Source organism: Saccoglossus kowalevskii, chromosome 6 (assembly GCF_978046115.1).
Source record: "Saccoglossus kowalevskii chromosome 6, keSacKowa6.1, whole genome shotgun sequence".
In the NCBI taxonomy this organism is placed as follows: domain Eukaryota; kingdom Metazoa; phylum Hemichordata; class Enteropneusta; family Harrimaniidae; genus Saccoglossus; species Saccoglossus kowalevskii.
The window spans coordinates 6,809,173-6,881,261 of record NC_140646.1 but is presented as its reverse complement, the minus strand read 5'-3'; the positions used below and the strand labels follow the sequence as shown (position 1 = coordinate 6,881,261).

The window sequence follows — 72,089 nt, the reverse complement described above, 5'->3', positions numbered from 1 at the left end:
CCGGTTTTCATAAATGCACTATCGCTATGCAAAATATAAACAATTTAGAGTGAATTCATAAATACATATTATTCAATATATTAAAGTGTTTCGCATTTCGCGTCAGAGAGCATGTATTGGGTGCGAATGTATATAAATATATTTGAGATCCGCCAGAACCGAATAAACACACGTTTTACGGTGTTTTACAGACATTGTATGTATATCACTGACTAATAACAACGTGTACGTTGTATTATGTAGAAACTTCACTCAAATTTAATTATATTTTTATTTAATTTCGGGCATATTCACTGATTTGTACGTGTACATGATGTATATTATTCTACGGCCTGAGTAGTTGACGGGGATCAACATATTGCGTGTCACTTGGTGAACGAATCTTGAGTGACAAAATAAATGGACGTTGTGGGTCCATTGTTCGCCATTCGACCGCGTTTTCCCATCTTGTTTTTTCAGTTACTACATTTTCACCTATTATCAGATAATCTTAATTTCCTTAATCATAAATCTATTATTTAAAAAAAAAATGCCCTTCCACGATGCAATTAATTAATTAAAAATGAACGTACTCTAAGTGTATAACTATATAATATACACTCATATGTACCAATTTATGTGTTTTCTAGTTCCTTATTTTGTTTCTAAATTCAGATGGTTAGTGCTCTGAGACCGCGCTCAGTGCTCACATGAGTGGAGACCGCGTGATGCACGTGCTTAACTATATTGCAAAGCGCGCGAACGCCATGATGCCAATGCGAACTGATGGAAATGACGTATTAAACATGAAACATTGCCATGAGTAAATTTATCGAAATACTAATAGCATAAATGGTGGCACGTACACTGATGTCATCATTTTGCAGTTAGTGCGCTACCAGCCAGCAGAAAACAAATCATAGTGAAGGCGAACTAGTTGCATCGTCTGTGCGCATGCGCGAGTCTGTAAACGTAATACGGAGTGAATATATTGAATTGTACCGAAAAAGGGTACTATTTATAGCGACTATTCATATTTGAAACCACACACTTTGTCAATGTGCTTGTTCTGAGTGGAAGAAGCTCAACAAATAATAGTCTATGTTTTAATCATACTTACCTATCGAGAAGATTCGACTGAAAATGAAATTAACAACGGATGTATTTCATCATAACATGCCTAGTTTATTATGGGAAAATTACGATGGCGTGAGGTTTCTCTGATATGTATTGATCCGATGAACATCAGTTAAGATTTTGTTCATTTCCTCTCGTCGCTTCGCGTCTTTTGACGCAGTAGTTAAATCACCCACGCGATTTGAGAAGTACTTTTTTTTGAATTCATTACTCTGTTTTTCTATACATAAAAATGAATTGTTTAAGTGACGATCAACATAACTTCAATATAATCTAGTATACACGACCAAACAAAGCAAAAATCACTCGAATGTATAGATAAGAAAACGTAAAAAAGTGTTCATATGCGGGAACACTATCTCTATTTTGGAAAGAAATGGAAGCACGAGAAAAAAGTAAAATGATATCACACTATTAAATAACTAGTGTCTAAAAAATATACAATAACATGTTTAGGGCGTCGCAAACAAATACAAATATAACATTATTTTAATTAATATTTCTGTGCAATATACTAGAATAGTAGAATGTGGATGTCGTAGCCAATGGTAACACAGTGTGTGTATTATTCGTCTCTCAACAACACGTAATCCCTGATAGGTAGAATCATCGTTCTGATAGATCATTGTTAAAACACAGCACACTGAGTAGCTCATTGCCACTCACGGTTGCTCGGACACTTAATTAGTCAGTCAATTCGAGTTCCATGTAGACTAATTGTGATAGTAATTGATAGTAATTCTAATTATATGACTCTAAAATCGCAATAGATCGGCCAACACTAAATTACCTTTGTACGTGGACGCCAGATGATTGGGATACTGCGAGGCATTCCTGTCTAGGCCCTTAGATTACTATTTGTGCCAGGAAATATGCCCTCCCTCGACGTTTAATAAATAATAGAGTATGTATGGCAGGAGCAGTTATGTTGTGATGCTGGGATGAAAAGGTCGATGTATATATTGCATAAATATACATGTAATTATATTTATTATGTCTGAGGAATACAATCAATCTGTTTCATTTATAACCATGCTGAATGTATATCTCGTTTCGCCGCACAGTTTGATACTTGCAATAAAAACACAATTTGTCTATTATTTTCAACTTTTGTTACAAATATAAATGCATATTGTAAAAATTGATTTTCTTTCCATGTAAACGGTGATGTTTTGTGGGCGACGGATGACAGATGACATCAATGTAGCGGAACATACATTGTAGCTGATGGATCAACTTGAAAAATTGTCAAATGCTGAGAGAAAAGCAGAATGGTCACTAATGTCTGAATTGAAATAAAACAGTGATTAACTGTCTAAATTCCCACAAATGTCCCTGTTAAGTTTTGTATATTGTGACATATCACTTTTATGTAAAAGGCAGAGACTAGTTACAGTTGCTATGAAGATTAATAGATATATTATTTTTATTTTTCAAATATAAGTATTACGACAATTAAGTATTTGTCAAGTTTGTACGCAGATTAAAGCCAGGTCAAAAGTTTCAACCTATAATCCTATAATCAAATATGGGTTCATTAACTTCATACACAATATATTAACTTATTTGTTTTTACTTGTAGAGCGTTGTATGCATGGTTTCCATAGTAACGCATGCGCTCTTTGTAGGCGCTGTTCACTTCATATATGGGTTCATCATTATTATAGTGGTTGATAATGCATACGTTTTCCGTTTTTTTTTCAAATAGCCTATTGTCATAAATAAAGGCATGTCACCTGGAGTAAACAAACAGTACACTAGGCTTATTCACACATAAAGCATAGTTACAATTGTCGATATAGAATATGTCTTTGTTCATTTCTATACAGTTTAACCGGAAAGTTCTTGTATTGTTGGATGTTTTATTATATTATCTCAATTCTGACAGGAAAGGCGCACGATCTCATGCATAGTATATTTCTGTAAAAATAATGTATTATTCATTCTAGCATATTGATCAGAAACGTCTGCAATTATGAATAAACGAAACGAAAATTTACAGACAATTGATATCAATGACATTCTTTTTCTTGCTGACTTTATTTATTTATAAGACACTTGCTTAGTGAAAGTAGTAGAAACTTTAATTTTTTCGTCATTCATTTTTTTCGGTCAGTCCGAATGCATTGTTGACTATGTGACATCCAGAGGCTTCCAGACAAGCTCCAAGTGTCATGGCCGGGTGGCGAGCTCAAAATTATTATCGCAGATTATTCAGTTTTGTTTTCAACATTAACACAACGATACTCTTTCGAAAATCGTCACATTGTAAACTTTCCAGTGCATTCATGAACACATTGACACTTTACAAATGATGGAAATGTATTATCATAAACTATAATGAACACCTTCGTATCTATTGTCACGTAAGGGCGGGTCACTGTATTCGCAATTTACAAAAGTAAAAAAAATCTTAGAAATTTGCAATGTTCTTTCCACTCAACAACGTTTGTATTCTTCCGCTCCGAAGTAATAAATATGGGTGTAAAATATTGATTACAATATGGCTTACTTTGTGTAATTGAGCTACATTCACTACGAAACCTTTCGCATCTTGCAGTGGATCTCGACATGTCTAGAACAGAACCCAAACACGAATAGAAAATTCCACTTTACTTACTAATAGTCGGTGTGATTGCATAACAAGCTGTTTTACATTACTTTGCTATACGCGCATTGTGCCAGAAATTAGGATAAATTGAAATAGAGTTTTGACAGTTTCGGCTTTTAGTCCCAGCGTCGCCTTAATTCGCCATCAACGCAGCGACTCATTTAAGATTTCCGGTTATTTAGACCGAGAATAGAAATCCAGTTATTTCAAACGTAGTATTAACAAATAATTTACTACGTTTTTTCACAACTCAGACAGAAACCACAAACGAATAATCAATAAACTGCCTAATATGTAATATTCTCGATACATGTATTGAATAGACATATGAACATCTAATGTTCAATTACAATAGGAGTTGGTATTTAGGCAAAAACAAAATGCTTATAATTTACATCGCTGTGGAGATGGTTCGTTTGTCATAGTCCATGAGATTTGTTGCCACGTATATAGCGTGTGCTTTTCAGAAAGACACGTCAAATCTGGAAGAAATAGCATCTGGACTAAGATTTACACCGAGGCATTCGTGCCGTGAGTAATATATGAAATACTGCAGCAATCCGAATGAAAACACGGCTGATTCAAAACTGTCAATTTCTATACACAAAAACATGTTTAAAATTCGTGTTTTAATGTTTTCAATCTACTGTACTGACTCGGCGCTGCCAGTGATTAGTGGGCACACACAGGCAAGACACGCCACGATTACGGCGCTTTTGAGATTTTCGAGAGCGACCTCGTTTGTCATCCGTTGCTGGTGGTAACACACTACACATTAAGCGCACATTTGTTTCTGACAGAGGGGAGGCGTAGTGGTTATCATGGCAACGCATCCAGGAAAGCACACATAGAATGACCTTTTCAGGGAACGTATTGCGGGGTTGCTATTGAAATTGTATTAAAACGCACTAGTTTCTGATCTCTTTAAGGTCAGCTACGTCATTTGAAAGGGAATCCGTTTTGATAATGTCAATATATAAACATATCTGTTAGTCATACCATTGTATTTGCTAGGGTTTAAATATTATATTTACACTTAAAGTGCAATTCGCACAATAGTTGTAAAATATGATGTAAAGCTTTTGGAGAAATGATACAGACACCCCATTTAAAATCACAGTCTGTGGCAAAACAAGATAGAATTAGTGTCACCTACCTATTTCCCATGCAGACGAAAAACCTGATATAATGACGTACAGAAGCAGACGGAGCGCATCGATGTACAATCTTAAAATCATACTGACAGTGATATAGATGGGAAAACAATATTACTCGGTAATGTGTACTTGTTAGCAGGTAAAGCCAGATAGATACGTTAGTTCACACATTCGAAGACAGTCAGATAGGCACTGTACTCTCACATCATTTGAATGCCGTAAAACACGACACATGCGTCGGCTAACATATGACAGCATATCCACACGTTGCTGGATCAACTACGCTACGATTCACCCTCATCTGCAATGTAAAAGAAGGTAGCGCATCACATGAACTGAACCGACACCCAACAAGACGATCAGCCACTTCCTCTAATTGTCCACACCAGTTCAAAAAACAACCGTCTTGGCACGTGGGAGATCGCCCACTATTCGTTCGTACTCGACTTGTCGGTGAGTACACAGCAGACAAACGTTGTCGAACCCCGCGTTGGTCGTTGCTACCACCCGTACCGTTACGATGATTAAACGCAGGTTATAAGTTCATTGTCACCAAATATACTCTCGCAAAGATGATGCAAGACGTCGTAAACCAAGACACATCACTGGCTTGGTCGTAATACAGAGAACTTCGTCAAGCTAGATCTACTCGACTGTGAAACCTCGAAAGCACCTGTACAGAATAATAATAAACTAGGGAGTTTATTTTCAACATGTAAATCAACTTTAGTCAGTGAAGCGAGATAAGGCGGACCTCGACACAGATACGACTATATTGCATTTTACCACGATGTAATCTAAAGGAATATCGCACTGCTTAATGGACACTGAGTTCTTAAATAAAACAGGCTAATTATTTACACGTTTAAATTAATCTTAAAATGCGTTATATTTATCGCCTTCAATATTGGATACATTATTTATTTATGTGCCGACATATTTCTTTTGTTAGTTGACTCATCCATGTCGCTGATAATTAGGTGACAGACATCATTTGTGGAACCAACGTAAACATTAAAATAAAACACGCACATATTTATTGACAATACGACATGTCATATTCTCAGTTGGGGGTTAATTTGTGTCTGTGATGAAATATGTCAGGTGATTGCACTGGATCAATATCAATGACACCCAATGTACATCCGTACCTGTAGTATATAGTAATTTTATCTAACAAGAAATAATACACATTCATACATTTTGCATGTATACATTGTGCACACCATTGGCACTTTCTATAATTTGGCAGAATATAGTATGCGAGCAAAGAAGAGAAAGGGAGTTATATATATCAAATAGCAAATTTACAGATTTGTTAAATTGTCAATGAAAACCTCGATGAGAATAAGTCATTCATTGTTATCTACTCTACACGCATATTATTGTCAATTTATTATACAGAGTACTTATATTGTAATTTCATTTGATAAGAAATTGTCTCATTTATTGCTCCAATGAAGAACACTCACCACGAGAGACTTCAACTATAAAACAACTATATAGTACAAAAGTATTCCATGGAATGATATTTTAAAGTGTCACGTGATTTCATGATATATTAACTAATAAGTTACTATCTACATGTATTGCAATAGCAACAACTTGTTCAAATTTGTAGATGGCACTGGTGACCAACGTTGGAACCCACTACATTAATAAGTGCCAGCCAGGAATATTTATGTCAATCAACAGAATTCAGAAATGATATTAAAACACCAATTATATACTATCAAAGTAGCCTTGTACAACAATTAAGGTGCTGATAATAACACGAAAATCTTCTCAAAACCATCTATTATTTGGTGTTTCTCCTGGTAGTCTTGTATCGTCCATCTAGTAGTAAATTATATCAGATTTCTTGTAAAATTGTTGGTTGAATCTATTTTCAAGATGTAGACATTCATCAAGGCGCCACATCGCCAAATTTCATTAACTTTAACAGTTGTCATGAATGCATTTTGTAAAATATAAGTTGCCTTAAAGTGAACAAATATGACGTCATGATTCTCATAATCACATCGTTTGACGCCATGTTTCCCAGAATATATATTGCCTTGGGTGCATTATCGCGATTCCGGCGCCAGTCATTACATGCGGGTAAGCGATCTGTACTTCGAGATATTACATTCGATTATATACATACAAACATGAACGAATTGTAATGAGAACGACAGTGTAACGTGATGAAAACATTTCTACTGTCTTCAGCTAAGGACTTCAATTTCTCAAGTTACAGCAATGATATTATAAAATGTCTCAGATCATCCAACAACAATTATGATCAAGTTGAAAGTTGAAAGTTATCAATACACCATAATGAAAGATACCAGTAGTCACACCTTCTTATCAATAGACCATACAGAGGGATACCAGTAGTCACATCTTCTTATCAATAGACAATACAGAGGGATACCAAGGGTCACACCTTCTTATCAATAGACCATACAGAAGAATACCAGTGGTCACACCTTCTTATCAATATACCATACAGAGGGATACCAGTAGTCACACCTTCTTATCAATAAACCATACAGAGGGATACCAGTAGTCACATCTTCTTATCAATATACCATACAGAGGGATACCAGTAGTCACACCTTCTTATCAATATACCATACAGAGGGATACCAGTAGTCACACCTTCTTATCAATAGACAATACAGAAGAATACCAGTGGTCACACCTTCTTATCAATATACCATACAGAGGGATACCAAGGGTCACACCTTCTTATCAATAGACCATACAGAAGAATACCAGTGGTCACACCTTCTTATCAATATACCATACAGAGGGATACCAGTAGTCACACCTTCTTATCAATAAACCATACAGAGGGATACCAGTAGTCACATCTTCTTATCAATATACCATACAGAGGGATACCAAGGGTCACACCTTCTTATCAATAGACCATACAGAAGAATACCAGTGGTCACACCTTCTTATCAGTAGACCATACACAGGGATACCAGTAGTCACACCTTCTTATCAGTAGACCATACAGAGGGATACCAGTAGTCACACATTCTTATCAATAGACCATACAGAGGAATACCAGTAGTCACACCTTCTTATCAATAAACCATACAGAGCGATACCAGTAGTCACACATTCTTATCAATATACCATACAGAGGGATACCAGTGGTCACACATTCTTATCAATAGACAATACAGGGGGATACCAGTAGTCACACATTCATGTCAATATACCATACAGATGGATACCAGTAGTCATATCTTCTTATCAATAGACAATACAGGGGGATACCAGTAGTCACACATTCTTGTCAATATACCATACAGATGGATACCAGTAGTCACATATTCTTATCAATAGACAATACGGGGGGATACCAGTAGTCACACATACTTATCAATATACCATACAGAGGGATACCAGTGGTCACACATTTTTATCAATAGACAATACAGAGGGATACCAGTAGTAACACATTCTTATCGATATACCATACAGAGGGATACCAGTGGTCACACAATCTTATCAATAGACAATTCAGAGGGATACCAGTAGTCACACATTCTTATCAATATACCATACAGAGGGATACCAGTAGTCACACATTCTTATCAATATACCATACAGAGGGATACCAGTAGTCACACATTCTTATCAATAGACAATACAGAGGGATACCAGAAGTCACACCGTCTTATCAATAGACCATACAGAGGGATACCTGTGGTCACACCTCCTTATCAATAGACCATACAGAGGGAAACCAGTAGTAACACCTTCTTATCAATAGACCATACATAAGGATACAAGTAGTCACACCTTCTTATCAGTAGACCATACAGCGGGATACCAAGGGTCACACCTTCTTAACAATAGACAATACAGAGGGATACTAGTAGTCACACATTCTTATCAATAGACAATACAGAGGGATACCAGTAGTCACACCGTCTTATCAATAGACCATACAGAGGCATACCAGTGGTCACACCTCCTTATCAATAGACCATACAGATGGATACCAGTAGTCATATCTTCTTATCAATAGACAATACAGAGGGATACCAGTAGTCACACCTTCTTATCAGTAGACCATACAGATAGATACCAGTAGTCACACATTCTTATCAATATACCATACAGAGGGAAACCAGTAGTAACACCTTCTTATCAATAGACCATACATAAGGATACAAGTAGTCACACCTTCTTATCAGTAGACCATACAGCGGGATACCAAGGGTCACACCTTCTTAACAATAGACAATACAGAGGGATACCAGTAGTCACACATTCTTATCAATAGACAATACAGAGGGATACCAGTAGTCACACCGTCTTATCAATAGACCATACAGAGGGATACCAGTGGTCACACCTCCTTATCAATAGACCATACAGAGGGATACCAGTAGTCACACCTTCTTATCAGTAGACCATACAGATAGATACCAGTAGTCACACATTCTTATCAATAGACCATACATAGGGATACCAGTAGTCACACATTCTTATCAATATACCATACAGAGGGATACCAGTGGTCACACATTCTTATCAATAGACAATACGGGGGGATACCAGTAGTCACACATTCTTATCAATAGACCATACATAGGGATACCAGTAGTCACACATTCTTATCAATATACCATACAGAGGGATACCAGTGGTCACACATTTTTATCAATAGACAATGCAGAGGGATACCAGTAGTAACACATTCTTATCGATATACCATACAGAGGGATACCAGTGGTCACACAATCTTATCAATAGACAATACAGAGAGATACCAGTAGTCACACATTCTTATCAATATACCATACAGAGGGATACCAGTAGTCACACAATTCTTATCAATATAACATACAGAGGGATACCAGAAGTCACACCGTCTTATCAATAGACCATACAGAGGGATACCTGTGGTCACACCTCCTTATCAATAGACCATACAGAGGGATACCAGTAGTAACACCTTCTTATCAATAGACCATACATAAGGATACAAGTAGTCACACCTTCTTATCAGTAGACCATACAGCGGGATACCAAGGGTCACACCTTCTTATCAATAGACAATACAGAGGGATACCAGTAGTCACACATTCTTATCAATAGACAATACAGAGGGATACCAGTAGTCACACCGTCTTATCAATAGACCATACGGAGGCATACCAGTGGTCACACCTCCTTATCAATAGACCATACGGAGGGATACCAGGAGTAACACCTTCTTATCAATAGACCATACATAAGGATACAAGTAGTCACACCTTCTTATCAGTAGACCATACAGAGGGATACCAGTAGTCACACCTTCTTATCAGTAGACCATACAGAGGGATACCAGTGGTCACATATTCTTATCAATAGACCATAAAGATGGATACAAGTAGTCACACCGTCTTATCAATAGACCATACAGAGGGATACCAGTGGTCACACATTTTTATCAATAGGCCATACACAGTGACACCAGTAGTCACACCTTCTTATCAGTAGACCATACAGAGGGATACCAATGGTCACACCATCTTATCAATAAACCATACAGAGGGATACCAGTCGTCACACCATCTTATCTATAGACCATACAGAGGTGATACCAGTGGCCACACCATCTTACCAATAAACCATACACAGGGATACCAGTAGTCACACCTTCTTATCAGTAGACCATACAGAGGGATACCAGTGGTCACACATTTTTATCAATAAACCATACAGAGGGATACCAGTAGTCACACCTTCTTATCAGTTGACCATACACAGGGATACCAGTAGTCACACCTTCTTACCAATAAACCATACAGAGGCATAGCAGTAGACACACCTGCTTATCAGTAGACCATACAGAGGGATACCAGTGGTCACACATTCTTATCAATAGACCATACAGAGGGATACCAGTAGTCACACCTTCTCATCAGTAGACCATACAGAGGGATACCAGTGGTCACACTTTTTTTATCAATAGACCATACAGAGAGATACCAGTAGTCACACCTTCTTATCAGTAGACCGTACAGAGGGATACCAGTCGTCACACCATCTTATCAATAAACCATACAGAGGGATACCAGTAGTCACACCATCTTATCAATAGACCATATAGAGGTGATACCAGTTGTCACACTATCTTTTCAATAAACCATACAGAAGGATACAAGTAGTCACACCTTCTTGTCAATAGACCATTCAGAGGGATGCCAGTAGTCACACCTTCTTATCAATAGACCATACAGATGGATACCAGTAGCCATATCTTCTTATCAGTAGACCATACAGAGTGATACCAGTAGTCACACCTTCTTATCAATAGACCATACAGAGGGATACAAGTAGTTACACCTTCTTATCAATAGACCATACAGAGGGATACCAGTGGTCATACCTTCTTATCAATAGACAATACAGAGGGATACCAGTAGTCACACCTTCTTATCAGTAGATCATACAGAGGGATACCAGTGGTCATACCTTCTTATCAATAGACAATACATAGGGATACCAGTAGTCACACCTTCTTATCAGTAGATCATACAGAGGGATACCAGTGGTCATACCTTCTTATCAATAGACAATACAGAGGGATACCAGTAGTCACACCGTCTTATCAATAGACCATACAGAGGCATACCAGTGGTCACACCTCCTTATCAATAGACCATACGGAGGGATACCAGGAGTAACACCTTCTTATCAATAGACCATACATAAAGATACCAGTAGTCACACCTTCTTATCAGTAGACCATACAGAGGGATACCAGTCGTCACACCATGTTATCAATAAACCATACAGAGGGATACCAGTAGTCACACCATCTTATCAATAGACCATATAGAGGTGATACCAGTTGTCACACCATCTTTTCAATAAACCATAAGAAGGATACAAGTAGTCACACCGTCTTGTCAATAGACCATACAGAGGGATGCCAGTAGTCACACCATCTTATCAATAGACCACACAGAGGTTATACCAGTGGTCACACCATCTTGTCAGTAGACCATACAGAGGGATACAAGTAGTCACACCTTCTTGTCAATATACCATACAGAGGGATACCAGTGGTCACACCTTCTTATCAATAGACCATACAGAGGTGATACCAGTAGTCACACATTCTAATCAATAGACCATACAGTGGGATACCAGTAGTCACACCATCTTATCAATAAACCATACAGTGGGATACCAGTAGTCACACCTTCTTATCAATAGACCATACAGATGGATACCAGTAGTCATATCTTCTTATCAGTAGACCATACAGAGTGATACCAGTAGTCATATCTTCTTATCAATAGACCATACAGAGGGATACAAGTAGTTACACCTTCTTATCAATAGACCATACAGAGGGATACAAGTAGTCACACCTTCTTGTCAATAAACCATACAGTGGGATACAAGTAGTCACACCTTCTTATCAATAGACCATACAGAGGGATACAAGTAGTTACACCTTCTTATCAATAGACCATACAGAGGGATAGCAGTGGTCATACCTTCTTATCAATGGACAATACAGAGGGATACCAGTAGTCACACCTTCTTATCAGTAGATCATACAGAGGGATACCAGTGGTCATACCTTCTTATCAATAGACAATACAGAAGGATACCAGTAGTCACACCTTATTATCAGTAGATCATACAGAGGGATACCAGTGGTCATACCTTCTTATCAATAGACAATACAGAGGGATACCAGTGGTCATACCTTCTTATCAGTAGACAATACAGAAGGATACCAGCAGTCACACCTTCTTATCAGTAGACCATACAGAGGGATACCACTGGTCATACCTTCTTATCAATAGACAATACAGAGGGATACCAGTAGTCACACCTTCTTATCAGTAGACCATACAGGGGGATACCAGTAGTCACACCTTTCTATAAATAGAATATATATAAGGATACCAGTAGTCACACCTTCTTATCAATAGACCATACAGATGGATACCAGTAGTCACACCATCTTATCAATAGACCATACAGAGGGATACAAGTAGTCACACCTTCTTATCAGTAGACCATACACAGGGATACAAGTAGTCACAAATTCTTATCAATAGACCATACATAAGGATACAAGTAATCACACCTTCTTATCAACAGACCATGCAGAGGGTTACCATTGGTCACACCTACTTATCAATAGACCATACAGAGGGATACCAGTAGTCACACCTTCTTATCAATAGACCATAGATAGGGATACAAGTAGTCACACCTTCTTATCAATAGACCATACAGAGGGATACCAGTAGTCACACCTTCTTATCAATAGACCATACAGAGGGATACCAGTAGTCACACCTACTTATCAATAGACCATACAGAGGGATACCAGTAGTCACATCTTCTTATCAATAGACCATAGATAGGGATACAAGTAGTCACACCTTCTTATCAATAGACCATACAGTGGGATACCAGTAGACACACCTTCTTATCAATAGACCATACAGAGGGATACCAGTAGTCACATCTTCTTATCAATAGACCATACAGAGGGATACCAGTAGTCACATCTTCTTATCAATAGACCATACAGAGGGATACCAGTAGTCACATCTTCTTATCAATAGACCATACAGAGGTATACCAGTAGTCACATCTTCTTATCAATTGACCATACAGAGGGATACCAGTAGTCACATCTTCTTATCAATAGACCATAGATAGGGATACAAGTAGTCACACCTTCTTATTAATAGACCATAGATAGGGATACAAGTAGTCACACCTTCTTATCAATATACCATACAGAGGGATACCAGTAGTCACATCTTCTTATCAATAGACCATAGATAGGGATACAAGTAGTCACACCTTCTTATCAATATACCATACAGAGGGATACCAGTAGTCACACCTTCTTATCAATAGATCATAGATAGGGATACAAGTAGTCACACCTTCTTATCAATAGACCATACAGTTGGATACCAATAGTCACATCTTCCTATCAATAGACCATACAGATGGATACCAGTAGTCACATCTTCCTATCAATAGACCACACAGGTGGATACCAATAGTCGTACCTTCTTATCAATAAACCATACAGATGGATACCAGTAGTCACATCTTCTTATCAATAGACCATACAGTTGGATACCAATAGTCAGATCTTCTTATCAATAGACCATACAGTTGGATACCAATAGTCACATCTTCCTATCAATAGACCACACAGATGGATACCAATAGTCGTGCCTTCTTATCAATAAACCATTCAGATGGATACCAGTAGTAACACCTTCTTATCAATAGACCATACAGTTGGATACCAATAGTCGTACCTTCTTATCAATAGACCATACATAGGGATACCAGTAGTCACACCTTCTTATCATTAGACCACACAGATGGATACCAATAGTCGTACCTTCTTATCAATAGACCATACATAGGGATACCAGTAGTCACACCTTCTTGTCAATAGGCCATACAAAGGGATACCAGTAGTCACACCTCCTGTTTATAAAACGGTTTAAAATTTGTATGAATTTTCAATGTACAACTAGTTTTTGCAGTCGCCGTCTGATGGCCTGAGCTGTTAAAACAGCGTGCAAAGTTGTGCAAAGCGATTGTAAAGTTGGTAAATTTGTGTATATATTTGAAGTAAGTTGTTGTCATATCGAATCGTGACATCATACAGTAGAAAAATGAATAAAATCCAAGCGAAAACCCCTATATTAGCGGACAGTCAAATGAGCTGACCGTAACATGTACAAAAACAGCCTAAAATAAAAAGATATGAAGAGCAATTGAAAATTAGGTGGGTTGGCATATATATTTGACCTAAGTCATTGTCATATCGGCGCCGCAGTTAAATTTAGAGAAATGTATGTAAAAGTTTTGGAAAAAGCCCCACTTAACAGGAGATTATACCACTATCAAAGAGTAAAATGATAAACAAAGTTCTGAAAGGTGATTGCAAAGTTTTCAAATTTACAAGGAAATGTGACCTATGTTGTCATACTATCGAGATCCATCGTTAAATGTCGAATAAATATGTCGTAAATAGCCGTTCTATCGTCGTAGGTATGTAGAGGTGAAAGGTCAACTGACGACAGACACAAGTGGAAACGATAGCAATTTTGAAACATTTGTAAACATTAAAAGTCTCTTAATTTGGGTAAAAATCAAATGAACACATTTTCAATGAACGCCTAGTTTTTGCAGTCGCCGCATGATGGCCTGAGCTGTTAAAACAGCGTGAAAAGTTTTACAAAGCGATTGTAATGTTGGTAGATTTGTGTATATATTTGAAGTAAGTTGTCGTCATATCGAATCGTGACGGAGTTTAATGCAAGTGAAATCCCCTATATTAGCTGACAGTCATATGAGCTGACCGTAACATGTGCAAACAGCATCAACATCTTGTTCTTGAAAATTAGAAGGAGTTTGAAAACTTTCCAATAGTTAAAAAAGTTAAAAAAATTCCACGATTTTCCACTATAAATAATTGACATCACAGTAAGAAAAAATGCAGGAACATTGCCTTATATCTTTTTAATGTGTGTGATGAAACAAAAAAATAAATTCAACAGCTCGTTTACTCAGGGAGTCTGCCATGCAAGTACTAAACACGTCCGATTGTGCTTTACTTTAAACATTTTTTGGTCACCTAACCACACAGCTGCATGGATTATTTGAAATTAAGCCAAATTGGCGGCTATTTCGTGTTTGTGGATGTTTTAAAATTGATAACGCTTGCACAAGTATCTTCTAGAATTGACCTATGACCCCGACATACACTGGAGTAACACTGCGGTAATTTAACAAACAACATTTTACGAAATATTTATTCACACTTTCGAACTTTTAGCTATGGGACATGTTAATATGATATCACAGGTAACAATCCCGAATTAAACTATCAACTTTGCAATCGATTTTCACAATTTTGTAAGCAGTTTGTTGTTGATTTTTCGGTTGACTGTTGTGATATTCTGCTTATATATAAAGCATTCTCGGAACATTTACTTAATGTTTTCGAAATTTAACTGCGGGGATGTCATGTTTTTCCAACTTTGCACACTGTTTTCTAACATTTTACAGTCAGCTAACGTGAACATCTATATGCTTCTTTCAACTGGCTTTTATTAAGGTAGAGATGCAGGTTCGTGGGCACTTTTCGTGAATTTTTTTTTGTTTTGCCTTTTCTTACCCAGACAGTCTTGGCTAGATAGTGTTAAAATTTCGGAGCATTGTCATTGTTGGAACATACTCAAAAATCAATTTTAAAATATAGGAAACCGAGGCACGCGTATGTGATTAAAAGTCCCGAAAGTTTGTTTGCGTTGCTCTTTGATTGACAAGTCACTGTTGATGTTATATGCAAATGATGCTGGCCTCAGTTACGGAGCAGCCGGTGTGCGACTTCCTGTCCTGGCTCTCTGTTTACTTACCTCAAGCGCGATCAACTAGCAAACTACAAAAAACAGACAAGACGTAGACGCTTCCAGCATGCAAGCGGAATGAAACAAAACATACACTTGTTACAGTAACTGATAAGTAAACTTGTTCACCCTTAAATAAATTGATTTTTCATTTATTTTTATGTAGGCGGTAGCGTCGATAGGGCGATTTAATTTTCGCGCAAAACAAGGCCACAATTTCTTTTGTTTTCTTGGTGCATATATTTCAAGCTTTTTTGCATTGTGGGCGAAACTAAAAAAAATTTCCACAAATTTTTACTCCAACGGCATTTTAACACTGAAGTAAACATTTTTCGTTTCGCTGTAACGATTATCTTGCTGATAGAATTCGATGCAATTGACAAACAACACTGCTGTTGCTGTCATCGCTATCTTTTCAGTGTTAAAATACACAAACATAAAATGCTTGATTAATTAAAAATAAAAAAATACCCTGGAAATTACCGAAAAATCGGCAATGAGATGCCGTTTTTAAACACCGCGGAAAGATTGGTTACCTTAATCGGGAACCCCCTTGTCAGCTAGGATGCACCGGTAGCAATGTCGCAAACTACTTGTATGGTCGTGATCGGCGACCTCTGGTACTAAGGAACTCTATGAATGAGGTATTTCCAGGTCAGAGTTCGTTTAATTTGCATCGACCCGTCTCGTCTGTAGTTGAATGAAACCTGCATCGATTTACAATAGTTCTCTTTCCAATGTGACTTTATTTCGAATTTGTTTCACCGGCGTTTGGGTGATTGAGTAGTAAAAACTGCGAATAGCCGTTGTGTAGTAAAATATTAGGGCCCATTTCAACCTGGTCGTCTAACTTCGCACGGTCCACGGAAACTGCGTCATACAAAGTATTTTTTAAAGGTTTGAGGAAAGGTAAATTTAGACTCAACCCACCCAATGGCGATCGCTATGTTTATATAACTGTATGAATATGTCATCGGCTTTACGTAATCCATTGTGTCCCTCCCTCAGTGGAATTGATAACACAACGCCATGACAGTTTTCACGCAAGGTTGAGACTTCGCGGACGATTTTTCGTTCGTTTCCCTCGAATTGTAAATATTTTTATTTTATTTTTTTACCTGATGATTTAACATCAGCAAATTACGATGTATGGTGTATTTCTAGGAGTTTCTGTTACACATATGAAGCGAATGATTCGTTTTAAAACTTTTTTTACAAAATGGCGATTATCTCAGTTTCATTTTTTACTCAAAATTTCAACTTTAAAACTATTTAACTTCTAGACGGTTCATTTGTTTTCAATGAAATTTTCAGGGGTCATTATTCAGGTCTATCCTAAGTAAATGGCTTCGTATGGTTTCACTGTCTTCATTGAAACAGAAACAATAGAGCTGCCAATTAGCGGCTCTGTTAACTGTGGATGATTTATAAAATGTGAATGTTTCAAAGAGCACTGTGTAAAAACTTTTCAATGGAAACACTAATAAATAAGCCACTATGTTCTTAGTAAACAGAAGTTTTAAATAAGTGTTCTTAAATTAAAATCAGGGTATGCATTCAAAAGTTAAATAGTTTTAAGTGCACTTTCACCTAAAATGCATGATTTTAACCCAAAATCAACACCACTTAATATGGTATCATTGTACATTATTGTAAACCATAAAACTCAAAAGTTTAAATAAAACTCTTTCAAATGATATATAACTTGATTGGTAGAAAGTATATTTTACTCATGTAATTACAGTAATTAGAGGCAAATAGAAATATAGTCTCCCAACCTGCATCTCTACCGACTTTACAACTGCGCGTTTTATATGCCAACAAGTTAGGTCATATACTAGTATACAAATATATCTATCCACTTTGCAATAACTTTGCAATTATTTTGAACAACTTAAAATCCACTACGTTCCGACAGCATCAACATTTTGTTATTGAAAATTAGAAGGAATTTGAAAACTTGCCAATAGTTAAAAAAGTTAAAAAATGTTTTGGATGTTTTAAAATCGACATCGCTTTCACAAGTACCTTATAGAATAGATTACGTTGAACTATAGGGACGACCATGAGGGCGCTGTTTATATTGGAGGGGATGAAATCATACGGAATTGGATAACGTGCTAAATAATGACGTCACAATATGGAATACGTGCATAAATTAGCATAAATGATCGTATATGGCCGTGAAGGGGGGGGGGGGGTCATTTGAATGGGAAGGACGTGACAATGGGATACTGTGAATACATTTGCATACATAAAATATATTTGAATACGAGGTTGTAACGAGGTCATCGTGAATACAATTGCATAAATTACCACAAACATTTCTTTTAATTATTTTTTAATTGCACGATCATTGACGTCACGAAAGATTTTTCTAAATGTATCGTAGAGGGCGCTCAAACACACAAAACACACACACACACACACGCGCGCGCGCGCGCGCACACACACACACACACACACACACACACAGGGGAAATGAATGTCGAGTTTGCTACGGTGATGAGCGATGAATGCTCTGGATGGTCGTCATGATACAATTTTATCACACAAACAGACCACACAGAAACACACAGATGTTTATAGTAAAATAAACAGATCCCATAAGGTAATCGATAGTTTTTATTTTTTGTTTTCATGTTGTAAACATTAGCCAATGAAATAATCTGTTAAACCAGGGGCAGGCGTCTACTCATGAGCATTTGCGTTTTTTTACAAAAAAATGCGTTGCTATTCTTTACCGCTATGAGAGACATTCTGATTTTGTTATAAATTGGCACAGAAACAGTTAGTCTAAGTAGGCAGTATATATAATAGTGAAGACTTGTTTACAAAAAAACGAATACTTGAATGTAAAAATTTCTGAACATAGCAACATTTCCGATGTTTCAAGCCTGTATTCCGACTAGATATCGCCACACTGTCAAAAATGTGACATTCTCGAGTCAAGCCTCCGTCACAAACAGGTCCGAATCCCCCAATCATTGCCGGTAATACTTAGCAACGTTATTTTCCTAACGCTAACTTGAAAAAATCTTTTGTTTTTTTTTCCGGTCTGTCTTAGAGAATCGACCATAAATGCATGCCCTCTATGTGTGAGTAAATTGTGTGAGTATGCTTTTTTTATTTATTTATTTAAAAATAACCATTTTCAAATTGTATGTGAGGGGAAAAAAACATAAAAAAGATAAAACATGTTTTTTAATTTTGATCTACAGGGGGAGCAATACACAGCTTCAAACTTTGTCAGACTTAGAACATGAATGTGGTTATATAAGCAGGTATGCACTCGAATACTGTACAAATAATTCGCTCGATATGATGTGAAGATTAGTAAACAATATGAATATGAATAAGAAAAATAATATAACGCTTATTTTTTCAGTGAAGACGACACACCTGAGCAATCACCTACGAAAAATTAATTTATTTATTAATTTGTTAATTAATTAATTAATTAATTAATTAATTAATTAATTAATTAATTAATCAGGACAATATCTGTTGAAATGCCTCTTGATGCCGGCAAAACACATGGGAGAAAGCGACAGTTTGATACGAAGATCGCAGACAGGTTGATAAATTCCAAATCTTTCATTGAAATAGATCGTAGTCGCCATGGCACATGCCACAAAAGACAAGAATCCAAAATCGGTGTGGGGTTCTATGAAGAGGAACAAAACGTCGAGCTACTCTATGCAAACAGTCCAAGCTAGAGAACTTTTACGGAAGGCCATAGTCGAACAGGGTCCATGTGGCATCAAAACCGGAAATTGTCAAAGATTTTTCAAGAAAGAAAAATGTTTTGAACGGCATCAAAAGTCGTTTAATGGAATAAAAACCTCTGCCAGTCAGTTCAACGTTGTGAAAAGTGTCATAAACTCCGCAAATATCGAGATGGGTCTCACATATGTAACGAAGTTTACTGCAAAACCTGAAAGTCTTTTCAGACGTATGACCACCTGTGTTACATTCAACCACTCACCGACAGAAAAAAGAATCTGACGATTCGATGGAACAATTTGTGGAGGTTGACTCTGACAGCCATGGTAACTACGTCTTTTACGATTTTGAATGCACGACCGACAAACATTGCACTCATATTCCATAATTTTGCGTAGCAAGTATTCCACCGAATATAGAGAAGGTGTTTAATGGTCCACGTACCTTGGAAGATTTCTGCGAGTGAGTGTTAGAAAAAAAGCATAATGGGATGATTTTCATCGCGTATAATTCAAAGGGATACAATGGAATTATGATTCTGAAATACTGCCCCAATCACAAGATACTACCCGAAGTCATCATGAATAGTTCAAAAGTCATGCAACTTTACAGATATCAAATTCATAGATAACTTGAATTTCCTGCCCATGGTTCTATCTAAACTTCTAGACCTTCGAAATAGATGAGTTACACAAGGTTTTTTCCCCCCATTGTTTCCCAGAACTGATGGAGACAATTACAGGGGACCGATACCAGGTGCTCGTTATTTTTACCCAGATGGTATGAAGGAATATGCTAGAAAGACATCTACACATGTACAATGGAGAAGTAAGGCCATTGCATCACGATCGCTTCCTTGTGCAACGTGATATTTAAAAAGAATTTCCTGACTCCTGACACAATTGGGAATGTGCCTGAGAAAGGCCTCAGATCTCAGCGCCCAGAATCAATCCGCAGATGCTATAAGATGGATGGAATACGAGGCACACGTCAATAACACGCGCATTCAACATGTTCGTAATTGCAGAAGGGAGATGAAAATTGGACCTTATTACGCAGACGTATATTATGCTTTTACAGAAACCTTGTATGAGTACAACGGTTGTTACTTCAATAGTTGCCCAAAGTGTTTTCCCAGAAGGAATGAGACGAATCACAAGAATGAACTCAGTATGACCTCCCTCTACGAGGGAAAAACGGTTGAAATCGATGGATACTCGCTAGTTACCGTGTGGGAATGCGAAAAACAATCACAAATTCAAGAGGTTTGTCGGAAACTTAGATATGCAGCCTCTACCTGTACATCAATAAGGCCTCTCGATATCCTGTTGGCCACCAGACAGTCGTAACTAAAAACTTTATCGCCAAACCCACGGACTATTTCGGTATTATCAACTGCGACATTTTACCTCCCAGGAGATTTATATACCAGTTCTACCTTTCAGAGTGTACAACAAACTGATGTTGCCACTGTGTTCCAAATGTGCGGAAACCATGAATCAAGACGAATGTCACCATGGTGTCAATGAACGCTAGCTGACGGGTGTTTGGTGCACTCCAATATTGGAAAAGGCTGAAGAAGTATGGTATTGCATCACCAAGGTATACGAAGTTTGGCATTACGATGAGTCGGTAACCTACAACCCCGAGACAGGAGAAATTATTGAAGGGTTCTTCACTGAGTACATCAACATGTTTCTGAAAATTAAACAAGAGTCTTCCGGTTATCCAGAGTGGTGTCGCACTGAAGAAGACCAAACCATCTACATCCAAGGGGATCGCGAAAGAGAAGGTATCGTCCATGACAGAAGCAAAACAATCACCAATCCAGGCCTCAGTGCTAAAGCTAAATCTCAACTCATTCTGGAGAAAGCTGGGACAGAGATCAAACTTTGGACAGAACATGTATGTAGAAACAGCCACCAAACTGTTGGAAATGTTGATGTAGTGCAAAGTACATCACAGATCTTTCTTTTGTCTCTGACAAGGGATTCTTGTCCAGCACTGCGATAAAGAACACTACATTACCGAAGCACCCAAAACGAACGTTGTACTGGCTGCCATGGCGACTTAAACTCTACAGTGTTATGGAGAAATTAGGTAGTAGAGTCTTATACTTTGACACAGATTCCATCATTTACATCCAGCGAGATGGAAAATGGGATCCACCGAAGGGTGATTATCACAGAGATCCGATGAGGGAAATAACTCCAGCAGATAATTTCATCACAAATTTTATATCGCAAGGACCAAAGAATTACACGTACCAACTACACAAACCAGACAAAAGTGGGAACTAGAGGGTGTGTAAAGTGAGAGGGTACACCCTCAAAAACAGAAATCAACTGGAAATTAATTTTGACTCCATGAGTCGACTTGTTCGGAGAACAAGCGATCCTCTACAAAGACCCCGACAAATAGCGTGCAAGGGAGATAGAATATTCAATAGCAAAAACGTATAGTTTAGTGTATGGCAAACGAGTGATACAAGATGATTACTGTACCCTTCCATACGGTTTCTAAAAAATATAAATAGAAGCGAGATCATCGGTTACCCTCTATTCATCCATTTGAATCTTGAACATTTACATGAACATCACATTTACATGAGTTCTACTAAATCGGGCGTGGTTCTATCACTCGTCTATTCTAGCTTATGTACACTGCCTTATTTTGTTTTAAACTGGATGTTGAAAAAGAACATTGAAGAACGTAAAAGAGGCGTGATAACGAGCCAGGTCATATTATATCGTCATGAATGTTTTTAGTCAAACAGATATTAGAACAATGTGACAGCATCATATCTCCACCACCAGATGTTATCTATTGGTGTTATGCACGGCGAGTTTCAGCCAGCTTTTTTTGGAAAAGTGCCTTGAATTCGTTTTATCGAAAGTGTAGAACAATTGACCCAGCTAAAAGTACGCATTCGAATGAACATACTTTCATCTCAAGTACCGATAGTGTATGTGAGAAAGATATATTTCATCATGTCAACCCCCATGCGAAAGTACGCTGATTTCCTGTCTGTATTGCACAAGGCCAACTCGAAACAACAAAAGGGAATAAGTGATGTAGCCTCTAGTGACTTGATAGTGTCTGTGCGAATGTTCGCTCAATGTATTGAATGAGAATGCTCAGCTCTCACCCAGTCAAAGAAGAAAATTGGCGTTGTATTTGAAACATCTCCGAGAACTGTCCAATAAGAAACTCAAGAAAAAGAAAAAAATCTGGTTCAGAAAGTTTATTTCTGAACGCCTTAATTGCTCCCTTAATTTCGAGCATACTCCTTCGCCTACTCGGTCTTAAATAGATGGAATCCGTGGCTTTAGTCCATGCTGAGCTATTATCTACCATCCAAATCCAGGATGCTCAAATGACGAGACCTGTGGCTGTGATCATTGACCTCGCTGGGTAGAGACATGAACGACATAACGCAAATGGGAGAGTTGCCTGAAGACGAAAAGGTCACACTGTACCAACAAGTTCCACGCAAGTACTTGTTGTTGTGGGAGAAGAAAAAGGAACTGATTCTCCGTTACACAGCAATTACCCAGCGCTGTCACTGTAGTCGATCAGGAATCTCAAACCGACAAAGGTGGTGTGCCAGATCAAATTACATCCGAGGTCTTACAAAAAAGTGAAGCTCCTACTTCAAAAAGTTAAACAGAACCAACTGGTCAACTGGGTTGAAAACGATGAATTAATCATAGGTGGACAATCCGTGCCAGGCACGCACGCCATCGAATTTCAACGCCACAGGTTGGAGAGAATTTGTCGAAGCTATGAAAATGTCAAATGTTTCACGAGACCTTGTTGGCAATACGGATCGGTGGTCTTACATTTATAGCAACACACTCAAGGGGAGAGTTCCACAGCAACGCGGTCCCCATGTGGTTTCCACTCCCATTCATTCTCGACACACTTGGGTGATGTATTAAATAGAACCTCGTCGCATTGCCTCGATCTCACTTTGGTACAGTCGGTCATGCTGGATCCACAATGTCTCACTTTGCTTGTTTATCGAACGTATCCACTGCCTCTGCACTTGTGAAATAATAAGAAGATGGGCACCGTCCTAGACGAACTGTTTCATGATGTCCAAAGTCCTGGAAGTTTGAATTCCCTTTATGCTGCTGTAAAAAAACAAGGATAGGAAAAAAAATAACCAAGTCAGACGTGAGGAAGTGGATGAGTAAACAGGATACATATACTCAGCACAGACCCTCTAGACGGTCCTTTAAATGAAGGAGGGTGGTGGTTTTCCAAGTGGACAAGCAGTGGGAGGCCGATCTAAGCGATCACTCCTCAATATCCAGATAAAAGGATAAAAGTTCCTATTGACGTGTATCAACGTTTTTCGAAATATGCTTTCGTCTTACCTTTGAAAGACAAGAGATGGGCGAGTTTGGTCGAGGCATTTCGGAAAATACTCGAGAAGGGGCGTCGCCCCACTGTTTGCACATGGGCAGAGGAACTGAATTCACCAACAGACTTTTTCAGAACTACCTCACGAGCGAAGACATTAAGTTCTTCACTACAGGCAATGAGACTAAAGCCAGCATTGTGGAGAGATACAACAGAACCATCAAGGGAAAATGTTCAGATATTTCACAAAGAACAACACGTTGACTTATCTGCCTGTATTAGACAACATGGTACATTCTTACAACAATACCCATCACATATAATATAATATAATATATAAATACCAAACATATAAACACCAAACCCTCACTCGTTACCTACGTGAACCAGAAAAAAGGTCAGAGACATATTGTACGGTGATCTAAGCACAGGGAAAAGAGGGAGGAAGAAGTAGAAGATTTATAAACTCGGTGACAGAGTCAGAATCAGTAAAACACGTTTTCAAGAAAGGATACTTGCCCAATTGGACCGAAAAGGTATTCACGATTGTTGGACGCCTTAACACGCAACCACCTGTTTAAGAAATTTCAGATTACAATGGTGAAATGTTGGAAGGTACTTTCTACGAAGAATAACTTCAGAAAATCGTAAAGGGTGATGATGCATTGTACGTTGTGGAGAAAGTGCTGTGCAAGAGAAAACGTAAAGGCCGCATGGAATATTTCGTTAAGTGGCGAGGGTATGAATGGGACAGCTGCAGTCCAATGAAATGGCCTATCTGCAGTCCAATGAAATGGTCTAGCTATAGTCCTATAGAATGGACTAGCTTCCGTCGTATGAAATGGACTAGCTGCAGTTTCATTAAATGGGACAGCTGCAGTCCAATTAAATGGCCTAGCCGCAGTCCAATGAAATGGTGTAGCTGCAGTCTTTTTAAATACAGCCATGACATTCAATGTTAAACCTGGAACCTGCACTAATACTGATACTAGCTGCAATACTCTCGTCTTTGGTCTAAACTGGAGACTATGCGTACTATGGTGCATTTTCATAGTAAATCGCGTGTTTTTGTCAGTTAAACTCTGGCGTGACAAAAAGAGCAAACATTATTAATTTAAACTTTAAATTGTTGTGAGTTGTTGTAACAGGACACTGATTGATGGATCCAGCTTTTTTGTGCGTCCAATCAAATCATTTAATTTAACTGAGGTCAAATACAGTTTTCCTAAAATGGCCATGCAAAAGTTTGTAGGGGCGGCGTAAATCGGACAATGACTTTGGGCTGGTTATAACAATAAATCAGTCAACATGTGAACAAGGGATTAAGTACTAGTTTGCGTTTGCGTTGATAAAACCGCATATTTGTTTAACCTACACACCAAGTATCAAAGCAATGTAGCTGATAGTGTCCAAGAAGAAGTTGAAAATAACATTTTTATCAAAAATTACCAATATGTTCGCTTAAAATAGAGAATTGAAGATACCGTCACAAAATTAAAACAAATCTGACACAGATCAATCCAATGTATGTGCACTATCAATATCAGCGCTGTATAGCAAATTGTGTCACAGTAGAAGTCTACTGTAGAAAGTTTCAGAAAATCTCTATGTAACATTATTCTAAGTAGCAACCCTCCTTGAGCATATTAATAGTTTATGGTAGCTAATTTGCATAATTGTTGGTGGATCATCTTCTCATGATCAATTTCCATCTACACACATCGTGGCAGGTACACAACAAAAATCTAGTCAAACGTTTCAGTGGGTTTGAGAAGAAGTCGCTCACATCCAGACAGGCAGATAGACAGACTTTAGACGCTGGACACATCACGATAGTTAAAGCAGTGAATTGTGAGGAGTTATTCGGAAAAAAATGTGCGATTATATAGTAGCCGTTCCCCCGCTGTGCTCACTCCCTGACGGTTGATCACTTAGTTGTAATATTTCGCAAGATTTCCCCCAAGAAAGTAGTATTTCCATGAGTATATTTTGATCCGGAGGTTTGATTCTATAACCTTTCCACCACTAGAATTTCTCGTCCAAATTGTCCTGCCTTTGTTTCTAACATTCTTCAATATTTCTGAAAAGGAACCCTAATTTTGGAGAAAACAGACCCAATTTGTGTCATTTTCAGTTTTTACTCAAAAAAATATGGTTATCTTTTTCCGAAGGAGAGTATTAACTATAAACTCGACTTTTTTGTGTGAATTTGTGCGGAAAGGGAGAATTGATGGTAAAAAGAATAAGCAACACAACCTGTAAACGAGACAATCCAAAACGACACTAGCTGTGAAAGGTTAATTTTGTCTCAGAACTGGCACCAAGTTTGAAACATGACCAATTGCTAAAATAGGGGTCCGTTGGTATCCGATAGAGATCCGTTGGTATCCGAACGCCAGCATAGCAGGTCGTTATTAAGATTTCTCTGACTGATAATGGTTGAACAGTAAAGGAACACAGTAACACAATGTAATAATGTATAGATTCTTAAAAATATTTTATTCCAAGAAACAAATAATTCAAAAAACATAATTTCTTTGATTGAATTAAATAACTTTACACTGTACTTTCTCCCCAAAATAATACCTGTACACATCACGTGACCTTAGATTCAATTATCCGATACATGAATAAAAATACAGAGCTGTCAGTTTTAACGACAAGTGTACCCTCAAAGGAGTAAAGGTAACTTAACTATATAATTCAAGTTACAACTTGATACACTCTTATTGTGTTTACAACTAACAATTGGCAAATCACTGTAAAGTTATGTATATCACTTCACCACATTCACTGAAAAACACAGAGTGACCCCCTTTTTCATTACAAAATATTTTTAGCAAATAAAGAATTTATATAAGGTGAAAATAAACTTTGGTATTATTGCCATTTCAAATTGGCCGATGAGGGTAAAATATATACAATGCTTGATGTAATTACGGAAGGGGTGTGTGGAGTCCCTGAGAACGATCACAATCATGTAACACTGATGTAGCCGCCTTGTCGACGGCCCCATCTCATGGCACAAATGTAGCCACCTTCTTGGCGGCCCCATCTCATGGCACATATGTAGCCGTCTTGTCGGCGGCCCCATCTCATGGCACATATTTAGCAGCCTTGACAGCGGCCCCATCTCATGGCACATATGTAGCCGTCTTGTCGGCGGCCCCATCTCATGGCACATATGTAGCCACCTTGTTGGCGGCCCCATCTCATGGCACATATGTAGCCGTCTTGTCGGCGGCCCCATCTCATGGCACATATTTAGCAGCCTTGACGGCGGCCCCATCTCATGGCACATATGTAGCCGTCTTGTCGGCGGCCCCATCTCATGGCACATATGTAGCCGTCTTGTCGGCGGCCCCATCTCATGGCACATATGTAGCCGCCTTGTTGGCAGCCCCATCTCATGGCACATATGTAGCCATCTTGTCGGCGGCCCCATCTCATGGCACATATGTAGCCGCCTTGTCGGCGGCCCCATCTCATGGCACATATGTAGCCGTCTTGTCAGCTGCCCCATCTCATGGCACATATGTAGCCTCCTTGTCTGCGGCCCCATCTCATGGCACATATGTAGCCATCTTGTCAGCGGCCCCATCTCATGGCACATATGTAGCCGTCTTATCGGCGGCCCCATCTCATGGCACATATGTAGCCGCCTTGTCGGCGGCCCCATCTCATGGCACATATGTAGCCGTCTTATCGGCGGCCCCATCTCATGGCACATATGTAGCCGCCTTGTCGGCGGCCCCATCTCATGGCACATATGTAGCCGTCTTGTCGGCGGCCCCATCTCATGGCACATTTGTAGCCGCCTTGTCAGCGGCCCCATCTCATGACACATATGTAGCCGTCTTGTCGGCGGCCCCATCTCATGCCACATATGTAGCCGCCTTGTCGGCGGCCCCATCTCATGGCACATATGTAGCCGTCTTGTCGGCGGCCCCATCTCATGGCACATATGTAGCCGCCTTGTCGGCGGCCCCATCTCATGGCACATATGTAGCCGCCCCATCTCATGGCACATATGTAGCCGCCTTGTCGGCGGCCCCATCTCATGGCACATATGTAGCCGTCTTGTCGGCGGCCCCATCTCATGGCACATATGTAGCCGCCTTGTCGGCGGCCCCATCTCATGGCACATATGTAGCCGCCCCATCTCATGGCACATATGTAGCCGCCTTGTCGGCGGTCCCATCTCATGGCACATATGTAGCCATCTTGTCGGCGGCCCCATCTCATGGCACATATGTAGCCGCCTTGTCGGCGGCCCCATCTCATGGCACAAATGTAGCCATTATGCCGGTACAATCACGTGATATTGAGGTTTATGAGTGGATTGTAATGCTTATCTACTGTATTTAGTAAATTTAGTGTTATCTAGTATTACGGTATTGTTTCTTGATATATTATGATATACGTAACGTAACGACGACACAATGCCGCCATCTTCAATCATGATATGTGCCAAACAGTGAGTATGGTGATATTCAGTCCACTAATCCACTGAACGGTTTTCGGGGTCGATAAAAGAGTTCTATTAAGCGCATTTGATAAGCCATAAAGTAGGTTTCCCTGTCATACCAGTAAAATACTCAAATGAGTTTGTGTCCGAACACATTTAATAGTATGCATTCCCTGCATCCTTAAAAAGCACAAAATAACATGACGTATACACAAGTTGACACCACGTACGTCGTCTTAAATTGAACAACATGGAGAACCATTATCTATCTCTAGAACCAAATAAACTATTTGATAATAATGTAAGTAGTACGTACATAAAAGTGCAAAAACCGAAATAAACATATAAATACTATTGACAAACTGTTCAAGTTCCCGCGCATATGAAACATCCTGTTTTCATATTTTTATATTTCTCCGTTACCATGGTATTTTGATTTACAAAAGGCTATTCTATTTTGTAAATTGGTGAGATTTTTTTAGATATCTGTTTCCAATCATGGTAAAAGTTGTAACTGCTAAGAATCCTAATAGTTTAACGTCGCCCATAATAACGGTTAAACGACGACAATTGTTGTAGACGAACCTGGTTCAACTACTTACATTAACATACTGTATAAACCATAACTTATTTTGTGAGTTTTAAATAATTTAGGAACGTGGACTCTGTGGTCTCCAACTAACCTATAAGTTCGATCTCTAATGTGGGCTAAGTACCGTTGTCAAAAACATTAAACAATGGAACGTTTTGCTATGACGCGTAGGTTTTGTAAAACCAGTACTGTTACTACATTGTGCAATGTTTTATCATTGAGCTATGTATATAAAAGACGTGATCGTCATATATATTTAAAAACGGTTAGCATGTTACAATTAAAATGGTTAGAAAATCTAAACTTTTCGCTCAGTATGAAATGCACATTCATTGACAATCGGACACTATCGTTTAAACTGGCCATAGGCATCCTCTGAATGCAGCCGAATTCGACAAGATAACACTACAGTCAAAATTCGACAAGATCAGATGACGCTAGAGCTGACATTCAGGAGCTATAGTTCCCTGGTATATATCAAGGTCATATGCTTTGATACTGAGAGTCGCGATAATGCAAAATTTGCCATATCGTAAATATAGTAACAGCACATAAATACATAAGCTTCGTGTTCCATAGTCAACTGTTTGCTATGGGGCACTGGGTAACGCAAAGCACTGTGTATGTAAAATACGGGGCCGAGGTCAGCCTCTTATCCGATATATACGGCAATGTTTCAGTCGAATTCGTTTGAGACTCACTGGTTGTTATCGGTGACATGCTGATCCAGGGATTATGGTGGTATTGTAGAACAAACTGAGCCGCCTGGAGAAAACAACCACAATACGTCATAATCTGAGTTCCTTGGTTCAGGCATATATTCATCTTGTGCCACGTGACAAATGTGTGCAGCAGATATAAACACTTTACAAACACGTCCAAATAAATAAACAACATGTTATATACGTTTCCATCACGAATAAATATCCATCATCAGTTGCTCTTATAACTTCTGGGGCAGGTCAACAGATTCGTGACTGTGGTGGTACATAACACCTGAGCCCAGGTGATGTGTCCCTCCGTTGTGATACATTGGGTATCCTGCAAGAGACGGGTACGGCGACGTGCTTGGTGGTGGGGGAGGGGCGTGCGCGTTAGGATATCGAGGAATCGGCGAGTGACTGTGACTGTTGTGATTGTGATTAGAATGGTTCGGATACGATGTTGGTCGAGAAGCTGTGTTGTTGTTATGACTACCGTTGCCAGATTTACGCAATCTACAGCAGCATACAATACATACGATCAGTATGATAAGGAAAACGACTCCAATTGTGGCTCCCACGATGGCGACCACGCCGATCCCAAGCACTCCAACGCCGAGAGCGAAAATTCCTGGAGGTGCTGAAAACAAACGGAAAAAAGATAAGAATATGAATTTACATATAAATGCAACAATTCAATCACAGTATTATTATTTCTTTAAGAGATCCTGTTTGTGTTTTGTTTTGTTTTGTTTTTCAAATTGTAATAAATAAATAAATAAATAAATAAATAAATAAATAAATAAATAAATAAATAAATAAATAAATAAATAAATAAATAAATAAATAAATAAATAAATAAATAAATAAACACAAACGACAGAGTGAGTAGGAACACTGAGCCCTGATGTATTCACTATGCAACACAAAGACTGTTTGATAGAGCGCCACCACAGTAGAAAATGTATTCAGCGAAACGATCAGACCTCGTGCACGTCGCATGAATATCGATCGCGCGGAAAATTAAAAATATTAATTTTGCAAAGCGTAATTTATCGATTAGATTGAGAATCGGAAATCTCACCAAGCCGCGGTATTATAGGTTACGATACGTGCCTGCTATGCAAGTTGGAAAACAAATCAGTCGAGTTATTATGTTCAGAATGCTCCGAACAAATCAAAATCGAAAAGTCAGCTTGAAAAAATAACACATGGCAATCGTCTGAGATGAGCTAGTTAATACTCGCTGAATCGACAATACCCAAAAGCCGCGCCACATCACTGAACTTTGACTCTAAGACTACGCTACACCTGCCCTTGTTTGACGTCCAACAGTTGCAGACACAAGAAAAACAATATCGTAACGATACATTGACATTTATAGGCATTCAGCGAGACTCGAACACCATGACGTTAAACAGCGGCTATAGCACACGAGTATTTTCCTATTACATACACATGAGGCTATATTAACTCATATTAACGCTATTTTAATTATTCCCGTGAGAAATATTCACACTAAACAATTAGTTCAACGGTTTTAATAAAAACCGAAACACGTTGCTATAGTTCACGATTTCGGGTATGGTAAGTCAGTAACGTATCATGCCCTCTACGACAAACATGTACATGACGATCGGAGAATAATTCTGGAGACACGTGATTCATATCATTCCAATTCGTCGCCATAAGGCTTATCTCACCACGTTCAATCATTCGGGGATACAATTCGATTTTTATCTATAAATGCAATACACAAATGCGATATTCTGGAATGAATCAGAAACAAGAGAAAAGAGAGAGGGGGCTAGATGAGCGTAAATGTGTCAACACAAATATGTCTCTTTCATTTTTGTGAATAACGCAGTCTACTTGAAAGTAATATTAGCGAAGAAGCTTTTAGCTGAATTTATAGTGTCAATCAACGCGTTGCAGGTATTCAACAATGAACACATCGCATCTATGATAGCGAAGATCTTATTAAATAAAGTACATTTGATGCAGGTCATCCAAGGATTTACATATTCCAAGGATGTCAATCTCGGATAGATAATTGCAATACAACCCTGGACCCATGTTGTGATTAGTATTCCACTCACGGCCATGCCGTGAAGCATTACTTCATGACTATAACTGGAAACGTTGAAATCACAACATTTCGTAACACTACGTGTAATCTGTGGACAAATGCTACGTGTACTAGTAATCTGTGGACGAATGTTACGTGTAATCTGGAGATAAATGCTACGTGTACTAGTAATCTGTGGGCGAATGTTACGTGTAATCTGTGGTCAAATGCTATGTGTACTAGTAATCTGTGGACGAATGTTACGTGTAATCTGTGGGCAAATACATTTCACGTACAGTCCATGGACAAATGTCAATCACTATAAATCGTCTACTTCAGAATCAAAGATCAATGTTTCAAACGGTCAACGCACATTACGATTTAAGTGTGAAACGTTGAAATAAATTAATAAAACATTGTTTTCTATCCAATCAAGAAACAGTATGAAATACGACCGAAATGTGCTTTGCATACCAACAAACTTGAGCGCGGTTTACCAATCATCATGCGACTTGGTATTATGGTCATTTGCAACAACAAATCATCACCTGATTGCATGTAGTAATATGAATAGGAAAAATCGTTAAGAATTTGCAGACACATCAGCTCTTTCGCACAAAACACAACAAGTGGAACAGTTATTCATAAGTCTAGTTGGAGAGAATGTCATGTCATGACTCAGTAGCTACATTGAGATGCGAGTCTGTTGATAGAAAGCCCTTAATAAAAGTGCCTTTGTTGATGACCCGAACCTCTGTATCCCTACACACTACTGACTGCGGTTGAAAGGTGTTTGAAAACAGACATCACATAAATCTATTGAAACTTGATTTAAATGCATGGAAAACCTGAATCTATGTTTGAGTTGGTCAATGCGTGGGGATAATTAAGGCAATTGTAGTCTGTCTGCAAAGCAGCGACGAGAAAAAACACGAGAACAGTGTAAAACACTTAACATCCCAATGCATGGTCTATAATATGCGAAATGGGGCGTAAAATCATGTGACAGTGTTCAAAATTGTTGATGTAACTATTATCGCTATGATGACGAAGATAAGTTTGGGACTATTATATAATGATTGAGCTCACCGTGACGTCACGAAAAAGAAACCCACAAAAAAAAAATGACCACACATCAATTATACACATGACAAACATTTTAGACTAGATTCCAGCTGGAGACAGGAAATTCATCTTATCACAAAATATTGTACTATATGATGAATTATGAATTCTATTAAACCTTGTCATATCAAATGTCGGGTTGAAGACGATTTGAATTAACAAAACATGAACATTTTCTTCCTCTCTAAATATTGTTTCCGATATTAGATTGTAATGCCTTTCCATTGATTAAGTATGTTACTTATCATTCAACCGTACTAGTTCCAGTGCAATCTTTCAACTGACACGTGACAAGAACAGTGTGTCTAATTGCAGTTATCATTATTTGCAACTCTAGTGACTGTTCTGTCTGTGACTCAAAATATAAATATTAAAAACTTAAATATCATGCCGATCAGTCAACAGTCAACGAGTGCAGTGCGTAATGACGTCAGTTGAAAATGTTCCGATGTTATTCCATCAGCAAATAAAAACCTCTCGTTTCAGTTTGAATTGCAAAAATTATAAATATTAATAAAAATTGAGGGAATGGTTTTATCGTGCCGATTGTACAAAACAGATCAAATGGAGACAAGTCGAGTATACTTGTGTATCCAACTCACCTTCGTTACAAGTGGTATCACTTTCGTCACTGTCGTCATTGCAATTATTCACCCCATTGCATACTAAATCTTGAGAAACACACATCGAGTTATCTTCGCACGTGAAACATTCGGCTTCAGGTTCTAAAAGGGAGACACAATAAAATTGTTTTGATTACATAAATCGTTACCTTTAATATTTCTTATTTACTCTCAAGGCTCGGAATCAAGTATCACTAATTATCGCCGGTGACTAATTCGACACCTTCCAATCACCCAAAGAACCTAATTGAAGCTTTGTAACGTCTCAGTTAAACCTCGTTGATCTGCACCACAGTCAAAGTCGCCATCTTTGTTTATATAAGACCCATATATCTTGAGCATGCGTGGCGCGACAACTACCGCCCTTTAAACAGTAATAGTAATAATTTCCAATAATAATGTTTGTTTGTTTTTCAGGGGAGTGCTGACAAATTCTCATTAATAGTGAATTTGTACCCTAGAAAGTACCAGTATGTGTGACCTTTTGGAGGTCATGCACTAGGCATATTCTAAGCGTAAAATTAAATGGACAACAGATCACAAATACGGTGGACACACACGTGACAAGCGATATCGAATCACTATTGTTATCGAAGTCATTTTGAAATGCGTCAATGACATTTAAATGAGGACTTGGTCGAGGCATTAGGATGGCAGTATGTACGGAGGTTCTTTGTATCGTATCCTTAGTGCGTCTTGGTGTAATACATCATGTGTCATGTTATCATTCCCCGGCGTGTAAAGGGCTAATGGGGGTCACCTCTAACAATCTTGGCGATCTGAAGTTTTGTAATATATCACGTGCAAGTTATCCCACCTTTCAACTTTGAGTGATCTTTTTCATCATCATTCCTTTCACGGGTAAATATATGCTGCTGTAGTACGAATTGTTTTATTTATTTTAGTTTAGAAAATAAATCACACAAATGTTTTTTGTTACTGAATTACTGATTTCGCTGAACCGCAAACATCGGAAAGTGGGTCAAGCGATGACCTGGTATACCACGCTAATAGTATAGTGAATATCTGATAAATACCAGATCATGCATAATCAACAAGACCCAATTGTTTTTACTGAAGATAATTCTATCGAAAACTGACACGTGGTGCGGCCAAACTGAAGAGGGTATATGCGATAGTCTGCTGCCTAGAAAGAAACGTGTTGCGCTCGTGCGTACATTTGAAATATGTTAATCAGACTCACTCTGCTCTGTACAATTAAAGTGGACCAGATAAGTGATGTTATGATAGGGGAATGGAGTAACTAATTAGTTGGTAAGTTCTATTCACAGAGCACAGCTGGTGTACAAGTTAGAATATGGTAAATGCAACTAACTTACAGGTATTAACTATACAGGGGCGACACTAGATATGGGGTGCCCCATATAGTAATTAGTAGTATTTATTATATCACATCTTGTACGCCAGCTGACTGTGGCACGAACGGGTCACGAGATATGAGCACGAGCTAGTCATAATAGAAAACATGACACATTCTTTCTTATCAAGTAGAAGAAAACATAATTTGGTAATACTAGTATAACGCCCTCGGCAGTCATGATGGCCCAATTTTTAAGATTTGTACCTGATCCTCCGGGGTAGGTGATATCATAGGTAATTATATTGTAAAAGTGAACTAAATGGAATTCCATCATAAAATACGATGCAAACTCAAATCCAGTGCCCTGAATCATCTTTAATTGCCATGAACGTGTAGTCTTAATCAACAATTACGCCTTTATATTCTCGCCTCAAGGATACAAAGTTCATACCACGCCGGTGAAATTAAACTAAATTGTGTTTAACCATTCTCGCAACAAAATAACAATAATATTAAACCACTTTTCCAAAGCATGTGTAGGAGTTTCAAAATTGTAGAAATGTCAATACGATTTTCGAAGAATTAATTAACTAGTAGTTTGACACTGAAACAGAATCAAAGAGCATTATGGGATTTATTTTAATTACCGCATTGGTTCTGCCTGTCTTTATTACTTTGCTCGAACCATAACAGTATTTCAATGTGTATATTTGTATACAGTACTCGCACTCCGTATGGCGTGCTGTAACTTTAGTAGAGTGTAAATAAGGACGTCAATAAACGTCGTCGTATCCACAATCTTAAAAGTTTTTTGAGATGGTGCACATGTTACACAATCCAAACCTATGCTTTGTGTTTTGGCCTTTGTAAACGAGGGGCCATTGCAGGGTGTGAGGTTAGCCCTTATTTTGCACAAGTAGTTTAACTGTCTACAGTCGTTGATATTCGGCATATTCGTAATTTAACTGTCTACAGTCGTTGATATTCGGCATATTCGTAATTTAACTGTCTACAGTCGTTGATATTCGGCATATTCGTAATTTAACTGTCTACAGTCGTTGATATTCGGCATATTCGTAATTTAACTGTCTACAGTCGTTGATATTCGGCATATTCGTAATTTAACTGTCTACAGTCGTTGATATTCGTAGAAAAAATGAAAACAAATGGTGCAAGAATGTAGAACTTGAAAAAACAACAACTCTCGATTAATCGTTGTTTCAAGTAGCACTACAGCTGGCATATCGAACTTACACTAGTGGCAAGCGCCGACAGCGTTGTTTTTTCAGATGTTGGACGGGTTACATTGCGGTATGAATGGTCACTGAAGTCAGAAATAAATAACCTGTTGTTAAGAACAGGGACAATCGGAAATTTGCTGGGGTAACCGTATACTTGTAATGAACAAGCTCCATCACGAACTGAACATTGTTGAACTGTTTACAATCGAACTTGATACTGTCAACTTTAAATGGAGACCAGTATTCAAACGTAATCCATCACCACCAATAATATTGCTGTAATTTAGTGACGGGTGTCGAATAGTGTATGCTTGTCTCCCATGTGGTTTGAACCATTTGTTATTAAAAGCACCAATGATCGTGTTGCAGTAAGCGATTTTTGCAATACCAACCTAATGGCTAATAGTGGATCGCATTTCAAGCTGGCTTCGTGTTTTGACTGAACATTTTTTCTAAACAAATCGCTTCCTTATACAATGTATATTGAGCCGTACTCTAACCTAGAGCGGACCCCTTCTGTCCACACATGTTTGCACTCTGTGAGCGAATCGGAAAACATTTAAAACACACGTTTACTTGCCTTCTTTTTTTATTATTATACGTAAACAGAACTTCATAGTTTTTCCACGCAAATTGTATGTATGGAATATGCACACATGCTTAAAATGGCGCGAAGCCACGTAGCAGACGACAATTGAAATCGAACATAAATGGAAAGTGATTCTAAAGTGGAGTGACGTACTATATTGTTGTCATGGAAACGCGCGTTATTTAAAATCATGTTAACAAGAACAGACCATTTATGTTGGTTTATACCATCGTTTATTTCGGCAATTTTTGTTGTTTTTTTTCTATGTCACTGTAATGAACGGCGATCCATTATTCATGGCCCAAGAAGTAATAACTGGACGATTAAACCGCCGGTGGTAATTTTATGTCACAGACAAATGCAATCGTTGCTGCTTCTGATGGATTGCAGCTTGTAGCACAGAATGGTTGACACCAAAGTCATAATGGATGTTACTTAATAGGGACCCAATGCGTAGGTCGACGATACAGTACGTTGGATGTTAAATGCAAAGTCGTTCGGTCGTATTTTTATTTCCATTAATGCACTAGTTTCTTCGAAAATCATGTAAATCCTTTCTTGCAGTCTTGGAGACACAAAAACGACACCTTATAAAATATTATGAATTCAAATTAGGTGTTATATTACTGATTGAACAATTTAGACACGTCATGGTGCCACACTTTGATTAAATAGACGAATGCAGTCAACACTATCACTTTTACCATGGAATGACAATTTGAAAGCAAGCGTAAAAACATCATCGACGAAATCCAAAGTGTATTTCACTAAAAAATATTTTTCAATTATTGAAAATCGTGACATTGTGATTAATTAAAATAAATTATAAGGTGGTATGACGATAACGCCAAATGACGTGAGGTCATAATATGTCACGCTACCCGTGAACAAATGTTACGTAATTTAAAGTAATTCGTAATTCCACATTACGAGAAAGCGTTACCTTCAGGCTGGGTCTTGTGACATCAGGTTGGGCCAATCATGGAGGTAGAAAACAGATCTCTTTTCTACCTCCATGGGCCAATGGACGTCAGGTTGGGGCAATTGACGTTATGCCAAATTGGGCCAGGTGAACTCAGGCCGGGACAATTGATACCAGACTGGTCCAAGTGATATGAGGATGAGCCAATTTACCTCAGGTTGGGGAAATTGACATCAGGCTGGGTCAAATTACACCAGGCTGGGCCAATTGACCTATTCTCTAAGACAGACGGGAAACGGAAACGAGACAAAAACAACAGATTTTTCAAGTTAGCATGAGGGAAATAACGTTGCTAAGTATTATCGTCGGGAAAGCTATTGTTTAACTAGTAGTGTGATTGGTTGCTGGCAATGTTTGGGGGATTTTGACCAGATTGTGACGTAGACTTGACTTAGAGAATGACTCTGTCAGTTGATCCCATGAGGCTGGGCTAAGACAAGAAATCTTATGTACATTGGATGTATTTATCCTTAACAAATTTAAAAAAATCAACCTTAACATAAATTTTCTTAACAAAGCGTCAAAATATATGGGATAGGTTTTCATCGAATTGCCGACGTCACATGACTACTGACCTCTGACTTCTATTGGGATTTGCATATTTTGTTGGAAATTTAAAAACGTTTAAGTTGCTAATCTGATCAGTAACGTAAAAATCGTACATTACAAATTCTATTACACTTGCTAATTACTTTTCGAATGCAAATTCTTTACGGCGCTAACACGTGACCTCTGGGGACAGCCCAGCATAGACAAAACGTCACACAAAGTTGAAATACATGTGGACAATAGGTTGTACGCTTGTTCTGGTTTCTACTAGTATGTGATGACCTCTTTCATCGACAAGACCTCAATTTATTACCGCTTGTATATAACTCATAATTGAATATTATAACACACTCTAGAATTGTCTATATTGCTAAATGATCGATCGACACACTTCGCATGAGTGTCACTGGTTATTGAATTCTCTACGTCAGTATAAACTCATTGATACAAGATTTACTAGTATTTTCTCATCACATCTGCAAATGACACGTGTAAATCAAACATTATCGGTGAGTCTCAACATTCCGTACTGCTTGTTAGAAATACGTCTAAGGTAGATCATATTTGATTAATGTTATGAAATTGAAAGTTTAGTAAATTTGACACCTGAACACGTGTAGTACTGGAAATCATTGTACGACGTGAAAAGGGCAGAACACGATTGATTAGTTTTATAATACGCACTGAAATATGTTAAGATTTTGACAAGAACAGGACAAATCACACACGCACGCCATGTGTGTATATATTATATTCTTTAGCGTATTATCTGGAGAATATTTGAGTGAAATTAAGAGGTTGTTAAATCGATGCCACCCGCTGGAATAAACAAGAATAACTACGCCGTTGAGTAAAACTAATATCCTGGGCGATTCATGTGTTCTGTGAGATTATGTCAATATGTGTGCCTGTCCCAATCCTACATCCGGTCTCAGACAACTAATACTATTGGTTGCAGAGATCCGGTTTAGGATCACGTATGCAAATTGTGGCAAAGAATGCGTGTTCTATTACCGCGTTTCCGAGCGTTCAGTAACTAATAACCAATCAAAATACGCCTGGCTGTCATGTGATTCAAAGCCATTTGACAGACGGCAAAGTGCACAATTTTTGGGAAATACTAAAATACGACCATCAACTTAAACAAGTGGACAGTAATGTCCCAATTTTAATTCTGTCGACTCACGAAACTATTTTATCTAACAATAGAACACATATGAAGAATTTATTCATAGTCATTTATTTATTCATATTAAATGAATAAATAAAGCAAAAAAGTACTGTACGACTAAAACTATTTTTTAGAATAAAGTTCCGGGTGCAGATGGAGTATGTATTAGATGTTTACGTTCCAATAAAATCATCATATACATTATTTATTGTTTGCATTGGTCTATATATTATACAGGGATCCAGTGTGTACATTATTATATCTTAATATTGACTACACATTTCCAGTGGTTGTGTTCTTCCAGGTTCAAATATAAATCCATCCTAGTATCATCTCTGAGCAATAAATGATGTGAATGACAATATATCTTGTTAGCTGTGTTTACACTGTCGCGAATGGCACGCCGTTCAGATGAATTAATTTTTAAAGAGAAGCAAAATGCAGGGGTTTACGCTACCTGTCTTATAATGCTATATAACTATCGCGTGACCCTACATTCATAAATTAAGAGCACGTGACATAATTAAATTCTCAATTCTATGGAAGTTGGACGCCTGGCTTTAATTTATTTAGATACTGAATTTATAAATTTCGTGACTACGAAGGAGAAGAGTGGGATTTTAAAAACGTGTCAGTTTTGTGTTTCATCCTTCGGTGTAGACGCTGAGCACGAATACCGATCTACTCCGTGAACTCGTTTATTACCAGGCCATGGATGAAACCGTATACCAATAACTACACAACGGGGTGGCCGTTCAATGTCCCCAGGGTCACGTGGTAATTAGGTTGCTAATTAGGCAAATATTACAATTAAGGATTTCACACAGTAGGTAAAACTTAATTGTTGGTGCATGTGTTGGGAAACACTCTAACATGTCATGTATCTACACTGTGTGACAACGAGTAAACCGGAAAGAATTCTACAACATCGTTTATTTATGTAGAGATCAGTGGCGGCGGCACCGGGTCGCCCCCCTCCAAATCAATCTGAAACCTTTTGTGTCAGCAAAATGTGCCCATCAAAATGCAGGGAATATCGTTTCAGAAGGTCTATATTTTAGATCTAGTGCAAAATTTCGTGCCACCGCCTCTGTGGATGGATCATTATTCCCGCAAAGAGGGGACTGTGATAGAATCAGAATAACGCAAAAAATGTAGTCTTCACGAAGTGGGACAAATAGTCAGGATTCTAGAAACTAACATTGCTCAGTAACTAAATCTTCTGTCAATATTTTCTTCAAGTTGTTAATATCGCTTAATAAGTGAATAAGAACAGCTCAGCATTTTTATCACGCATAAACCAAATCTACCCAAAGTTTCAGATACTGTCCTTTTAATTTCACACTATGCGCCATATTTAGAGATTTCGACATATTAAAGAAGGTACCAATACCGGTACCAAACCAAATCGAACAGCGGACCCCGAACACAGAATACCGAACCAGACAGGTGTAATGAAAACGCCCATTCTCCAAAACAAACACTCTAAATGATCGTACTGGTATTTACAGCCAGCCAGCAGTCGCCACAGAATTATATGAAACACGAAATCTCATTTTTTGATATCAACCACTCCTCGGTATAGAGAGCCAGATGTTCCACACATTGTAAGCAAAGAAGGCTGGTGCGCGTGCGCGTCAAGTCAATTAGTGTGTCGTCAAGACTTCTAGGAGGCAAGCAAGCGGATCGATTTGTTTATTTGATGGAAAATTGGACGTTTAATTTGTTTTCATTGATTCATTTACGAAGTTCATACTGTTCCTGTATAAATAATCTGAAATGTCACCACGGGGTGCATGCAATGTAGTTTCTGAGAGTGTTGGAAATGAGAGTGCCGCCTAGTCGCCGGGCGTTCAGTTGATAACAATATAAATTGTACTTAAAACATGAAATAGACTCGACAGTTTCACAGCTCTATAGTTCTTATTGAGAACGGAGCTTCTCGTTATCGCTACGTTAACGTTATTAATTCAATTGTCAAGCATTTTACCGGCATGCTGAGAAGAACATTTGTTCGTTGACGCGAATTAAAAGCGAAAGATCCAATTCTCTCGACATCGAGTCGTCGAATGCATCATGTGGATGAGTAGCGTAAAAATGTTCTCTATTCAATATTTAATCATGTATAGGTATAAGATGTGATTACGTTCCTTTATTCAATTTCTGCATTCGCTGAGTCTAGTTCTCTAATAAACTGTACATTATAAAATGCGTATGAAAATTTTAAACCTGATTGTACGTTGACAACAATGCATTGCAGATGTGTCCCCAAAAGTTGAAAGGTCAAAGTTCGGGTAGGAAAAATAGACATGTAATAGGTCGTTTTGAATTGATAAAAAATAGCACATCTATTATTTTTAAAAAATAACATCATTTATTCAACGTTATTCAGTTCGTAGCGAAACATATTCGTTATTTCCCAAATAACCCACCATTTAACATCAATGGGATCCTGAACGTGGCTCGAATGTAACACTCGTCACGAAGTGAAATTCTGTCAGATTCCTCGGGGTTTCTATGATAGTTTGGCGGGAAATCTTATCGTCTTCTACTAGCTGATTAAATTTCCAATTTAATCGTTTCATGACAGAATTGCAAGTCGGATTCTTCATTACTTTGATATAATCTTTAATACAGATTTAGTAGACCAATAGTAATTGGAATCTTTCGTTCCATTTTAATTACTAACAATACAGTGTAATGTGTTAGCACAACATAGAAACACACTGACTGCAAACTGGATTGCCGTTCAATGAATTCAACAAGAGAAGTTGATGAGACTCATTTTGATACAAATGAATCAAAACACTGTTTTGTCTAGACTAACCAATGTCATATTTCCATTTCCTGCATACATGTAATAACAATGATGAATGCTCAGTGTCTTCCTGACATCATAAAACACCAACAGAGTAAACTGTGTACATTTTCTGGTGAATCACATGAATAATTTGTTTTACATGTGGAAAACACATTTTTAATGAAATATAGTTGTTTTGACGATCTATCTGATGTAACAGTAATTTGTACAGAAACAGTTCTATCTCTGGCCTATCACACAACCAAACATTAGTGTAATCTAACATTTTCAATATTTTTCATGTTAATAACCACACATTCAACACCATATGGCTCACAGGTGTGTGTGTGTGGTGTGTGTGTGTGTGTGTGTGTGTGTGTGTGTGTGTGTGTGTGTGTGTGTGTGTGTGTGTGTGTGTGTGTGTGTGTGTGTGTGTGTGTGTGTGTGTGTGTGTGTGTGTGTGTGTGTGTGTGTGTGTGTGTGTGTGTGTTCGTGTGTGTCAAGAGAAGTGTTCAATAGTTAGTTGCTACTAGAATATATTCTTTTCAAAATAACTCACCTCCTGGGGTATAAAACGATGTGTAGATAAACTTAAATCCCAAATCTGCTGACTTTTTTTTGTCGCTAATAAACCTGAGTGTGACGACATTCCCTGACGACTGGTAGTCATCCGGGAACTTTCCCATGGCACCACAAAGCGTGACTTGCGGCGTTCCAACGCCTATCCTTATCGTCATCAAATCCCCAGTGTCGTAAATATGCACTCTATCGCCGCTACTACTGCATTCGTTCGAAACAGTGTTGTACATGGACGAAAGATCGAAAAAGTCGAAACGTATGTTTATTCTCTGACCAATCTCCGTATGAATAATTACCGAGCAGTCCATGTTTTCTTGGTACGTTTTCTCTTGTACACCCTGGTGGGAGAACACCTCACCTGTCGTGTAACTTATATTGTGTTTGCATTTGTATGGCTGACTCGAATCTTGTAGATATGCTGAAAAGAAAGAAAAAAAAAGAATAAAACTAGTGAACAAAAATATTCGCACATATTAGTTAAATAAATAAATATTAAATTGGGTTCATATTAATATTGATTGGGTTTATATACGTATTTTATTGAACTCGGGTAGGGTGAATAAAATGAGTAGCATGATGAACGATACACGGGGGAAATATTATCAATGACGGACAGTCATTCAACTTTCACCGGTATGCACTCTCATATTCATTCACTTTGTCACCCGTTGTTCAACTCGAATATGTTAAAACTCCTGGCATTTACTCTACATATTTTTGTAATAAGATACAACCAAATATTTCAATATTTGGCGAATAATTTAATCGAACGTGTCGTTCTGTGCAAGCTTTGTGTGCCAACAAGGCGGTGATCAGCAAAATACGAGGTTCGCGATGCAGTTTTTTCTAATAAATTGAATTGGTTATTGTGTGCCTTCCATTCACAACAGTGACTGTTATGGCGATACGCCGACATATATTCAATGTATGGAACGAACCATGGCGGTCTCAGGCAGCGGGGTGGCGGCCAGCTTGATGAATCTCGAACAATGGAAACTCGATTTCTGATAAGAGTTCCACCTGAAGTGTACAAGATAATAAACACTCCCTGTCAACTACTCAAGAGTTAGACCACGTTCGCATTTCCAATCGCGTTATATATATCACGTCTTATGTATGTATGAATTATTAATATATATTTGATTTATTCTGTGTTTTAAGTTATTTTTTTAAATAATAATCATACACACACAGATGTAGACACGGCGTATTTGACAGTAAAATTGAATGTCTAGTTTCATGCAGTATTGTCTAAATACAGTCGCCGATCGATACAGAGAATGTGTAGTATTTGTATGGTTTATTGTACTATGTATGCGTGTGTAATTTAGGTTGAAATAATCCATAGCATTGGATTAATATCAATTTTCATTTGATGAAAATATGTGTTTAGAGTTAAGATTTAGAACTTAAAGGGTTAATTAAATTCAAATCCATCAATGAATATCCACTGGCACATACTGAGCATATTCAAACAGGGTCACGGGGTCAAGCCGTTTCTGAATCATGATAAGAAAAAAATAGAATAAAAAGTACTGAAACATGAAAGGCAGAGCTAGATAAAGATCAGAGTAAAATATTCATCCGCCGAGGAAATAAGTCCATAAAATATTAATAACTGCCACGAGATATGGCCTCTATTCTGTTAAGAAACTACACATGCGCACATAATGTCACTAAAATGGAGTAGCGGTACTCGCATTTCCCAGCAGGAAAGCGGTCCATTTTCTTTGAGTTAATTTGCATATACGTAATTTGCATAAAAGCCACCATGGAACTACACAAGAATGGTGCATGTGTATTTTCTAGAAGAGTGGTTCCGAATAACCAAATTGAATCATCATTAACGCGGCCCTCTTCTAACAGCTTTCCGCCTGACTTGAAATTCGCAGCAAATAAAATCACTACGTACACGTGGCTACTACGAGTACAGTCAGTTGAAAGGAAAATGATTCGTTTTAGCTACGAACATCTTTCCAATTTGAGGATATATCACCAGATGTATGACGGGAACAACATTTCTAAGAAGAAATCGAGGCTAGATTTTTGTTTAGGCTTTGAATTATATTATGCGCACTCAGGCTTTGACGGAAGTGAAGAATAGCGGGGACACAAGAGGACTTGATTATTAAAAATAACACGCCCAAATTTGGTGCAAATTTCCACAACTGAACTAAAGTAGTGAAATAGAAAAGAGAAAATAGTTTATAGCGGCGTTTCACTGTTACTGGGGTCAACCGAAAAAAGCCAGGGGAAATACATTCATACAATTTCGGTACCTTTGATACCATTGTGGTTACTCTTCTCTTCTCTTCCGTCTATGGGTTTATCTATGACAGGAAATGTTTGGATCGGGGACACAAAGATGACTTTTGTCGCCAGAGGGCCTCCGTGGGGGCCTAGAGAACGCGGTTGTACATGTAGACTAATTTTCAATTCACTACAGGCTGAAGTAATTAAAGCATATTGAAATTTATCAATCGACCCTTGACCTTTGCAAAAATTGCGTATGCAGTATTTTGAATCATAGCGGTTCATTTCGCATATTTGTTTCCCTTTTATATTCAAAAATATTATTTGGAAATACATTGTGTTCTTAGGTTCGTTGGCGGTGGGTGACTTTTCAATAACGTCATGTGTAAACAATGTTTTGCGGACACATTCGCTATGTATCCCTCCCCAAATCAAGATAAACTATGTGTGTTTTCAAGCTGATATTAATCTATTCAGATAATACTCAGAATAGTAGTCCGTGTTCGCCTCGGTTTATATGAGCATCATTCGATCAACAACCAATCAATTTTAAACGGCGTCTTTGAGTGTGAATATTGCACACATGTAATGAAAAAGGTTGCAATGATTACTGCTGTACTTATACCACCATTAAAAGAACATGTATATACGGGTGCTGATTACAATGAAATTATATCACCCTAACCCAATTGTAAACGATCACGGAATGAAAAACCGGTTCGACTTGTAATTACACAAGGTATATTGTGAATCGAAATACACGTAATTAGCTGTGATTTTAAATTCATCATGACTACCAATCATAGTCGTTTCATTCGTCACCACGGCAATGACATTTGTACCATGTCTTTTTCGTGTCTTCAATTCAAATATAACACCAACCCACCCCCACCCCACCACCACCCCTTCCCAATTTGACTGCCTGGACGTGGATGTGTTTTTGCTGTTTAGGCCATAGCTCGAGTTTTTAGATTTAGACATACTTTGCAAATGATACGTTAAAAAACCAAGAAAATTGCTCACGAATATGGCAGGCGATGACCCTGATTGAAACAGGTCCTAGAAACTAAAACTCTTGCGAATAATGCACGGCAGGTATTGAGTACAGCCATTACAATGCCATTGATATATTTGAAGCACGTCAAACATGAAATAAAAAGTAATTTTCTAAATTATAGGAAATTACAGGAGTTTCTAGGCCTTCCTCTCATAAAACACGAATATTAAATTAGGGAGGCTGTTGTATACAACTAATTTATTATTTTTTTTTATTAATTACGCAGGTTATTTAAAATGTTTTGCTCTGGGCATTTACGTTGTGATGTTTTCTTATCAAACGTGACAGTCCGCTACTCTATGTATTTACTCGGGGTATGTCGTCTGTGTGTCTGAAATCCTGTGAATGCGTTTTAAGGCGGGAATATCTCGTAATCAATATTTTAGATATCTGAAAGTCATAAAAAATATAATTTTCTTTCAAGCACGACAAGATTAATTCTTTACTAAATAGAATGGCGAAGCAAGTACTCATTTACGGATGTCGTTCAATTGTCACGTTTCCCACGATATTCTGCAATATTTAAAAACTATCATTTGGAGAAGAAAGAACACAGGAGTAACATCTCAGCATTATGGATTATTTCCTTTATGACTAATCTCAACTGGGTCAAGTATCTTAGTTGAACATTTTTAATCTAGGATTTAAAGATTTTTCAAACCTCCATTTCTCTAATTAGCCGAATCTGTTGCTAAAAACATAATTATCCGAATCTGTTGCTAAAAACATAATGCTAGTATAAACAGATTACCTGAGACGGTCATGAGTAAGACTCATCATGACGTCACGCGTTGCGCGTGGAACTAAGCCGACCAACTAAAACATTATATTATTATAAAAACAACATGAAAGGGGCATGTGATTGTATCATATCATATAGTAGACGTATAAGGTATGAACACAGCGCTGCTTATAAAACAAAACAAAAACATCTAGTATTTTTTCGAGCTATTTGCTCATGCATTCGGTTGCTAGATACTACATTTATTCAAATAATGAATGGTTTCTAGAAACATGGCACAATGAATTCCCAGTAGACGACATTTTGCATCCCCGCGCATTGAAGAGTCGATATCTTTGACAAATGAAAGCATTAACACAATTCGGATGATTCATACCACCGGAGGGCTAGAATTACCCACAAAATCGACGGAATTAAACTGAAAGGCGAGTGATTACTGGAATTAGGTCTCAGAAAACGTCGACGTAGTATAGTCTACAAAAGATACGAGAAATAATTAAGCCTAATGATTAAGTCTTGCAGTCTTCTCATTTACTGCAAATACGATACGCTTTAATGACGCCCGCAGTCATTGTAACAATATTATCGTGATTAAACTTTCTCCAGTGATGCAAAATTAAACACCTGACATGGTTTGCGCCTGACAGAAGGCTTACTGGGTAATAACCATCGTTCCATGTTCAAAGAATGTCGTGAATGTTTAAAGGTATTGCTTTGAACGAGGAAAGAGTGAGAGAGAGTGAGTTTTCAAAAGAAGATATCGATAAAGTAGCCGTGCTGGGACTGATTCCTTTGATGTTGTCCGACACGGTGTGGAGTGAGCAGGGTTGAACAGCGTGTTCCTCATAATTTGGGAGCTAAATTACTCCCGATTTTGAATATTCAATTCTGAATCTGTTATTACAGATGTCAGTGTCGAAGATTTGACCTGACCTTTGAGTTGGTGCTATCGCATGACATTCCCTTATCAGCCAACATAACCGCGTCGTTTACATCCATTCGTCTTTTCAATAGACACGTATAAATACTAAGTGCATTATAAAACATTTCATAGCCACGTTTAACCTGAAATGACGTTAATTTTATTACCTTACGAGAAATGTGTAATTTTAAGAGTCATAAAATAAACGACAACTGAGCTCGTTCTTTCTTCCAAATAGGCATATTTTCTGGGTGGGAAAATAGTCAATTAATAGCTAAAAGAACAATAATTCAAGGCACTCTCGCCAATTTGTTAGCTCTTTCCCTTTCTCTTGGCCTCTTATTAGTCTGGGTCAGCTTTTTATTCAATAGTGGCGCCAATTCCTCGTTGATGTGCATTACTTGTATTGAATATGCCAACTTGTATCGTGTTTACGAATACATGACGTGAAAATAAGATGAAGCACCTTGACGGTGGCTGTCCACGGTATTCAAATCCTTACACAACCATGCAAGCTGAAACAAATATTCATACATAAAATGAATTGATAAGGAAAGGCTTGAAATAAATATATGCTTCAACTATCGAATGAAACAAAATATTTGCAATGTTATTAGAGGGGGATCACATTGTTTAGACTGACAGACTTGCGTTTTGATAACAGACAGAACACATAGCAAGCGTGAACTGACGAATAGTGGCGGCTACGTAAATTAAACCACGATTGACAGACTGTCGTTTTGGAAGTCATTGACGATAACATAAATTAAACGATTGTCAGTTCGAACGTAAATCGTGATATTAAATAAAATGAGACGTTTACAAAAAATAGTATAGAAAAGCTGTACAGAAATTAATTAAAGTATGTTGTCTGCATGTTGATGTGTTTGGCGCGAAAATAAAGGCAACTGCTGACGTCCGGCGACGTGGATATTTTATACGTGAAATCGAAACACACATTTCTGATTGTTATGTTTAGGAATAGACGGTGATTGATAGATGTCCAGTATACCTCGATATGCCGTGTCTTTGCATGGCTCAGTGGGTCATACGGTGATACGTAATAACTTTCTGGCTTTGCGTACATGTTGTTGAAGAATCTGGGGATTTCTGCAGTATGTATTCTATCATACACGATTTCTATTAACTAGCTTTCGTTCGGATCTACTGGACATGCCAAGACTGTGAATATGAAGTTCCAAGTTGATGAAAATATTTTGATAATGTATCGCTTTGGTAACCACAGGCAACAAAGTGCTTGTGTAAGATCATTTAGTTTGCGTATCCCCAACCTGTGGCGTGTCACACCCGACTCCCCCAACAAAAGTGCAGGCATAAGGAGCATATTAATATAATGATGTGTTAGATTTACGCGCGACACACGCCCAGATAAATGCAATGTTGACATAGGGCATTCCTGAACACGGCTTTCAGCTCACATGACTGATGGCCATTTTAATTGGGTCGTAAAACTGCTAACCTAGGCTTGGACGAATAAACCAAAGTAGAATTATGTTGAAACACATATTTGACAGTTATCAAGTCTCCGCATGGGTGTCTTCAGATAATATTGTTCGTTGTCATGGAAACATGTTAAGTATGTGGATAATGACAACACGATTATGAGCATATACTTGAACTGCATCACCTGGCCAGATTTGTTTCGTTATTTCTCATGGTTTTATGTTTAAGTCACTTATGTTTGAGATTGGATATCACGTTAGAGAAGAATAACCTCTGAAACTCGAGACAATTTATGAAGACCCAGGCTGGATACCATTTTGCATCACCGAGCATCTAAGATAACATGTAATAATTTTCATTCGTTGACGTTTATTCTCATTCATTGACGCAAAAAAAATGTAGGATAAAATTTGCTCCACGTTCAAGTAAAATTAAAGACGAGTATAAATATTGGCCTATTGGTCGATGTGATGTTTTAAACAAAACAAAATTAAATTGCTTTTATTCGCAGTTTTTTTAAGTACATATGTCATTGTGGAAAAAAATACTCTATTGTGATTACCCTTCGTACACATTCCCTGGGGGCCGACTCGGAATTGAGTCAATATCAAAGTAACTAATACATTTGACGTCACGGTGCTGGCGAATTCAATTCGACGATTGCCGATATTCCACACTCCACCTCTTACAAGGGCAAAGGTAAACTAATCTTGATATACACACGAATGATTTGCTTAAGTAAAAGCTTTCCAACGCTTTTCCACCAAATAAAGGGTAACAGGAAGTGAAGAAAGGGTCTGTTGAGAGCATTGTTGAAATCGCGCATCTGATAACAAAACAATCTTGCAAGAAACTCGTGTTGTGTGACGTTGACACCTCGGGCGGTCACTCACGCGATTTTGTTCTTCAGTCGTCATGGAAACGAAGTTAAATGTGTTAGGTGAAAAATAAAGTGAGAATTACATGTGCCAATCTTTTCAGGCTGACGACAATGAAACACCTTTTACCGTCGTTTGCATATTCTCGCGTGAGCAAAATAAGTAATGGACAGTAATGGAGACTGTGTTGTACCATGGAGGTATAAACACATACCATGGAAGGTAGTACACTCAGCAAATAAAATAACAAAATGTGCGTTTTAGCGATAATTATGAATATATATATATTATTAGTTAGGCTCCATGATAGTCGTGCGACTTTACATAAAGCGAAATTACGCCGATTTTAAAACAAAGCAAAGAAGCTGGGAAAGGCAGAAAGATATGTTTGCTAAACAATCAGCTGGCTTTGTTTGAGCAGTCCAGGGTTTGTGTGCTCGCTAATTGGTGGCTGCTACGCTAATCACTAGTATTGTTAATCACTCATTAAGATACCTGTCAAAATGCGTGATGTGATTACCGTCCTCATTAACGGAATTCATGTACTGCTCAGTCCTTTGTCCTAACGGGAGGGTTTTTAATTGTTTACCCCTCCCAGCTGAAGAACCCCCCTTCAAAACACACCATACAGGGCACGTAGCCTTGAAGTGATGACGACGATTACACTTTTGTTAGTATTTCAATGGATGCCCCTATTCAGATATGAATGCAATAATGGACCGCGGCACAAATTGTGGGTTTATTTGCATAGGTCTGTCGTATCAAATTGTACCCACCCACCTAACTAATTTGTCGTCCATCAATTACGAGTTGTCGCTACGATTTCCTGGCTCCCCGTCAATTAAACATCGATGATTATTCCACCCTTATAATTACACACCTAACCTAACGCGTGTTATCGTCGTATTTATGAGAACATTTCGCTACCAACTGTATGTCAACGATTTGCACACGTACATTTGTATAATGTATCGATGTACGCCCCTTGTATTACGCAAATTACGACTGCAAACCATGCAATCAATGTTGATGTTTGTCTTATGTACACAGTCACACTGCAACAGATGGACAGACAGTGGTGTTGCTGTTTTCAGCGTTTGAATGACGGATTTGCAATCCAGAGTAAAATCCAAATAAAGCAGCGTTTTGAATATAAAGGGTTAAATAGGCAACAACCATTGGATATAAAAGAAGTTGAGTTTATAACAATAACAATTTCAAACTCGGAGTGCGGCGTGTTCGTATGTCGCGTCTGTGGATTTGCTATTAAATCACCCTGTCTTTAAGCCAAACGAGGTGGTCAATATTTGGAAATATTACAATTGATAAATTACGATATTCTTTACAACGTAGCGTATGTCAGTTTAACTAGTAGTCGACACAACAAACGTACATATATAACGTATCTATATCGTGCCAAAGCAGCTCTATGGGAGAAAATGACCTCAAATGCTATCAGAAACTAATACATAAAACTGTTGAAATGTTTGGTTTGACGCAAAGGTTTGTATAATCTGTAGCCAACACGCCCGACTAGCTTATATTCATGGTTCAGGTTACAATCCTACCAACAAACACACAGTGGCATTTTTGCTCAATGTTCTGTGAAAAGCGATACTTCAGGGTGCAGTCAAAACCAGACATTGCATTCCGCCTCTAGTCTCACAGGGAGAGCGCCCGTCGCCCCCTCGCCTCGAATTTAAACTTGCTTTTTTTTCTGAAAACAGAAAGCTTAAGTAATGGCAACGAGTATAATTCCCATTTTTACAGGTCGTCCGGTACAAGAGATGGATTACGCCACTCTATTGGGAGTATGGAGGTTTACAATGCACTCAAAACAAACATTAATTTGTAGGTGAATTAACGTATGTCTTGTCACCATACCATGGCTACATAACGCCGATAAAATTAAAGTCTAGTTTAACTCATAATTATTTTATATATATGCTAGTCGATTTACTGCTTTGTTTAGCTTATTCTCTCTTGAAGCAATTGTATGAGTCAAGTCCAAAGTAATCACATGATTTGATTTTGACAGCTCCGTTCTTTTGACTATTATCATGTACCGTTTAAAACAGTGTTTACGGTGATGTTCACTAGAATACACATAACTACTGTTTGTCTAATAACCGGACAGGCCTCAAAACGATACTCCCCAAATATGAGCACAAATCGATCGACGATGTTCTGGGTATCGGTTTCAGTGCTCGTCGGCACACGTACAGAGAGTACCGCGAGTGACTGATTGTGTCAATAGACACTTTTACTTTCCATGCGCCAAACCTAATGACCGAACGCAGGAGGTGGGAATAAAATAACACGACTATTTGAGTATGACTTTTCTAAATGTACTTACTCGTTTGAAATTCAAATCCATGTGTCCATACCAGTGTGAGCGAGAGTAGAGAGAGACGTAACGCGCTCCAGTACACCATGGCTGATAAAGACGCCATAATGAGACCTATTGTGAATAACAAAGAGTCGGTTCTCTGCTCTCGACCACGGCAATACAGTAGGCGAACTCGTAATGAAAAATCCTATAGAAATGCCTGTTCGTGTATTAATGCTTTGGTGGCACAGTACAGCATAGAGCACGCCTTACGAGGCAAAGCGAGCGTGATGAATACAAAATTAGGACCACTTCCTTTTAGCCGTACTAACTCTACGGCGTCTAATAAAAATTCACACTCATTATATAATTACGGTAGTCACTTAGCGAAATCGGTAGGTTGTCAGCGAAGCCCCGCCTCAGTCGTTTACACCTCGTTGTCGTCCCGAGCGCGGTATGCGGTAGACTGAGCTGGTCGAGGTTGTTCTGTTTATGTTGAATCTGACCCCAATTGTTCCGACTTGTAGCGAGCACTGCAATGCAATCTTGTGTGAAATCAGCACAATCGGCGTACAACGAAGCGTAAGCCGCTGTCCAGAGTCAGTCAAGCGAACGCCACAATTGGAGGATTACTGTGTTCTGGTCAAAAGGGGGAGTCCAGGCGGTCAACCCCTGTACTTCTTCGCCGTTTTTTTTTGCGTGGGGCTTATATGTCCACCCTTACCCCTTTACATAAAAAAGATAATAATTCCCTTCAAAGAATAAAGAATCCACAGGTCAATCCGGGCCTTAAAACACCGCGGTGCGTCTTTCATCCAATCCAAATCGAAGGCAATGTAAAAACACCATTCTGTGTCTCAGAGAAAATGTGAAAGCCGACTGACTGACTGACTGTCTCTCCCTGACTAGTACATATGCCTTCGTTGGCACCGTTCCATTCATCGAGCCTCTGAATGATATATGAAGTGTACTGCAGAGTGTCTGACACATTCTCTGAGTTTAACCACACCACACTAGTCTCTCAACTTCATATCTTAATACATATTATGTGACAATCTTGGACCAAGTCAAATATGTTTTAATTAACTGAAATACGGGCATGCTGCGTCGCATATATGTGCATTGGTAGTAATAGTTTGACTCGTTGACAGCTGTGAATCCACAGAAGTCACGAATCCTCGTCCCAGAGGTGACAAACTCATAACTCACCACGTAGATCGCAAGAGGATTTGCAGTAGACTCCAACAGAACAACAGATGCATGAAGTACATCACAAGCGATGACAACTTTGCCCCTGTCATAAAGATCGCTAAAAACAACACTCTAATTAGCAAGTCACATGCCGCGTTACTGAGAAAATACTGGTACATGTAATTGGCTGCTGAGGGCGCCCACACGTCTAACGGACGTCAATCGTGACAAAATGTGGATATAAATACATAGACAGATTTAAAAGTAGTAAGATGATTACACATCGTTTACAATAATTTTCATAAAGGCAGGAATATTTTTTATGTAAATTTGTATGCATGTTTTATAAATTTCAAATGAGGTTGTAAACCGTTTGACAGATCACCATGCGTTGATTAATGCACTAAATCGGGGACTTCCCATGATATACATATTTTATTAACTTCTTCAAAAACATTTATGCCTTCACGAATTTACTGTGTCATTCATACTGACTAAAGTTTATTTATTTATTTATTTGAGTTATTATACTTTTGTTTGTGTTCGTCGAAAAACCCAATGCTAGCACACCACAAATTAAAGTAGTCGGCACATGTGCACCATCCAAGCATTCACAGTCAGTGTGTGTGCGTCCGGCATGACGTTCCTATCCAGTCTACTTCCTCGACATCATGGGTTTGACATGTCTACATTTATCGCGTTGTTAAATCTTTCCATAACATTTACATGTGTTTATTAAAGGGACATTATTTTACCGAGTTTTAATTAAAAGGACAGTATCATACCGTGAGTTTATTGAAGGGACAGTATCTTACCGTGTGTTCATTAAAAGGACAGTGTCTTACCGTGTGTTTATTAAAGGGACAGTATCTTACCGTGAGTTTATTAAAAGGACAGTATCATACCGTGAGTTTATTGAAGGAACAGTATCTTACCGCGTGTTCATTAAAAGGACAGTGTCTTACCGTGTGTTTATTAAAGGGACAGTATCTTACCGTGTGTTTATTATAAGGACAGTATCATACCGTGAGTTTATTGAAGGAACAGTATCCTACCGCGTGTTCATTAAAAGGACAGCGTCTTACCGTGTGTTTATTAAAGGGACAGTATCATACCGTGTGTTTATTGAAGGGACAGTATCATACCGTGTGTTTATTAAAGGGACAGTAGTTTACCGTGAGTTTATTGAAGGGGCAGTATCATACCGTGTGTTTATTAAAGGGACAGTATCACACCGTGTGTTTATTGAAGGGACAGTACATACAAACTTATATACAGACTAATACTCAAAACTGTGTGCTAAGCACGTGGGAGGCAAAATGAATGTTCACAACAAAATATAGTCAATGTTTACGTGTCAGCAAAAAATTGCCACCACTAAAAAAGTGGCTTATGGCCTGACCCATGAGTTGGTTAGTATTCATACGATGCTTGCTAAAAAAAATATTGTATGTGTATTTTAAGCATGGAAATGTTGACAGTTTGAACCAAGTAACATTCAAACGTCTAGACATCGCGAGCTTAGCTGAAATGCCACCAACCGCTTGTCTGACAATGTGCTAATTACAGTAAATCGTGCTTAATCATATTTACTAGTTTCGTTATTATTGTCTTATTTCCCATCAAGAAACGCTAATTAAACAATTAATTAAACAACGTAAAAATACAGATAACAAATAATGCGAATAATTGTATCAATTTCAAATAAATAATGACCATTTTTTCCTTTTCATGGAGGAACCACTTCCTGATTATTCTGGTTGAATGTAGTTAGTGGGAAGGTGCTTTTCAGGATGGGAGTTTTTATTTCCATCCTAAAGCGGGAGGGTCGTCACCTTCGCACGCGCGGGAATTGAGTCTCAAGCGACGATAACAACACACGCTAAAACGCAAAGGCTCATGGGTAGACGCTTGTTTGTAAACAATGACACATTATGGCCACCTGACGCATGCGCAGGTGTCGACTCCCCCACTTTAACTATCTAACACTTTGTAACAAAGGGGCATAACAAAGGGCTTCACATGAGGTTCTAACAAGGGGCCTATCCAGGGAGTCCAACAAGGCAAATAAAATGTCTTTCGTTCCTTCAGAATGTATTACACGGTCTCCGGGAAATGGTGTTTAAGTTGCCCAAACTATTCATGTGAATGCCCCAGTCCTCGTCACCCTTTTCATCTGCTCCTCCCCTATGTTGTAATTGGAAATGTAGCTGGCCAATTTGTGTACACCACTAAAATAGCGGATAACGAGGTCAATGGTTTAGATTTGTGTTTATAATATCTCTCGCACCGTAATAGTAAGTGCGTTTCATTCCCTAGGGGCTGGGATTGTGATGGGATTGTGTGTCAGTGGGGTTTTGATAAACACTGAGCTGTTACTCTCATAAATTGTCTTATTAAATATCTCTATTTTATAATTTTGCGCTCTTCACAATTAAAATGTTCAATTAATTACGTAATGATGTAATAAAGGTTCAACATTGAACAAATATGTAACCGTAATTGTGATGAGAATTTTGTACATGCATGATGAAATATATAAATAATTCAGTTTGTCTACATTGGGGGTACAAGCATGCCTGGGCAGATTTCATTCAAACTTGGCATTGATATCGATATGACGATTTGCTGATGCAAATTTCGTTTGCGATTTTAATCAAAATGATCAACTGGGAATTACACTTTTATATATATGTGAGGTACACTTTTATAAATATTGTCTAACATTTAGTACAATCGACAATGACTTGTAACGCAGTAATTTGGGGGTAAGTCTGGGTTATTTACATTGATTTGAATTATAATGAACCACAGTTATATTCGGTATCCCCGCACATGAATGTATCCTGATAGACATACACAAAATTAGGCTTCCCCTTGACTCCGAGTACTGTGACATACTCGCATGTAAAATTAAACTTTGTGTAAAATATCAATAAAATCTAACATTACATGTAATTGCTACTTGTGCTTCACTGCTATATTTAACGCCATATAACGACACTAATTACACTCATTTTTTTCATTTATATCATAAAAATGTAGTCGTAAAATTAATTATATATATATATATATATATATATATATATATATATATATATCCAAATTTTAAGAGAAAATCAGGTCTTGGTGTTGGTGCCTAACTGCGCACTTAGCTATAAATCATCCTATTTTAGGAAGTAGATTACTTGGTATAAATTATTCTGTATTCAGTGTGATCGATAAGTCTCTAGTGATATTGAAATAACGGAGTAATCTATTTAAAAGGCAATTTATATCCAGAAATTGTCATAATTTTATCCTCAATATGAATTGGGATTCATTTAATACAATAACCATGAGTTATTGTATTCATATGAAACCCGAGTTCTCGTTAAAGCTGCAATTGACCAGAAATGTCGACTGCCAAACGTCGTCAAATTACAACCATAACTATTATGTGCTCAACCATCGTGGTAAGTAACATGCTCATTACCAAAACCACTGCTAACCATCGTGGTGAGTAACATGCTCATTACCAATACCACTGCTAACCATCATGGTGAATAACATACGCATTACCAATTCCGTTGCTAACCATCATGGACAGTAACATGCTCATTACCAATACCACTACTAACCATCGTGGTAGGTAACATGCTCATTACGAATACCACTGCTGACAATCGTGGTGAGTAACATGCTCATTACCAATACCACTGCTGACCATCGTGGTGAGTAACATGCTCATTACCAATACCACTGTTGACCATCGTGGTGAGTAACATGCTCATTACCAATATCGTTGCTAACCATCATACCGCTGCCGACCATCGTGGTGAGTGACATACTCATGACCAATACCGTTGCTAACCATCATGGTGAGTAACATGCTCATTGCCAATACCGTTGCTAACCATCGTGGTGAGTAATATGCTCACTGCCAATACCGTTGCTAACCACCGTGGTGAGTACCATGCTCATTACCAATACCGTTGCTAACCATCGTGGTGAGTAACATGCTCAATACCAATACCACTGCTGACCATCGTGGTGAGTAACATGCTCATTACCAATACCACTGCTAACCATCATGGTGAATAACATACGCATTACCAATTCCGTTGCTAACCATCATGGACAGTAACATGCTCATTACCAATACCACTACTAACCATCGTGGTAAGTAACATGCTCATTACCAATACTATAGCTAACCATCGTGGTGAGTAACATGCTCATTACCAAGGCCGTTGCTGAACATCGTGGTGAGTGACATACTCATTACCAATACCGTTGCTAACCATCATGGTGAGTAACATACTCATTACCAATACCGTTGCTAACCATCGTGGCGAGTAACATGCACATTGCCAATACGGTTGCTAACCACCGTGGTGAGTAACATGCTCATTAGCAATAACACTACTAACCATCGTGGTAAGAAACATGCTCATTAACAACACCACTGCTGACCATCGCGGTGAGTAACATGCTCATTACCAATATCGTTGATAACCATCATGGTGAGCAACATGCTCATTACCAATATCGTTGCTAACCATCATGGTGAGTAACATGCTCATTACCAATATCGTTGCTAACCATCATGGTGAGTAACATGCTCATTACCAATACCACTATTAACCATCGTGGTGAGTAACATACTCATTACCAATACCACAGTAAAAATCATGGTGAGTAACATGCTCATTGGCAATATCGTTGCTAACTCTCATGGTTAGTAACATGCTCATTCAAAATAACACTGCTAACCATTGTGGTGAGTAACATGCTCCTTACCAATTCCATTGCTAACCATCGTGGTGAGTACCATGCTCATTACCAATACCACTACTAACCATCGTGGTAATTAACATGCTCATTACCAATACCGTTGCTAACCATCATAGTGAGTAACATGCTCATTACCAATACCACTGCTGACCATCTTGGTGCGTAATATACTCATTACCAATACCGCTGCTAACCATCACGGTGAATAACATACTCATTACAAATACAACTGCTAACCATCGTGGTCAGTAACATGCTCAATACCAATACCACTGCTGACCATCGTGGTGAGTACCATGCTCATTACCAATAACAATGCTAACCATCATGGTGAATAACTTACGCATTACCAATTCCGTTGCTAACCATCATGGACAGTAACATGCTCATTACCAATACCACTACTAACCATCGTGGTAAGTAACATGCTCATTACCAGTACCACTGCTGACCATCGTGGTGAGTAACATGCTCATTACCAATACCATTGCTAACCATCGTGGTGAGTAACATGCTCATTACCAAGGCTGTTGCTGACCATCGTGGTGAGTGACACACTCATTACCAATACCGTTTCTAACCACCATGGTGGGTAACATAATCATTACAAATAACGTTAATAACAATCGTGGTGAGTAACATGCTCATTAACAATACCAATGCTAACCATCGTGGTGAGTAACTTGCTCATTACCAATACCACTGCTAACCATCGTTGTGAGTAACATGCTCATTACCAATACCACTGCTGACCATCGTGGTGAGTAATATACTCATTAACAATACCGTTGATAACCACCATGGTGAGTAACATACTCATTACCAATTCCGTTGCTAACCATTTTGGACAGTAACATTCTCATTACCATTACCACTGCTAACCACCGTGGTGAGTAACATGCTCATTACCAATACCGTTGCTAACCATCGTGGTGAGTAACATGCTCATTACCAAAACCACTGCTAACCATCGTGGCGAGTAACATACTCATTGCCAATACCGTTGCTAACCACCGTGGTGAGTAACATGCTCATTAAGAATACCGCTGCTAACCATCGTGGTGAGTAACATACTCATTACCAATACCACAGTGAAAATCATGGTGAGTAACATACTCATTACCAATACCGCAGTAACCATCATGGCGAGTAACATGCTCATTGCCAATATCGTTGCTAACTCTCATGGTTAGTAACATGCTCATTCAAAATAACACTGCTAACCATCGTGGTGAGTAACATGCTCCTTACCAATTCCGATGCTAACCATCATGGAGAGTAACATGCTCATTACCAATACCGTTGCAAACCATCATGGTGAGCAGCATGCTCATTACCAATACCATTGCTAACCATCGTGGTGAGTACCATGCTCATTACCAATACCACTACTAACCATCGTGGTAATTAACATGCTCATTACCAATACCATTGCTAACCATCATAGTGAGTAACATGCTCATTACCAATACCACTGCTGACCATCTTGGTGAGTAATATACTCATCACCAATACCGCTGCTAACCATCACGGTGAATAATATACTCATTACCAATACCGTTGCTAACCATCGTGGTGAGTAACATTCTCATTACAAATACAACTGCTAACCATCGTGGTCAGTAACATGCTCAATACCAATACCACTGCTGACCATCGTGGTGAGTACCATGCTCATTACCAATAACAATGCTAACCATCATGGTGAATAACTTACGCATTACCAATTCCGTTGCTAACCATCATGGACAGTAACATGTTCATTACCAATACCACTACTAACCAACGTGGTAAGTAACATGCTCATTACCAATACCACTGCTGACCATCGTGGTGAGTAACATGCTCATTACCAATACCATTGCTAACCATCGTGGTGAGTAACATGCTCATTACCAAGGCTGTTGCTGACCATCGTGGTGAGTGACATACGCATTACCAATACCGTTTCTAACCACCATGGTGGGTAACATAATCATTACCAATAACGTTAATAACAATCGTGGTGAGTAACATGCTCATTAACAATACCAATGCTAACCATCGTGGTGAGTAACTTGCTCATTACCAATACCACTGCTAACCATCGTTGTGAGTAACATGCTCATTACCAATACCACTGCTGACCATCGTGGTGAGTAATATACTCATTAACAATACCGTTGATAACCACCATGGTGAGTAACATACTCATTACCAATTCCGTTGCTAACCATTATGGACAGTAACATTCTCATTACCATTACCACTGCTAACCACCGTGGTGAGTAACATGCTCATTACCAATACCGTTGCTAACCATCGTGGTGAGTAACATGCTCATTACCAAAACCACTGCTAACCATCGTGGCGAGTAACATACTCATTGCCAATACCGTTGCTAACCACCGTGGTGAGTAACATGCTCATTAAGAATACCGCTGCTAACCATCGTGGTGAGTAACATACTCATTACCAATACCACAGTGAAAATCATGGTGAGTAACATACTCATTACCAATACCGCAGTAACCATCATGGCGAGTAACATGCTCATTGCCAATATCGTTGCTAACTCTCATGGTTAGTAACATGCTCATTCAAAATAACACTGCTAACCATCGTGGTGAGTAACATGCTCCTTACCAATTCCATTGCTAACCATCATGGAGAGTAACATGCTCATTACCAATACCGTTGCAAACCATCATGGTGAGCAGCATGCTCATTACCAATACCATTGCTAACCATCGTGGTGAGTACCATGCTCATTACCAATACCACTACTAACCATCGTGGTAATTAACATGCTCATTACCAATACCATTGCTAACCATCATAGTGAGTAACATGCTCATTACCAATACCACTGCTGACCATCTTGGTGAGTAATATACTCATCACCAATACCGCTGCTAACCATCACGGTGAATAATATACTCATTACCAATACCGTTGCTAACCATCGTGGTGAGTAACATTCTCATTACAAATACAACTGCTAACCATCGTGGTCAGTAACATGCTCAATACCAATACCACTGCTGACCATCGTGGTGAGTACCATGCTCATTACCAATAACAATGCTAACCATCATGGTGAATAACTTACGCATTACCAATTCCGTTGCTAACCATCATGGACAGTAACATGTTCATTACCAATACCACTACTAACCAACGTGGTAAGTAACATGCTCATTACCAATACCACTGCTGACCATCGTGGTGAGTAACATGCTCATTACCAATACCATTGCTAACCATCGTGGTGAGTAACATGCTCATTACCAAGGCTGTTGCTGACCATCGTGGTGAGTGACATACGCATTACCAATACCGTTTCTAACCACCATGGTGGGTAACATAATCATTACCAATAACGTTAATAACAATCGTGGTGAGTAACATGCTCATTAACAATACCAATGCTAACCATCGTGGTGAGTAACTTGCTCATTACCAATACCACTGCTAACCATCGTTGTGAGTAACATGCTCATTACCAATACCACTGGTGACCATCGTGGTGAGTAATATACTCATTACCAATACCGGTGATAACCACCAGGGTGAGTAACATACTCATTACCAATTCCGTTGCTAACCATTATGGACAGTAACATTCTCATTACCATTACCACTGCTAACCACCGTGGTGAGTAACATGCTCATTACCAATACCGTTGCTAACCATCGTGGTGAGTAACATGCTCAATACCAATACCACTGCTGACCATCGTGGTGAGTACCATGCTCATTACCAATAACAATGCTAACCATCATGGTGAATAACTTACGCATTACCAATTCCGTTGCTAACCATCATGGACAGTAACATGTTCATTACCAATACCACTACTAACCAACGTGGTAAGTAACATGCTCATTACCAATACCACTGCTGACCATCGTGGTGAGTAACATGCTCATTACCAATACCATTGCTAACCATCGTGGTGAGTAACATGCTCATTACCAAGGCTGTTGCTGACCATCGTGGTGAGTGACATACGCATTACCAATACCGTTTCTAACCACCATGGTGGGTAACATAATCATTACCAATAACGTTAATAACAATCGTGGTGAGTAACATGCTCATTAACAATACCAATGCTAACCATCGTGGTGAGTAACTTGCTCATTACCAATACCACTGCTAACCATCGTTGTGAGTAACATGCTCATTACCAATACCACTGCTGACCATCGTGGTGAGTAATATACTCATTACCAATACCGGTGATAACCACCATGGACAGTAACATTCTCATTACCATTACCACTGCTAACCACCGTGGTGAGTAACATGCTCATTACCAATACCGTTGCTAACCATCGTGGTGAGTAACATGCTCATTACCAAAACCACTGCTAACCATCGTGGCGAGTAACATACTCATTGCCAATACCGTTGCTAACCACCGTGGTGTGTAACATGCTCATTAAGAATACCGCTGCTAACCATCGTGGTGAGTAACATGCTCATTACCAATACCGCTGCCGACCATCGTGGTGAGTGACATACTCATTACCAATACCGTTGCTAACCATCATGGTGAGTAACATACTCATTACCAATACCGTTGCTAACCATCGTGGCGAGTAACACGCACATTGCCAATACGGTTGCTAACCACCGTGGTGAGAAACATGCTCATTACCAATAACACTACTAACCATCGCGGTAAGAAACATGCTCATTAACAACACCACTGCTAACCATCAAGGCGAGTAATAAGCTCACTGCCAATACCGTTGCTAACCACCGTGGTGAGTACCATGCTTATTAACAATACCGTTACTAACCATCGTAGTAAGTAACATGCTCAATACCAATACCACTGCTGACCATCGTGGTGAGTAACATGCTCATTACCAATACCACTGCTAACCATCGTGGTGAGTAACATGCTCCTTACCAATTCCATTGCTAACCATCACGGAGAGTAACATGCTCATTACCAATACCGTTGCAAACCATCATAGTGAGTAACATGCTCATTACCAATACCACTGCTGACCATCTTGGTGAGTGACATGCTCAATACCAATAACAATGCTAACCATCATGGTGAATAACTTACGCATTACCAATTCCGTTGCTAACCATCATGGACAGTAACATGTTCATTACCAATACCACTACTAACCAACGTGGTAAGTAACATGCTCATTACCAATACCATTGCTAACCATCATAGTGAGTAACATGCTCATTACCAATACCACTGCTGACCATCTTGGTGAGTAATATACTCATCACCAATACCGCTGCTAACCATCACGGTGAATAATATACTCATTACCAATACCGTTGCTAAGCATCATGGTGAGTAACATTCTCATTACAAATACAACTGCTAACCATCGTGGTCAGTAACATGCTCAATACCAATACCACTGCTGACCATCGTGGTGAGTACCATGCTCATTACCAATAACAATGCTAACCATCATGGTGAATAACTTACGCATTACCAATTCCGTTGCTAACCATCATGGACAGTAACATGTTCATTACCAATACCACTACTAACCAACGTGGTAAGTAACATGCTCATTACCAATACCACTGCTGACCATCGTGGTGAGTAACATGCTCATTACCAATACCATTGCTAACCATCGTGGTGAGTAACATGCTCATTACCAAGGCTGTTGCTGACCATCGTGGTGAGTGACATACGCATTACCAATACCGTTTCTAACCACCATGGTGGGTAACATAATCATTACCAATAACGTTAATAACAATCGTGGTGAGTAACATGCTCATTAACAATATCAATGCTAACCATCGTGGTGAGTAACTTGCTCATTACCAATACCACTGCTAACCATCGTTGTGAGTAACATGCTCATTACCAATACCACTGCTGACCATCGTGGTGAGTAATATACTCATTACCAATACCGGTGATAACCACCATGGTGAGTAACATACTCATTACCAATTCCGTTGCTAACCATTATGGACAGTAACATTCTCATTACCATTACCACTGCTAACCACCGTGGTGAGTAACATGCTCATTACCAATACCGTTGCTAACCATCGTGGTGAGTAACATGCTCAATACCAATACCACTGCTGACCATCGTGGTGAGTACCATGCTCATTACCAATAACAATGCTAACCATCATGGTGAATAACTTACGCATTACCAATTCCGTTGCTAACCATCATGGACAGTAACATGTTCATTACCAATACCACTACTAACCAACGTGGTAAGTAACATGCTCATTACCAATACCACTGCTGACCATCGTGGTGAGTAACATGCTCATTACCAATACCATTGCTAACCATCGTGGTGAGTAACATGCTCATTACCAAGGCTGTTGCTGACCATCGTGGGGAGTGACATACTCATTACCAATACCGTTTCTAACCACCATGGTGAGTAACATACTCATTACCAAAACCACTGCTAACCATCGCGGCGAGTAACATACTCATTGCCAATACCGTTGCTAACCACCGTGGTGAGTAACATGCTCATTAAGAATACCGCTGCTAACCATCGCGGTGAGTAACATGCTCATTACCAATACCGCTGCCGACCATCGTGGTGAGTGACATACTCATTACCAATACCGTTGCTAACCATCATGGTGAGTAACATACTCATTACCAATACCGTTGCTAACCATCGTGGCGAGTAACACGCACATTGCCAATACGGTTGCTAACCACCGTGGTGAGAAACATGCTCATTACCAATAACACTACTAACCATCGCGGTAAGAAACATGCTCATTAACAACACCACTGCTAACCATCAAGGCGAGTAATATGCTCACTGCCAATACCGTTGCTAACCACCGTGGTGAGTACCATGCTTATTAACACTACCGTTACTAACCATCGTAGTAAGTAACACGCTCAATACCAATACCACTGCTGACCATCGTGGTGAGTAACATGCTCATTACCAATACCACTGCTAACCATCGTGGTGAGTAACATGCTCCTTACCAATTCCATTGCTAACCATCACGGAGAGTAACATGCTCATTCCCAATACCTTTGCAAACCATCATAGTGAGTAACATGCTCATTACCAATAACACTGCTAACCATCGTGGTGAGTAACATGCTCCTTACCAATTCCATTGCTAACCATCACGGAGAGTAACATGCTCATTACCAATACCGTTGCAAACCATCATAGTGAGTAACATGCTCATTACCAATACCACTGCTGACCATCTTGGTGAGTAATATACTCATTACCAATACCGCTGCTAACCATCATGGTGAATAACATATTCATTACCAATACCGTTGCTAACCATCATGGTGAGTAACATTCTCATTACAAATACAACTGCTAACCATCAAGGTCAGTAACATGCTCAATACCAATACCACTGCTGACCATCGTGGTGAGTAACATGCTCATTACCAATACCACTGCTGACCATCGTGGTGAGTAACATGCTCATTACCAATAACAATGCTAACCATCATGGTGAATAACTTACGCATTACCAATTCCGTTGCTAACCATCATGGACAGTAACATGCTCATTACCAATACCACAACTAACCATCGTGGTGAGTAACATGCTCATTAAAAATACCATTGCTAACCATCGTGGTGAGTAACATGCTCCTTACCAATTCCATTGCTAACCATCACGGAGAGTAACATGCTCATTACCAATACCGTTGCAAACCATCATAGTGAGTAACATGCTCATTACCAATACCACTGCTGACCATCTTGGTGAGTAATATACTCATTACCAATACCGCTGCTAACCATCATGGTGAATAACATATTCATTACCAATACCGTTGCTAACCATCATGGTGAGTAACATTCTCATTACAAATACAACTGCTAACCATCAAGGTCAGTAACATGCTCAATACCAATACCACTGCTGACCATCGTGGTGAGTAACATGCTCATTACCAATACCACTGCTGACCATCGTGGTGAGTAACATGCTCATTACCAATAACAATGCTAACCATCATGGTGAATAACTTACGCATTACCAATTCCGTTGCTAACCATCATGGACAGTAACATGCTCATTACCAATACCACAACTAACCATCGTGGTGAGTAACATGCTCATTAAAAATACCATTGCTAACCATCGTGGTGAGTAACATGCTCATTACCAATACCACTGCTGACCATCGTGGTGAGTAACATGCTCATTACCAATACCATTGCTAACCATCGTGGTGAGTAACATGCTCATTACCAAGGCTGTTGCTGACCATCGTGGTGAGTGACATACCCATTACCAATACCGTTTCTAACCACCATGGTGGGTAACGTAATCATTACCAATAACGTTAATAACAATCGTGGTGAGTAACATGCTCATTAACAATACCAATGCTAACCATCGTGGTGAGTAACTTGCTCATTACGAATACCACAGCAGACCATCGTGGTGAGTAACATTCTCATTACCAATACCACTGCTAACCATCGTGGTGACTAACATACTCATTAACAATGCCGTTGCTAACCATCATGGTGAGTTACATACTCATTGCCAATTCTGTTGCTAACCGTCATGGTGAGTAACATACTCATTACCAATTCCGTTGCTAACCATCATGGACAGAACCCTGCACAATACCAATACCACTTCTGACCATCGTGGTGAGTAATATACTCATTACCAATTCCATTGCTAACCATTATTGCCAGTAACATGATCATTACCAATACCACTGCTAACCATCGTGGTGAGTAACATGTTCATTACCAATACCGTTGCTAACCATCGTAGTGAGTAACATGCTCATTACCAAAAACACTGCTAACCATCGTGGTGAGTAACATGCTCATTACCAATACCGCTTCCGACCATCGTGGTGAGTGACATACTCATTACCAATACCGTTGCTAACCAGCATGGTGAGTAACATACTCATTACCATACCACTGCTGACCATCGTGGTGAGTAACATGCTCATTACCAATACCGTTTCTAACCACTATGGTGGGTAACATAATCCTTACCGATAACAATAAAAAATCGTGGTGAGTAACATGCTCGTTACCAATACCAATGCTGACCATCGTGGTGAGTAACATGCTCATTACCAATACCACTGCTAACCATCGTGGTGACTAACATACTCATTAACAATGCCATTGCTAACCATCATGGTGAGTAACATACTGATTGCCAATTCCGTTGCTAACCGTCATGGTGAGTAACTTACTCATTACCAATTCCGTTGCTAACCATCATGGACAGAACCCTGCACATTACAAATACCACTTCTGACCATCGTGGTGAGTAATATACTCATTACCAATACCGTTGATAACCACCATTGTGAGTTACATACTCATTACCAATTCCGTTGCTAACCATTATTGACAGTAACATGATCATTACCAATACCACTGCTAACCATCGTGGTGAGTAACATGTTCATTACCAATACCGTTGCTAACCATCGTGGTGAGTAACATGCTCATTACCAAAAACACTGCTAACCATCGTGGTGAGTAACATGCTCATTACCAATACCGTTGCTAACCATCGTGTTGAGTACCATGCTCATTACCAATACCACTACTAACCATCGTGGTAAGTAACATGCTCATTACCAATATCGTTGCTAACCATCATAGTGAGTAACATGCTCATTACCAATACCACTGCTGACCATCGTGGTGAGTAACATGCTCATTACCAATACCATTGCTAACCATCGTGGTGAGTAACATGCTCATTACCAAGGCTGTCGCTGACCATCGTGGTGAGTGACATACTCATTACCAATACCGTTTCTAACCACCATGGTGGGTAACATAATCATTACCAATAACGTTAATAACAATCGTGGTGAGTAACATGCTCAATACCAATACCACTGCTGACCATCGTGGTGAGTAACATGCTCATTACCAATGCCGTTGCTAACCATCATGGTGAGTAACATACTCATTGCCAATTCTGTTGCTAACCGTCATGGTGAGTAACATACTCATTACCAATTCCGTTGCTAACCATCATGGCCAGAACCCTGCACAATACCAATACCACTTCTGACCATCGTGGTGAGTAATATACTCATTACCAATTCCATTGCTAACCATTATTGGCAGTAACATGATCATTACCAATACCACTGCTAACCATCGTGGTGAGTAACATGTTCATTACCAATACCGTTGCTAACCATCGTAGTGAGTAACATGCTCATTACCAAAAACACTGCTAACCATCGTGGTGAGTAACATGCTCATTACCAATACCGCTGCCGACCATCGTGGTGAGTGACATACTCATTACCAATACCGTTGCTAACCATCATGGTGAGTAACATACTCATTACCAATACCACTGCTGACCATCGTGGTGAGTAACAGGCTCATTACCAATACCATTGCTAACCATCGTGGTGAGTAACATGATCATTACCAAGGCTGTCGCTGACCATCGTGGGGAGTGACATACTCATTACCAATACCGTTTCTAACCACCATGGTGGGTAACATAATCATTACCAATAACGTTAATAACAATCGTGGTGAATAACATGCTCATTACCAATACCACTGCTGACCATCGTGGTGAGTAACATGCTCATTACCAATACCACTGCTAACCATCGTGGTGACTAACATACTCATTAACAATGCCGTTGCTAACCATCATGGTGAGTAACATACTGATTGCCAATTCCGTTGCTAACCGTCATGGTGAGTAACTTACTCATTACCAATTCCGTTGCTAACCATCATGGACAGAACCCTGCACATTACCAATACCACTTCTGACCATCGTGGTGAGTAATATACTCATTACCAACACCGTTGATAACCACCATGGTGAGTTACATACTCATTACCAATTCCGTTGCTAACCATTATTGACAGTAACATGATCATTACCAATACCACTGCTAACCATCGTGGTGAGTAACATGTTCATTACCAATACCGTTGGTAACCATCGTGGTGAGTAACATGCTCATTACCAAAAACACTGCTAACCATCGTGGTGAGTAACATGCTCATTACCAATACCGCTGCCGACCATTGTGGTGAGTGACATACTCATTACCAATACCGTTGCTAACCATCACGGTGAGTAACATACTCATTACCAATACTGTTGCTTTTCACCGTGGCGAGTAACATTCGCATTGCCAATACCGTTGCTAACCACCTTGGTGAGTAACATGCTCATTACCAATAACACTACTAACCTTCGTGGTAAGAAACATGCTCATTACCAATACAGTTGCTAATCATCGTGGTGAATAACATGCTCATTACCTAAACCCATGTTAACCATCGTGGTGAGTAACATGCTCATTACCAATACCACTGCTAACCATCGCGGTGAGTAACATGCTCATCAACAATACCGTTGTTAATTACAATGGAGAGTAACATGCTCATTACCAATACCACTGCTGACCATCGTGGTGAGTAACATGCTCATTACCAATACCACTGCTGACTATCGTGGTGAGTAACATACTCATTACCAATACCACTGCTGACCATCGTGGTGAGTAACATGCTCATTACCAATATCGTTGCAAACCATCATGGTGAGTAACATGCTCATTACCAATATCGTTACTAACCATCATGGTGAGTAACATGCTCATTACCAATACCCCTGCTAACCATCGTGGTGAGTAACATGTTCATTACCAATACCTCTGCTGACCATCGTGGTGAGTAACATACTCATTACCAATACCGCAGTAACCATCATGGCGAGTAACATGCTCATTGCCAATATCGCTGCTAACTATCATGGTTAGTAACATGCTCATTCAAAATAACACTGCTAACAATCGTGGTGTGTAACATGCTCCTTACCAATTCCATTGCTAACAATCATGGAGAGTAACATGCTCATTACCAATACCGTTGTAAACCATCATGGAGAGCAGCATGCTCATTAACAATACCGTTGCTAACCATCGTGTTGAGTACCATGCTCATTACCAATACCACTACTAACCATCGTGGTAAGTAACATGCTCATTACCAATATCGTTGCTAACCATCATAGTGAGTAACATGCTCATTACCAATACCACTGCTGACCATCTTGGTGAGTAATATACTCATTATCAATACCGCTGCTAACTATCATTGTGAATAACATACTCATTACCAATACCGTTGCTAACCATCATGGTGAGTAACATGCTCATGACCAATACCATTGCTAACCATCGTGGTGAGTAACATGCTCATTACCAAGGCTGTTGCTGACCATCGTGGTGAGTGACATACTCATTACCAATACCGTTTCTAACCACCATGGTGGGTAACATAATCATTACCAATAACGTTAATAACAATCGTGGTGAGTAACATGCTCATTAAAAATACCAATGCTAACCATCGTGGTGAGTAACTTGTTCATTACCAATACCACTGCTGACCATCGTCGTGAGTAACATGCTCATTACCAATACCACTGCTAACCATCGTGGTGACTAACATACTCATTAACAATGCCGTTGCTAACCATCATGGTGAGTAACATACTCATTGCCAATTCCATTGCTAACCGTCTTGGTGAGTAACATACTCATTACCAATTCCGTTGCTAACCATCATGGACAGAACCCTGCACATTACCAATACCACTTCTGACCATCGTGGTGAGTAATATACTCATTACCAATATCGTTGATAACCACCATGGTCAGTTACATACTCATTACCAATTCCTTTGCTAACCATTATTGACAGTAACATGATCATTACCAATACCACTGCTAACCATCGTGGTGAGTAACATGCTCATTACCAAAAACACTGCTAACCATCGTGGTGAGTAACATGCTCATTACCAATACCGCTGCCGACCATCGTGGTGAGTGACATACTCATTACCAATACCGTTGCTAACCATCATGGTGAATAACATACTCATTACCAATACCGTTGCTAACCACCGTGGTGAGTAACATGCTCATTACCAATAACACTACTAACCATCGTGGTAAGAAACATGCTCATTACCAATACCGTTGCTAATCATCGTGGTGAATAACATGCTCATTACCAATACCGTTGCTAACCATCATAGTGAGTAACATGCTCATTACCAATACCACTGCTGACCATCTTGGTGAGTAACATACTCATTACAAATACAACTGCTAACCATCGTGGTCAGTAACATGCGCATTGCCAATACCGTTGCTTAAACATCGTGGTGAGTAACATGCTTATTAACAATACCGCTGCTAACCATCGCGGTGAGTAACACACTCATTACCAAATCCGTTGCTAACCATCATGGACT

The 72,089-nt window shown here is 38.9% G+C and overlaps 1 protein-coding gene across 1 annotated transcript; it reads right to left on the bottom strand.

Annotated features, from left to right (window-relative positions):
* Positions 1 to 29,005: 29,005 nt before the first annotated feature.
* Positions 29,006 to 53,753, bottom strand: LOC102804233 (uncharacterized). The gene is made up of 4 exons (XM_006813040.3): positions 52,880 to 53,753; positions 43,188 to 43,625; positions 33,955 to 34,077; positions 29,006 to 30,799 (listed from the first exon to the last, which is right to left on the bottom strand). The coding sequence occupies exons 1-4, from the start codon at positions 52,974 to 52,976 to the stop codon at positions 30,402 to 30,404; spliced, it is 1,056 nt and encodes a 351-aa protein (XP_006813103.1). The 5' UTR covers positions 52,977 to 53,753; the 3' UTR covers positions 29,006 to 30,401.
* Between the last annotated feature and the right edge of the window lie 18,336 nt (positions 53,754 to 72,089).

What these genes read in the sequence shown, in the direction of transcription:
- LOC102804233 (XM_006813040.3), bottom strand. Translation starts at nt 52,976, where the DNA reads ATGGCGTCTTTATCAGCCATGGTGTACTGGAGCGCGTTACGTCTCTCT. An exon ending in ATCGTTTTATACCCCAGGAG is followed by an intron (nt 34,078 to 43,187) that starts GTGAGTTATTTT and finishes TCTCCCTTTTAG; the next exon opens with AACCTGAAGCCGAATGTTTC. An exon ending in TGATACCACTTGTAACGAAG is followed by an intron (nt 30,800 to 33,954) that starts GTGAGTTGGATA and finishes GTTTGTTTTCAG; the next exon opens with CACCTCCAGGAATTTTCGCT.